The sequence below is a fragment of the Saccopteryx bilineata genome, chromosome 4 (assembly GCF_036850765.1).
Source record: "Saccopteryx bilineata isolate mSacBil1 chromosome 4, mSacBil1_pri_phased_curated, whole genome shotgun sequence".
Lineage (NCBI taxonomy): Eukaryota > Metazoa > Chordata > Mammalia > Chiroptera > Emballonuridae > Saccopteryx > Saccopteryx bilineata.
Window position 1 is genome coordinate 263,402,887 of NC_089493.1, and position 67,440 is coordinate 263,470,326.

The 67,440-nt window shown below is 48.6% G+C and overlaps 5 protein-coding genes and 1 non-coding gene across 9 annotated transcripts in view; 3 read left to right on the forward strand and 3 right to left on the reverse strand.

Annotated features, from left to right (window-relative positions):
* The first annotated feature begins 1,592 nt into the window (after positions 1-1,592).
* Positions 1,593-30,713, forward strand: AGFG2 (ArfGAP with FG repeats 2). 2 transcript variants are annotated; one of them, XM_066274406.1, is made up of 13 exons: positions 1,593-2,002; positions 11,262-11,355; positions 12,485-12,600; positions 14,033-14,186; positions 14,772-14,937; positions 15,622-15,747; positions 16,427-16,459; positions 23,713-23,833; positions 24,022-24,104; positions 24,290-24,373; positions 25,888-26,016; positions 26,346-26,431; positions 26,768-30,713. In XM_066274406.1, exons 1-13 carry the CDS (start codon positions 1,782-1,784, stop codon positions 26,825-26,827), a joined length of 1,473 nt encoding a protein of 490 aa, XP_066130503.1. In that variant the 5' UTR covers positions 1,593-1,781; the 3' UTR covers positions 26,828-30,713. The 2 variants fall into 2 exon arrangements, with proteins under 2 accessions (XP_066130503.1, XP_066130504.1); XM_066274407.1 differs by lacking the exon at positions 1,593-2,002 and adding an exon at positions 2,089-2,134.
* A 1,128-nt stretch (positions 30,714-31,841) lies between these two features.
* On the reverse strand, positions 31,842-36,802 carry SAP25 (Sin3A associated protein 25). Of its 2 annotated transcripts, none has more exons than XM_066274409.1 (5): positions 36,083-36,802; positions 35,883-35,989; positions 35,635-35,788; positions 35,430-35,527; positions 31,842-32,176 (listed from the first exon to the last, which is right to left on the reverse strand). In XM_066274409.1, the coding sequence occupies exons 1-5, from the start codon at positions 36,306-36,308 to the stop codon at positions 32,024-32,026; spliced, it is 738 nt and encodes a 245-aa protein (XP_066130506.1). In that variant the 5' UTR covers positions 36,309-36,802; the 3' UTR covers positions 31,842-32,023. The 2 variants fall into 2 exon arrangements, with proteins under 2 accessions (XP_066130506.1, XP_066130505.1); XM_066274408.1 differs by lacking the exon at positions 31,842-32,176 and adding an exon at positions 35,084-35,347.
* A 179-nt stretch (positions 36,803-36,981) lies between these two features.
* LRCH4 (leucine rich repeats and calponin homology domain containing 4) lies at positions 36,982-48,407 on the reverse strand. 2 transcript variants are annotated; one of them, XM_066274412.1, is made up of 18 exons: positions 48,103-48,407; positions 44,487-44,631; positions 44,199-44,325; positions 43,694-43,799; positions 41,382-41,518; positions 41,157-41,272; positions 40,925-41,024; positions 40,596-40,686; positions 40,433-40,509; positions 40,256-40,317; positions 40,017-40,148; positions 39,842-39,910; positions 39,642-39,751; positions 39,454-39,537; positions 39,155-39,240; positions 38,838-38,975; positions 38,661-38,738; positions 36,982-37,334 (listed from the first exon to the last, which is right to left on the reverse strand). In XM_066274412.1, the coding sequence occupies exons 1-18, from the start codon at positions 48,320-48,322 to the stop codon at positions 37,230-37,232; spliced, it is 1,983 nt and encodes a 660-aa protein (XP_066130509.1). In that variant the 5' UTR covers positions 48,323-48,407; the 3' UTR covers positions 36,982-37,229. The 2 variants fall into 2 exon arrangements, with proteins under 2 accessions (XP_066130509.1, XP_066130508.1); XM_066274411.1 differs by lacking the exon at positions 36,982-37,334 and adding an exon at positions 38,129-38,344.
* Positions 48,408-51,437: 3,030 nt separating this feature from the next.
* FBXO24 (F-box protein 24) lies at positions 51,438-65,295 on the forward strand. The gene is made up of 10 exons (XM_066276824.1): positions 51,438-51,464; positions 51,549-51,647; positions 51,748-51,931; positions 52,852-53,090; positions 53,289-53,523; positions 54,134-54,292; positions 54,556-54,677; positions 54,923-55,054; positions 64,216-64,386; positions 64,701-65,295. Exons 1-10 carry the CDS (start codon positions 51,438-51,440, stop codon positions 65,061-65,063), a joined length of 1,731 nt encoding a protein of 576 aa, XP_066132921.1. The 3' UTR covers positions 65,064-65,295.
* TRNAA-GGC (transfer RNA alanine (anticodon GGC)) lies at positions 63,282-63,357 on the reverse strand. The gene has a single exon. It is a non-coding gene; the product is annotated as a tRNA-Ala (tRNA).
* Positions 65,296-66,657: 1,362 nt separating the features above from the next.
* Positions 66,658-67,440, forward strand: part of PCOLCE (procollagen C-endopeptidase enhancer) — a 5,857-nt gene continuing 5,074 nt past the window's right edge. Inside the window, exon 1 of the mRNA XM_066274413.1 lies at positions 66,658-66,848. Coding sequence (XP_066130510.1) covers positions 66,754-66,848 — 95 coding nt within the window. The 5' untranslated portion in view covers positions 66,658-66,753. The remainder of the gene's footprint in view (positions 66,849-67,440) is intronic.

Sequence of the window (67,440 nt, forward strand, 5' to 3'; positions counted from 1 at the left end):
TTCCTGGCTGCTGTAACAGACATGATGGCTGAAGCTAGAATAGATCATGAGGTAAACTTGGGAGTGAAGGTAAAGAATTATGGAGCAACAAGATTGAAGGAGCCTGGGTCCCTGACACAGTGGAGCAATCCACCAGCCCTGGAATGCCTACATAGACTTTCACATGAGAAAGAAAGAAAATACATTTGACTTAAGTCCTGATTATTTTGGGTTTTCTGTATCAGTGGGACCTAATTCTAACTAATACAGCTTCCCATCACACTTAGAAAAAAATCTAAACTCCTTACCAAAATCTAGAATGTTCTGCATAATCTGGTCCCCCTCTAGTATAATCCCTCCACTTTCCCCTCATTCACCATGCTTGTCACTCTGGCTTTCTTTTTTGCTGTTTTATCATACAAAGCTTCTTCATGCTTCAGGGACTTTGCACTTCCCCTCCCTGGCTTGCTCCTCCTCAGATTTTATCATTGCAGACTCTTTTTTGTTAATTGGATCTCAGCTTAAATATCACTGCTTTAGAGATAGTTCCCCTGAACAATCTAAAATACTAAAATACCCAACAAGTCACTCTCTTCTACAATACTTTATTTTAATTCTCTGCATAGAACTTATTACAAAAAAAACCCCAAACCCACTAATTGATGATTTTTTAACTTGTTTATTGTGTGCCTTCCCCTCCTAGAATGTAACCTCCATGAAGACAGGAATTTTGATTGGTTGTCTAGAGCAGTGCCTGAGACCTAGTAGATAGTCAATAAATGTTTGTCAAACGAATGGTCAAATACTATTCTACGGATAGTGTGGTGATTAAAAGCAGGGTTTCTTGCCCTGGCTGGATAGCTGGGTTGGTTAGAGAGTTATCTGAAGACGTGAAGGTTGTGGTTTTGATTCCTAGTTAGGGCACATACAGGAACAAGTTGATGTTTCTGTCTGTCTGTCTGTCTCTCTCCCTTCCTCTTTCTAAAATCAATCAATACATTCTTTTTTAAAGCAGGGTTTCTAAGTAAGAGGACCCGGATGAGAACCCTGGCTAGGCCATGTACCAGTTGTGTGACCTACTGCAAACTGTATAACCTAAGACTCTCTGTAAAATGAGATTTCCTATGGCATAGGGTAGGAATAAATAGCATTTATAAAGCCCTCTCTCTTCATCTCTCTTTCTCTGGGAACTCCCTCTTTCTCTCTTTCCTCCGCCCCTCTCATGCGTTGTGCGTGCCTCTCTACACAGTTGTAGCTAAGATTAAGCTTTTGAAATTTGGCGGGAATTAATGTTAGCCTTCTGAAGGACCAGAGCTACGCACGCGCGGGACACCTACTCTGTCTCGCGTATTAACTTTGCAGCCTCGATAGCCAATCAGAGTTGGCGTCGAAGCCCGAGTTCCGAGGATTCACCAATCGAGTCTAGGAGGCGGGCTGCCGTAGACACAGTGGCGAGAGGGGGCGGGGACAAGGAGAGAGCTCTCACAATCTTAGCGGCAGGATCTCTATGGTCCAATGGGAGAGGCCTGAGGTCTGAAGGCAATGGGGCGTGGCGTTGTAGGCTACGGCAACTAGAGACAGTCTAATGTCGGTCCAATCAGAGTGAAGAGGAGGGAGGAGACTAGTTAGTCAGTGTGCAGGATAGGCGAGGCTCGGAGGTTGCGGAGTCTCGCGCGGACGCCGCGGGCTCCCGAGCTTCTGTCAAGGGAGCCAGGCGTGCGGAGGCGACTGAGGAGGCGGGAAGGTGTCAGTGGTTGAAGGGACGATTGCTGATTCGAGGAAGCTCGAGGGAGTGGGCAGCCATGGTGATGGCGGCGAAGAAGGGCCCAGGACCGGGTGGCGGGGTCGGCGGGGGAAAGTCGGAGGCGGAGGGGGCTTCGGAGGTGTGGTGTCGCCGGGTGCGAGAGCTGGGTGGCTGCAGTCAGGCCGGGAACCGCCACTGCTTCGAGTGCGCCCAGCGCGGGGTCACCTACGTGGATATCACCGTGGGCAGCTTCGTATGCACCACCTGCTCCGGCCTCCTGTGAGTTGACTGGCGCGGGGGGAGGACCGGGAGGGAGGAGCAGAGAGTCGGCGTGGGAGACAGCGGAGACCCTGGGCGAAGGGACAGAGATGGGGACGGACGGCGGGGAGGCCTGGGGACGCGCCCGATGTGGTGAGAAAATTCTTTGCTGCAGAGGTGTCATGGGGAAGGGAAAGGGGCAAGGAAGGCAAATCACACAGTTGCAGTGGCGTTGCAGGGGAAGGGAAGGACACCGGAACGCAATGGAGAAACTCCCTCAGGGAGACAAGGAGAACCGAAAGTGGGGATAATTGAAGGGAACGGGGGGGGGGGGGGTAGAGATTTAAAAGGCCTGAGAATGACATAAACCTTGAAAGGGAATTTCATGAAGACGGAGTGCATAAAGGAAAGAGGTAGTAGGGCAAACTGGGCTTAAGATGAAGGAGTACCTTTCTTCCTTCTGGCTTTTGCCCTTCGTGGAGTGTGAGATGGAAAAACCAAGTTAAAATAGGTGAGTTAACCTAGGTTGACAGCACAAACATTTTCACAGGTAAGTAGCCATCTTCCAGTGTTCAGGTGCAGATCCGAATCTTGGAGGACTTTGAAATGCTATCCAGAAGTAGGTATCTTATCAATCTAAGAGCTGATAGGAGCTGATGGGTTCTTTAGAGAGCTTAACTTTTCCAACGGTTTGGAGATCTGAATGAGCCATCCGTAAGTGTAATTATTTACAGTACATCTTTAAGTTCCTCGTTGCCATGGCTTGATCCTAGTAGTGACATCTGGCAACTCTTTCTAGATTGGGGGGAAGGGGACATTTGTTGTATAATCTTATCACTATAGTTGGCACAGGCACTGTATTTGGTCGTGCCTGAGCTAATTTAGAACCACAGTTCTAGCCTAGATTTCTGGTTATATAGTAAGTTTCTTTTTCCCCCTTAGGGAATTATTTGTTTTTTTTTGTGTGTTTTTTTTTGTTGTTTTTTTGTTTTGTTTTTTTTTTTTACAGAGGCAGAGATAGACAGGGACAGACAGACAGGAACGGAGAGAGATGAGAAGCATCAATCATCAGTTTCTCGTTGAGCATTGCGACTTCTTAGTTCATTGATTGCTCCCTCACATGTGCCTTGACCGGGGGCCCTCAGCAGACCGAGTAACCCCCTGCTGGAGCCAGCGACCTTGGGTCTAAGCTGGTGAGCTCTTTGCTCAAGCCAGATGAGCCCGCGCTCAAGCTGGCGACCTCAGGGTCTCGAACCTGGGTCCTTCCATATCCCAGTCCGATGCTCTATCCACTGCGCCACCACCTGGTCAGGCTGAATTATTTGGTTAGATGCATGATTAACATTTGATACCAAGCTTGTGTCTCTTTTTTTTTATAAGTTTATCAAGGGGCTTATTTTGACCATTTTTTAGTTTTATTTAATACATGATTTGTTTGGTGGTTTTATTTTTAATAAGGAGATCGTTCCTGTTTCTTCTTACACCTTTAGGAGCCAAGGAGGGAACAGTATTGTTCTTGCTTGACAGATGAGAGAATAGAAGCAAAGAGAGGTTAAGTAACTTATCCAATGCCATATGGGGCTTGCTGTTTTCAGCATTTGTAGTTTGATGTTAGTTATGATTGTGGCAGATCAGAAATGAGGACCCAGGTCCTCTAAGATACAATTTAGAATTACTTCTCTGTTCAGTTTTTACCTCCTTTGCCAAATTTCTGTGTTCTGATCAACCTCACTTGTGTGTTGTGAGAATGAACTTAACTTTGGTCTAAGTAAAAGCCACTGTGGCTTTTGGGACAATGATTTAGAATCCAAACAGAAATGTGTCAAAAGTGATAGAGATGCAAATGAAGCAAACAGATAGAAACTTGAGAATGGGACAAGTACTCTGAGGAGAGAAGGAGCAGAGTTTATGAATATTTACAGCATAAAGTAGAGAGAGAAAGCAGATTCCTAAAGATCTTGTTATGAAGAGGAAAATCTGATTATAAGCTCTGAAAAAAATAAAGGGAAGCAGGAGGTTAAAAATGATGATATATCAGCCCTGGCCGGTTGGCTCAGTGGATAGATCATCAGCCTAGCGTATGGACATTCTGGGTTCAGTTCCCAGTCAGGGCACACAGGAGAAGCAACCACCTACTTCTCTCCCTCCCTCCCCCTTCTCTCTTCCCCTCCCACAGCCAGTGGCTTGATTGGTTTGGGCATCAGCCCTGGGTACTAAGGATAGCTGGTTTGGTCCAAGCATTGGCCTCAGGAGCTGAGAATAGCTCGATTGATTTGAGCATTGGCCCCAACTGAGGTTGGCGGGTGGATCTCTGTCTCTGATGCATGCGGGAGTCTGTCTAGCTCCCCTTCTCTCACTAAAAAAAAAAAAAAAAAAAAGGAAAAATAATGATGATATATCAGAGCCTAACTCCTAGGAAGAAAATGTTAGGAAACAGTGTTAATTCATTCCCATGGTTGGCTGTGATGAAATGAAAGATAAAACACTGGAAGTGCTGACATTATCATTATTTTATAGATCTTGGTTTAAAGTATCCCACAGATAACATTTCCCTTATATAATGAATATCCTTCAATCAGGACAGAAAGAGAAGGAAGGGATCTGGGACACCTTAAAAACCTGGTTTCTTTTGCTAGAAAAGTTAACTCCTTATATTCAGTGCACAGTTTGTAAAACTTTACCACTTTTCCCTGTGGTCATTATTGTTGATCCCATTAAAGAAAAAGGCAAAATGCCTGTAATCTGGAGAGATACTGAGTAGGGGTGACTGTGGCCCAAAGATTGATTAATTTAATAGAAAAGTGCCCCAAGAGGCTTGGCTCTGTTAAGGTGTATGTACCTCAGACTAGGGCTTAACTTCTAAAGGACTTAAGTTCCAATGGGAACAAGTGGTAGGAATCTACTAGCCTTTTTTTTTTTTTAAGTTTCAAAAAATTCTAGAAAGGACATTTTTGCTTAGTATTTTGGTGAAGCATAATGAGAGTCACTGCAAGTGATTCTTGAAGTGGTAGACTTTAGGGAACACACTTTGGTGGTTGGGAAATGAGAAGCTAGGCCAACCCTTTGTTAGCAGGAAGTCGGAACAGAGTGAAGAACCAAGAAGATGCTAGGCCAATAAATGAAGCTGAACTGAAGGCATGTTGAGATTATACGGAGAGAAATACGAGATAAAATTCTATAAGAAAGCTTTAGTTTCCCTGCCTGTGACTGTCTGCCTGGGTTCTGGTGGTACTTCTCATTTACTAATTGGAGTGCTAATTAGCACAGACCAGAGCAAGGTATATAAAGTTTTTAAAGGGGTCTTAACAAATTTTTATTTATTTTTATTTTGTATTTTTCTGAAGTTGGAAATGGGGAGACAATCAGACAGACTCCCACATGCGCCTGACTGGGATCCGGATCCACCCAGCACACCCACCAGGGGGCTATGCTCTGCCCATCCAGGGCGTTGCTTTGTTGCAACCACAGCCACTCTAGCGCCTGAGGCAGAGGCCACAGAGCCATCCTCAGCGCCCGGGCCAGCCCGGGCCAACTTTGCTCCAATGGAGCCTCGGCTGTGGGAGGGGAAGAGAGAGACAGAGAGAGGAAGGAGAGGGGGAGGGGTGGAGAAGCAGATGGGCGCTTCTCCTGTGTGCCCGATCTGGGAATCGAACCCGGGACTCCTGCACACCAGGCCGAAGCTCTACCACTGCTTCCTGTGTCCTGTGATGTGGGAAGGGGCTGGGAGCTGGCAGGTGGACCAGAGGCAGAATGTATGAAGTGGGGGCATACTTATTGCAGGCTGCAGAATGAAGAGGGAGCAGACACAGTTCAGCAGGCAATACAGAGGCTTGGCTCCACAGCGACACACCAGTTAACATCTTAAATCTACATGGTTGATTGCCCATAGATTATGATTTTGTAATGCTGGGAAGTGGAAATTGTGGTAGGCCATCAGAATAAATATTCATTTATTCAGTCAGTTAACAAATATTTATTGAGTGTCTATCTAGCCCCAGACACTGTTTTAGGTGTTGGAGCTATGGTAATATACCAAATTGACAAAGTATCTGTATTCATGTAGCTTATATCCTAGTAGAGGCCCTGGACTCTAAATAAATAATTAAATATATAATTGCAAGTAATGATAAATGCTATGAAGTAAATAAAAGGTCAGCATGGGCCAGAAAGTGGTAGGAACTCATACGGAAGCATGATGGTAAAAAGTGAAGAAATATTCTTTGTTAAAATGAAGAGTATATTGGAGGAGGGGAGTGAAGTACTATATTTAGCACCGTAGCCAGAGAGAGGAGTCAGCAAAATTGGCTTTGTATTTTGAAAGCCAGTTTAATGTTGAGTGTGTTACAAATATGTCTACCTCTTAAAAGGGTGGAGTGTCCTGGGGGCAGTGAGAAGAATAACCAGAGTTCCCAGCTGGCTGCAATGGCTTATGTAGCAAAGTTAAGTGTTCCAGCCAAGGTTGAATTTCCCAAGATCTGAAGAAAAGTTCAGATTTTAATATTGGTGGATGGGTGATGACTAGGCCTTCGTTGCTGCACATGTAAACTCATTTTCACTATCTCTTTTGTAATGAGAAATACTTTCTCAACTTGAGCAAAAACCCACAGTGTTGGTGTGAGGGCCTAAGAGAAGGGCTGATAGTTTCTGCTGTTTCTAAATTTATATATTGATATATCCTACCACAGTTGTAGGTCCCAAATCTGACCTAGTTTTTATTCATTTGGTTTTCTTCTAATACCTAATTTCTTTAACCTGATATAGATCCTTTTAATTTCCCATGGTCATATGGAAGATAATACAATAATTAATAAATTGTACAAGAATGAACTGTGTTTCACATACTCACAACTGTAAACCTACTCTTTCCCCACCCTGTATGTGTGCATGTGCTTGTTTCTATTTCTGACTTTTCTACAAGAGGATGAATCTGCCATTTGAAGCTACGTTGGTGTAAAAATTGTTGCTAAAACAGCAATTTCCAAAGCAGAGCCTTAGATGTTCTTTCTTGCTCTCATTTGCTTGCATACCTCAATGAACAAACCACTTTTCTGTAAAAAGAAAATGTATTGAGGCCTGAGATCTCATTGACATCAGGGATGGGCACTACTTTTGATACCCAATTTTTTCAGCAAAGTATGTGACATGCTTCTATGACCTGGCTGTTTGAATCCATCCTCTAATCCATTGTCCTTCATCAGTAATGGATACTTGACTCTTCTAGTTCTGTACAACTTGACTCTGGTGAAGAGATTGAGTCAGGATTAAGGTGGACAGAGCTCTGGGCTGGGTGTCAAGAGATATGCTTGACAATTCTTATGACAAGTTCCTACCCTCCTTGTCCCTTATTTTCCCTGTCTGGCTTGCCAGTTGTGGCTCCTAGCTGAAGTGCTTTTTATCTGCATGAAGGGAAAAGTGTATGTTAATCAATAATTCAGTACTTTTCCATCTGACTGAGTTGGAGAGAGAGACATGTACCTTGTCCTTATTTTAGTCCCATCCCTCCATCTCTTCTCACCTCACCTTTCATAATCACCTTGACTGGGCAGAGCTGGACAGTTTCCCTACAAACTTAATTACTTTATCATACAGAGTCCATGGACAACTTGAAAAGTCCCTAAGAAAATAATAAATTACCAGAGGGGTGAGAAGAAAGGAAAAGAATGTAAAAAGATTAGCATTAAGCCTGAAGAGGAGGGCAGCTGATAACATCAGGATTCTAGTGGCTCTACATGAGAGGACAGCTTATCCTTGTCACTGAGGAACAATAACAGGAAATGGCGTGAAGCAAGGGAATTTAGATTAGGAAGAAGTTTCCTAAAATTAGTGAAATTGACCCTGGTCAGAGTAATAGAGGAGCCTTCCTATTAGGAACTATTAAGAGTCTCTAATAGGGACTTTTCCTGGTGATGTTTTGGTTCAAGATAAGGACTAACTGGTTAGGTGAACCGTGCTTAAGCAGAGGAGAGGAATCCTGGAGTGAAGAGGTAATCTGGGGTGTATGAATTTGAACACAAATATTCAGAGGTAAGGAATTCCCAAGTTCAGATTTGGCACAAGTGAAAGAACTCGGGTGCTGGGTGGAACTGTTTTTTTCCATTGTTGACCTGGCAGAACCTTCTTATCTGAGCAGCTAAGCAGGTTTGAGGCTTTGTATGAAGCAAGCTAGAAGCAAAATATGGGCGTTTGAGGGTGATGACCAAAGGAAACGAAAGCTGTGGTATTTGTAGAAATAGTAGGGTGCTTAATAAAGAGAGGGGAAAGAAAGGGTAAGAGAGTTGTGCAGACTTCAGGAACTCTGCAAGTTGCTTCCTTTGCCGAGTAATTCAGTTACTTCAAAGACTGATTGAGAGTACTGCAAATGTCATTTAGATGCATCTGTGTGAAAAGGAAATCGAAGTGGAAAAAGACTTTGGGCCAAAGGCTTACGTCCTAATAATATACTTGTTTCTTTCAATTGGTAAAACATGCACTATTCTGGACAAATAAATTTATCTCTGTTTCCCCCAGCACCTCCTTGTTAGAAAGAACAGAATGGATTTGCTGTAATAACTAAAGGGCAATACCTCCTCCTCGCTCTCACTTCTTTTGGGGAGAATCTCAGAGTTAATTTGGAGAGACTGCATACAAGTTAGAGAGTTGGGTCTGGCTCACATCTGGCTTATTGTATGATGCTGGTACGTACCCAAGGGAAAGCAACACTCCTAGACGATTTGATGTCATCTACTGGGGGGGGGGGGAGTTCTTATTTCCAAATTGCTTCTCTCAGCCAGCTATCGCCTCTCTGTGATTCACAAACAAATTCTCTGACTCATAGGCTGTGAAACTAGTCCCTCTTAGGGGCTGCAGAGTATTGTGTTGCCTTGTAGAGAATTTTCTCTGCCCCCAAACTGTGACTCTGATTATGGTGCATAATCCAGTCCACGGACATCAAGGTCAAAGCAATGGTTTTTATACTGTGCTATGGAAACATCCTGTTCCATCAGATTCATTTGGCCCAGAGCACCTAAATCACTTAGTATCTCTGCCTGCCTTTCATCCTGTCTCATCTCCCCTACCCTCAGAAAAACTCTCTAGTTAAAGCTTAGCCATAGGAAGTCTGTTGTAAATAAGTATCCTCTCTAGATTGATGGAGGGGTAAAGTCATTTCCCCTCCCTCTACAAGGAAGCACATCTCCCTGTTTATGCTTTGCAAACAGTTCCTGGTTCTGGTTCTCCTTTCCGGAAATGTCAGCGACCTTTGTGTGATAGGCTTAGAATCTGTTTCTCTAGTGTAAACACAATACATTTTTACTTTTCCCCTGACCATTTCTCTTCCTTCTCCCACTGCTGCATCCTGGTGCTAACTATCCCTGATCCAGCTGTGTGCCTAAATTGCACCCTACTGCATTGAGATGTATTCTTGTCCAGACTCCCTGTGTCCTTCTTATAAGCCAGCAGTCTGGTGATCAAGGACTAGGTTCTATAATCCCCAAAGTGCCTACCACAGTGCCTTGTGTTTCAGCAAAGTGAATATTTGTTAGAGGGAGGTGACCAGAATCATAGAGACAGAAAGATCTGCTCCGGCTAGACATCAGAAAGGTCTGGCATTCTGAGGAGAAAGGACCTAGTTGTTAAGGTAAAAGGGGGCAAGGGAAGGCATATAGAAGCAGGCTGTGTGGACTTAAAAACAAAACAAAACCATTAGTAACATAGGCTTTACAAGAGAAAACTAGAATATCTCTGAAATGTGATCAGAAGAGAGTCTTCAGGGCAGATCAAGTTTAAGAGCTATTGTTTGACAGATAGTAACGAAGCCTGGCTTTTGGGTTTTCCTGCTCTTATCTTTACTAGGGGCACCAGTTCCTCATTAATATTGCTTGTTTTTGAAAGGGTTATTTTGAGACCCTTTACTGAAATGTCTAAAAGCAGAATTGCTGAAAGTGCCCTCAATTTTAGCCTCCTTTGTAGCCTCCAGTGTCCTGTCCTTTGTTAGAATCTATAGTAATTTATCATCCAAAAGGGGCCTGCCCTTTGTTGTTCACTCTGTACTGTGTCATCTGTCCTCCCTCCCTGCCTCCACCTTCTCTTACACTAACCGCAACACTGCCATTCTTTTAGACTTGGCAGGAGCAGCTTTATTCTGTGTGTACACCTGTGAGCAAGACTGTGTGTCTTCCCCACCTTTCTCTAGGATTTCCATTTGGTAAATTTTGTTATTCTTTCTCCCTTTGCTTTCCTGAAGGTGAAACCACAACCTTATTCTAGAGTTACAATGCTTTTTATTTTCACATCTTGATTCACCCATTTTCTCCAGGGGCATAGAAGTTTGAAGAGGCCTCATCAGTTTAGACTGTCTTTCCTGAGTTTTGTTTTAATTTGAGGGCAGTAGGTCTAGACCAGAGCCAAGTTTAAGGTATAAGAAAAGGGGAACCTATGAAACCCTGCTTGGCTTAGCCCCAAGTTTCCCCTGTTAGAACACTCTGGAGGGCAGGGGGGGGGGACAAGAAAGCCGTAATCTCTGCAGGGCTTCTGTGGGCAGAACCGGGCTCCCAGGGAGTTAAAAGAACACAGAGCTTGCACAAAAGCATCCCTACAGATGTATGTTCCTGACTCATACCAAGCTCATATTTCATTGTTGAACCTGGCTTCCTCCTGCTTTATTGAAAGATCTGGAGATGAGAAAGTCCAGAGTATTTATTTTCCCAGAGATCTCTTCCTGAAAGAGAGCGATCCTCTCCATTCCTACTACGAAACCAGCCTTCTGTATAGACAATAAGAGGGGCAGTTAGCCTAGGGATTCTGGTTTCTGTCTCCAAATTTTATCTGCATTAGTATTATTAGGAGTTGTCATGGGCCTTCATTTTTGTCTTCCCTCATTCTTGTGGAATTTATGTGTCATGGCTCTGGGGCCTTGAGGATGTGCTTCAGGTCTGAAACAGTGATAAAACAGGAAATGGGAAGTGGTTGCACAGCCGAGTTCCCAGAAGTACCCCCTCAGCTGACCCTGAACTGCTGGGGTCTGTGCCAAGGTAGAGGAGGTTTCTGGAGGAGGAGTCTGTCTTCCTCTTCAGAATGATAGGGACCACAATATGATTCTGACTCTGTTGTCCCTGTCTCTTTTTAGAAGCTTCCAAATATTCTTTTTTCCCTTCTTTCCTTGAATTAGGAAGCAGCTTCAGTCAGGGAGTTCTGCTTGAGCTTAGTTTATGTGCTGTTTTATCCTTTCTCCTTCCCCCATTCCATAACACACTTGCAGAGCTAACTGCATTATACTTCTCTTCCTTTCTCTTTCTCCCCCCAGGAGAGGCCTGAATCCCCCTCATCGAGTCAAGTCCATCTCCATGACAACCTTCACTGAGCCTGAAGTGGTGTTCCTGCAATCACGTGGAAACGAGGTGAGCTACCGCTGATGGAGTGTTACACTCTTGTCGTTGCCTTATCTGCTGGGGAGCTCTGACTCAAGATTATAGGAGAATTCTCCAGTTTTCTTTTTGGTCAAGTGTCTTTTACTTTTTAGTATGTAAGGTATTTTGTTTTATATACATTTGTGTATTTACAGAATCTTAGTTATACAAATTATGGTTTGTCTAGGCCCCTTTTTGGAAGAATCAGGGAAAGGAGCAAAATCTCTGCAGAAGTCTGTCCCTGGGCACTCGGGGGAAAAAAGGGTTAGAGCTCCAACTTGATGAGCATTTAGAGTTGACTGGGCCTGCCCCTCTGATTAAGATCTCCTAGAGCTGTTTGAGCCTCAGCAACCCAGATTTAAGTCCATGTCATTTACTTGAATGTGAGTTAAAACCCTTCCTCAGCTAAATCTGCTGGTAGAAAGATGCCATTCTTGCTGTTAACAGTATAACTTACAGGTGACTGACTTAACAGTATAACTTAAAGGTGACTGACTTACTTGATGGGTGCAAACAAGGGCCTCTGGAGGGTGTTCTGGAAGCCACAGCTCTGAAAATTGTCCCTGACCCCACACCCATTGAAATTTAGTTACCTGTAATTCTCGTGGCCAGCTAATTTCTTCTGTAATTTGTGTTACATTATATAATTATAAGTTCATTTTTATTTATCTAAGGCAGTGGTCCCCAACCTTTTTTGAGCCACGGACCGGTTTAATGTCAGAAAATATTTTCACGGACCGGCCTTTAGGGTGGGACGGATAAATGTATCACGTGACTGAGACAAGCGTCAAGAGTGAGTCTTAGACAGATGTAATAGAGGGAATCTGGTCATCTTTAAAAAATAAAACATCGTTCAGACTTAAATATAAATAAAACGGAAATAATGTAAGTTATTTATTCTTTCTCTGCGGACCGGTACCAAATGGCCCACGGACCGGTACCAGTCTGTGGCCCCGGGGGTTGGGGACCACTGATCTAAGGCATGACCTCCCATTAGATGACAACTCTGTGAGGACAGGGATTATGTCTCAATAATTATTGATGAATAAACAGGAAGTGGTATCACTGCCATTTCATGCTTTCTGCCCCAACTCATCTGTACCTAACTCCGTTCCTTTAGGTTTGCAGGAAGATTTGGCTGGGTCTTTTTGATCCTCGGACAGCTTTAATACCAGATTCCAGGGATCCTCAGAAAGTAAAGGAGTTTCTCCAGGAAAAATATGAGAAGAAGCGATGGTAAGGAGGAAGAAAGAAATTAATATAGAGCAGGGGTCCCCAAACTTTTTACACAGGGGGCCAGTTCACTGTCCCTCAGACCATTGGAGGGCCGGACTATAAAAAAAACTATGAACAAATACCTATGCACACTGCACATATCTTATTTTAAAGTAAAAAAACAAAACGGGAACAAATATAACATTTAAAATAAAGAACAAGTAAATTTAAATCAACAAACTGACCAGTATTTCAATGGGAACTATGCTCCTCTCACTGACCACCAATGAAAGAGGTGCCCCCTTCCAGAAGTGCGGTGGGGGCCGGATAAATGGCCTCAGGGGGCTGCAGTTTGGGGACCCCTGATATAGAAACATGTGTCCGATACATATTTTATCTGATAGTCTAGTTTCCAGAATTGAATTGGGGCTTCTCTCAAAAACTAGACTTGAGTTGTCTTTTTCAGTCAAATTCAGTTGGGGCTAAGTTCTACCTTCAAAATGACAAAGCTATGTGAAAAGACAACTTGTTCTCCATCACTAACCTTAACAGCTTTCATGTTCCCTCTTTGGGGGAGACAGTAGAGTGATTGGAGGGGGCCTGCAAACTAGGCATGCAGGACTGGGGGTTTTTATAGCCCAGCTGATCTCATTTTGGAGAGAGGTGGCTAGAAGCACATGTCCTATATAATTTTAGGCTTTTAGCTCATGTTTCATTCATGATTTATATATATGCTGTTTTCTGGAAGAGGAAAACAACATCTCTGTTCTCCCTTGCCTTCTCTCTGCCCAGTTGTCACTTCCTATCATTTGATTTCTGCGGTGTGTGGGGGTTGGGGGGTAACTATAGGGTGGAGAAGAGAATGCAGAGAGCAGCAAGTTTGATGTAGCTAAAGCAGCATTTTGGATTCCCTACTAGGAGCGTCCTCAGGAGAAAGAAGATTCTTCCAGAGTAGAGACCATACATGCTATAGTGGGAGGGGTTTTATCAAAAAGTAGTGGGAGCTGGCAGGAGAAGTTGTGAGCTCTTAGAAGATGAGGTGGCAGAAATTCATCTGTGGAACAAGAAAGAGGAATCTGAAGAAACACCCAGGAAATAAAAGGGGAGAACTTGAGTAGGAAGTTGGAAAATGGGATTGCCTCTTCAGCATTATTGCAGGAGTTATAACTTGAAACCCAGATGGTTTGACACTCAGAAAGAGGACGGAATAACAGGCACAAGCCAGAGCAAACTGAATAGGAAAAAAGTGAGCATCTGACAGTAAAGGGGAATCTCAATATAGGCAGAACTTGGCTATGTTGCTAAATTCCCTTTAGTTCCAAAAAGAGAATTAATAGGGAAAAATGAGAAAGGAGTTTGGCTGCTATATAACCTGTGTTTTCCCAAGCACCTAAGCTGAGCATGGCCCAAGGTTTTACCCCTCTCCTTTCAACCTAACTATTCTTTCTTGAAGGTATGTCCCCCCGGATCAAATCAAGGGGACCACTTATACCAAAGGCAGTGCCTCCACTCCTATCCAGGGTTCCATCCCAGAAGGGAAGCCTCTGCGGACGCTTCTGGGGGATTCTATGCCGTCTCTCTCAGCTGCTGCCTCCACCGCTAGCCAGGTAACTCTCAGATCCGCCCTTCAAAATTATTTTGGGATTTGGGAGACAGGAGTGTCAGTTTCCTAAATCAAATCTCCTGGACTTAGCAGACAACAATTTAGGAGCTGTGAATTGGTTCTCAGCCCTGCTGTTACCTATGTCTTGCATCTATCACCTTGGACTCATATCTTTTGGAAGAAAGAACCCAGCAGGAAGTGGTATTTAGGGAAGTCAGAGTATGAACTCCAAACCTGACCATTCCTCCAAGGAAACAGAGAAGGGGCCGGGACTCTGCTTCAAGCACCTGGGAAAGAGGAGGAGGTAACAGCTCCAGGGGGATTGTTGGGCAACATCCCTGTATATGTCAGGGTTACCTTGACTAATATGCTCTAAAATGTATGGTTTTGGGAGCTGGTGTACTGAGAGGACAGAGGAATTAGGTATGAGCAAGGCTAAGGCAACTTCTGCCCAGGAATCCTCTCAGTTGAGTGCAGTTTCTTGCTCTCTTCTCTCTCCATTTGCCTATCTGGGGACAGCCTGTGAGCCCTGCAGGGGCTAGGGATGTCTTGCATTCCAAGTGCTATATGTACTGTCTTCTTCTCCAAGTCTGTCAGTCAGTCTCAGGCTCGGACAGCCCAGCCCCGGAGTGCTCAGCCACCTCCCCACTCCTCAGTCAGGAAAGCCAGTACTGACCTGCTGGCTGACATTGGTGGAGACCCCTTTGCTGCTCCCCAGGCAGGACCGTCATTTGCTGCCTTCCCAGCCTTTGGAGGTAAGTGGGACTTGGGATAAGAACCTTCCTATAACCTATGTCCCTTAACACAAGGAATTCACTCCCTTAGGGTGACCAGATTTCACTTAACTCTAGCTGTCTTCACACAAACAAACATGATGTTAATTCTGAAGCATCAGGATTTGGAGGGTTGAAGTCAAATGGGTATGGCAGGGATTATGTTTGGGAGTTGGGGGCTCCTAGCACTTTCTTTTAGAACACTGAAAATAGCCTTTTTATTACTTTCACTCTCTATTAAAATAGGAGCAGGGGGATTATCCCGTGTTTCATTTCTCCTGCCCTCTTCCCAGAGATCAGCAATAGCGACTAGTTGAGTTGAATAAAGTGGTATCATTTTCCTTTTTTTCTTTTTAAGCCCCTTTTCCCCTCAGAAAATAACTTCTTTCACATGATTCTGCCCAAACTAGACCCTGACAAAAATGTTAATGCCTCATGGAGTAAGGATAAAAAGGTGGGGAGTGAACTGGGAAGCCTCTGAGATCCCCTTTCCCCCACATGTGTCTCGCTCTCTGCCGAAGGCCCCTGCCATCTCCCTCTGAAGAGGACCCTGTGGAAAGGCAGATGTTCCATCGAGTGGCCTTTGATGGCTTTTAGAATTAGTGTATGTTATATAGATTAATACACATTTTATCTATATAACCTTTATATTGCCTCCACCTATAGGCCAGACACCTTCCCATGGGAGCTTCGCCAACTTCGATGCCTTTGGCAGTAGCCCCAGCTCTTCTGCATTTGGAAGTATTCCTCTAGGTGCCCAAGCCCCATTCCAGGCCCAGACACCAGCCACAGGTAAACTCTGCCCACCAGTTTCCTTTCTCTTCCAATTGCATCCAGTTGTCCACACCCACACATCAGCCATCATTCACATCTGCACCAACCTAAAGAATTGTGCAAAGGAGACAAAGAAAAGAAGCTATAGGAAAGAGTGATAGGAATTCGATGAGATTCTTGTTAGGAAATGGGGGCTCTATTCTCTCTTTTTTTGTAGAAGGAAAATGGCTAAAATTGCAGCAGGAGCTTCAGGTTGTGCACCAGGAGATTTCTGACTAGGAAGTATGGGAGATCTGTGACCTAGAAAAACTGAGAAAGGACATGACCTTTCCTATAGAGTGCTCCGATTGTCTGTGTTACAAAATGCCCAAAGGTCAAGGGTGGGATCAAAGTCCATGGCAGTCTCCAAAAGTCCTTATCCATCTCTCTTAGAGCTGAAGCCTATGAACTCTGTTGTGTAGTTTATGTTGTACAACTGAAAGGGAGTCTGAAGGTTGCCTTAAAGCATTCAGCTCCTCCCTAACTGTCCAGGCATTAAGCCCTTGGCCTGCCCCTCTTCCCATGGACATCCCTGGAGGTGGGTGGGCAGCTGGAGCACTGTAAAGAGCAAGTGCCTGGGGAAGCCAGTAACTTATCCTCTCTTTTTCTCTCTTCCCCCTCCTACCCGCCCTTTTCCCTTCTCCACCCTCATTTCCAGCCGGTCGGATGCTAACTGGAAGTTACAGCTTTGGTAAGTTATTCTGCCCACCCCACAGCCTACCTAAGGTAGGACCCTGCCTCGGGTCCTCTGATACTAGAATTTTTTGGTTTGGATGGAACCCGTCAAATTTAGCCTTTCAGAGATAAGGCAGTTCAACAGTTTCCCTAGTTGTGCCACCCACAGAGTGGCAGAGCTCAACCCAGGGCCCAGCCTTCCTTTCTCTTGCTCTGCCCACAGCCTTCCCACTGTGATACTGTGAACTGGCTACTTGCTTTTGTTTTTTTAATATTTTTGAATGGGACAAGAAAAGACATTTTATATTGATAAAAGTTAATAAAAACAAGTTTAATTGAGAGGATAGCCTTGAAACTGGTAAAGCAAAAACTATCAGAAAAATCTAATAAACCAATGAAGAGGGAAGACTATACTAGACAAAATTAATAAAATAGCTAGACAAGTAAGGTATAGGAAGTCAACCATTTGAGTAACAAGTTTGATCTAATAAAGATAAGTAGAATTTTGTAACCAAAAGACAGAATACATAGTATTTTTAAATTTATAACCATTTTACAATTTGACCATAGAGAGGGAAACAAAATCTCTATAAATTCTAACAAATAGAAATTATGCCTGACCAGTGGTGGTGCAGTGGATAGAACGTTGACCTGGGGCACTGAGATTCCAGGTTTGAAACCCTGAGGTCACTGGCTTGAACACAGGCTTGAGCATGAGATCATCAAAATGATCCCATGTTGGCCTGACCTGTGATGGCGCAGTGGATAAAGCATCAACCTGGGAATGCTGAGGTCGCCAGTTCAAGACCCTGGGCTTGACTGGTCAAGGCACATATGGGAGTTGATGCTTCCAGCTCCTCCCCCCCCCCTCTGTCTCTCCTCTAGCTCTCTCTCTCTCTCTCTCTCTCATCTCTAAAAAAAAAAAAAATGAATAAAAAAAAAATGATCCCATGTTCACTGGCTTGAGCCCAAGGTTTCTGGCTTGAGACGGGGTCACTTGCTTGACTTGGCCCCCTGGTCAAGGCATGGATGAGGAGCAATGAACAACTAAAGTGAAGCAGTTACGAGTTGATGTTTCTCATCTCTCTCCCTTCTTGTCTATTTGTCTCTTTCTCGCTCACTAAAAAATAAGAAGAAAGAAATTTTCTAGGTCACATTCTATATAATAAAAGATGTCCTAAACAAAACTGGAAGAGATAAAACAGGGAGAAGATACTTATAACATGGAAAACAGACAAAAAGCTAATAGCCATAATGGGTTTTTTTAAACACCTATAAAGAGGAAAGAATAGAATAATGGACAAAGGATACAAGCAGATAATACCCAGAAAAAATATGAAACTGTCTTTGACCTAACTAATCAGGGAAAATAGATTAACTAATTGTTTTGTACTTTATATTTGCAAAATTTTTAAAGTTTGATTAGGACCAATATTCTGTGAGGAAATGGGCCCTTTTGTGAGCTGTTGCTAGGGATGTAAATTGGTACAGGGAGATTCAGGTTAGCTAGCAAGAGAGAAGTGTCTTGGGAATGGGGATCCTGAAGGAAACAGTCAATACAAGGCTGTTATAAATTGGTCTGTTCAAAAATGCATTTCTAGCAGAATTGTTTTAAAAATGCTAAATGAGAGAAAGAAGGCATTCCTGGTTAAACTTGGGATGAAACTGATAATCGGTTCTGATGCCAGTGGAAAGAGGGTTAGTGTATGGTGTCATATAAAAAGCATTTTATAGCCTGACCAGGCAGTGGCGCAGTGGATAGAGCATCGACCTGGGACGCAGAGGACCCAGGTTCGAAACCCTGAGGTTGCTGGCTTGAGCACGGGCTCATCCAGCTTGAGTGCGGGGTCACCAGCTTGAGCATGGGATTATAGACATGACCCCATGGTCTCTGGCTTGAGCCCAAAGGTTACTGGCTTGAAGCCCAAGGTCGCTGGCTTGAGCAAAGGGTCACTGGCTCAGCTGGAGCCCCCTGGTCAAGGCACATATGAGAAAGCAATCAATGAACAACTAAAGTGCCACAACTAGGAGTTAATGCTTCTCATCTCTTTCCCTTCCTGTCTGTCTGTCTGTCTCTCTTTCTTGCCTTAAATTTAAAAAAAGGGGTCATTTTCTAAAACCTGAACATGGAGAAGCTTAGGTTTTTTCAGTAAGATTTAGTCAGAGTTGAAATACACATTGTTCACAGGTTTCCAATGTCTCATCTGTTAGTCTGTCTTGCCAAGGAAAAACTCCAGTCTAGTCTTCAATAAGCCCAGTATAAAGATCGAAGTTCAGATATTCTATGCCATGGTTTAGCCCAGAGTTTTTCAACAGCCAGTCCACAGACTGGTGCCAATCTGCCAGAAATTTCTTGCCAGTCTCGTGGACCTGCATGAAATTTCTGGTGGGCCAGCACTGGTTCACAGACCTGCAGTTGAAAAACACTGTTTTAGCCTATATCAAAGCTCAGTCCAGCCTGACCAGGCGGTGGCGCAGTGGATAGAGCGTCAGACTGGGATGCGGAGGACCCAAGTTCGAGTCCCCGAGGTCGCCAGCTAGAGCACAGGCTCATTAGGTTTGAGCGAGGCTCACCAGCTTGAGCCCAAGAACGCTGGCTTGAGCAAGGGGTCACTCGGTCTCATGTAGCCCCCGGTCAAGGCACATATGAGAAATCAATGAACAACTAAGGAACCACAACGAAGAATTGATGTTTCTCATCTCTCTCCCTTCCTGTCTGTCTGTCCCTATCTGTCTCTCTCTCTGACTCTCTCTGTCAAAAAAAACCCCCAACTCAGTCCAGTCCATGTACTGCTCAAAGCCTGTACTTGGGAGATCGTCTGGCTGCCAGCTCTCACTGCATGACTGCAAACGTGGCTAATAATAAGGGCCGCATCTCTGTTAAACCCATGTTCATATTTTGGGGCTGGGAAGAATTAACTTTCCTTAAGCTAACCAATCAGTTTAGAATTTTGCAAGCTGGTGTTGGTTCCTCCCAATCTACTCTACATGTCTTAAAGTGCGAACAGAAAGTCCTACCCCCATAGTTTGGGTATGAATTGGTTTTACACTGGGGGACTGGAAATACCTGGTCTTTTTTTTTTTCATTTTTCTGAAGCTGGAAACGGAGAGACAATCAGACAGACTCCCGCATGCGCCGGACTGGGATCCACCCGGCACGCCCACCAGGGGCGATGCTCTGCCCACCAGGGGGCGATGCTCTGCCCATCCTGGGTGTCGCCATGTTGCGACCAGAGCCACTCTAGCGCCTGAGGCAGAGGCCACAGAGCCATCCCCAGCGCCCGGGCCATCTTTGCTCCAATGGAGCCTTGACTGCGGGAGGGGAAGAGAGAGACAGAGAGGAAAGCGCGGCGGAGGGGTGGAGAAGCAAATGGGTGCTTCTCCTGTGTGCCCTGGCCGGGAATCGAACCCGGGTCCTCCGCACACTAGGCCGACGCTCTACCGCTGAGCCAACCGGCCAGGGCCCTGGTCTTTTTTTAACAGTCTAGAGAGCACAGTGGGCTAATCTGTGAATGTTTTAGCCTTCTAGCAAATTAAGCTAAATGGGTTGTTGAAGATTTTTACTGAAGCAGGCTTTCTAAGTTTTATAAAATACAATGTCCAATTACTTTTGCTGTCTTTCCCCATCAATATCTAGCTACCTGCCTATGTTAACAAAACTTTTGTCCATTGTCTGACCATCTCAAAAAGCAGAGTCTGCAGTCCTATCCAGAGCCAACTAGCATTTATGAAGCTCTTGCCATTGCTAGGAGCATCCATGGATTATCTCCAGGAGGAAGGAAAGATTCCCCATTTTGCAGGAGAGGAAACTTGATCAGTGACTTGGCCAAAATTGAATGGCTAAATGGCAGATTCCGTTCACTTTGCACCACACCATGATCACAAGGTTGTTTCTGTTAGTGTGACATAAAGAACTACTGGGTATGAAGTAGGGAGATACTGGTAAGAAGTGGGTATTTCTTCTGACAAGTCTGATTGTACAGGTATTTTTATATTTCTGAGAGGGAGCATAGAAAGAAGAGGTTTCTAAAACTGCAGTTTCCCCCTGAAACTGCTATAAAGCATGTGTACAAATAAGGCTCTGAGAGTGAGGCTGTGGAAGTGTATTAGAAACAAACTCAAGCACAGATATTCCTAGCAGTAGCTTCCTTTCTGAGAATGAGGGTGTTCACTCCAGCTGAGGGCCAGCTCTGCCCTCTAGTGTCCACAGGGAGTCGCATTGCCTGCAGATGGAAGGACAGCCTAGAAGGGCAGTAGTCCTCACTGAGGGGAGCTCCCTGACATGAAGGCTCAGAGCAGGACTGACCTAAGTGAGGACTGGGAGCTGTGTTTGCTCAGAAATTTCATGTACCCTGAGTCAGTCAGGCAAGGGAAGGGCCTGGAGCTGGAAAATCAGAAGATCCAACACCATCCTACTGGATTTCCAGCCTTCCTCACGGCCTGTGGAGTGGAGAGGATTAGAGACCAAATATGTACAGCAGCACTGTTGCCTAGCACTTGTTCCTCTCGGAAGTCCAGAGGTTGGAGAGGAAGATTGGCCAAGGGGAGCACTGTCCTTTAAGTGCTGGTACACCAGAAGCAGCCCATCTTTGGGACCTGTAGCAGGCAGGCACTGTACACTGATCTTCCCTGCTGAATTCTCAGCTTTACCAAGTTAGAGCCTGGTCACTGTCACTTATGCTCAGTACCACGTACAGTGAAGATACGTTTAAAGAGGGTTTTTGGAGAGCCTGACCAGGCGGTGGTACAGTGGAGAGAATGTTGTACTGAGACACAGGGCACTCAGATTCAAAACCCCGAGGTCGCTGGCTTGAGCATGGGCTCACCAACTTGAGTGCAGGGCTGCTGGTTCAAGCGTGGGATCATAGACATGACCCCGAGGTCGCTGGCTTGAGCAAGGGGTCACTCGCTCTGCTCTCGCCCCCTGGTCAAGGCACATATGAGAAAGAAATCAATGAACAACTAAGGAGCCGCAGCGAAGAATTGATGCTTCTCATCTCTCTCCCCTCCTGTCTGTCTGTTCCTATCTGTTCCTTTGTCTCTCTCTCTCTGTCACAAAAAAGAAATAAGGCTCTCAAAAGGGGGGGGGTGTGGAGAGATATAGCCTCAGCCTTTAGAAAAGAAAGAGCATGGAGATTCAAATTACACTTCTTTACATTCAGGAAAAAAGCCCAAAACTTTACTGACAAAACAGAATGAGGTTTGAAGGAGCCAGGGAGCATTTTGGATTGGAGAACCAGTCTGACTTTGCCTTTCCTTCTTTCCTTGTCTCCTGTCTTTTGCTTTCTTTTTCACCTTGTCCCTGAGAGGAAAAATACCTTCCATTGTGAAGGATCCCTCTTGTCCTTTCCCACTTTCTGCAGGGTTTTGTCCCATCAGCTTTATCTGAATAACACCTTCATTTATTCACCTCTGCTGACATCTTCCCTTTTTTCCACAAATATGCTTAAGTTTCCCATTCTACAGAATGTTTCCACAGCCTTATGCCAGTCTCTTGCCGCAACTCCTCTCCAAAGCCCTGCTTCGGGAAGAGGAGCCAATGGCCTTTACTTACTCATTTTTATTGTCCCATTTTCTCTTTCTTTTTACATATTTTATGACATATTTCTGCACCTTGATTTTTTAAATTTTATGGTACTGTTAGATCTTTTATCAGTACATTAAGAACCTCATTTTTTAATAGTCCAACATATGTATAATATATACCATAATTTATTTAATCGATCTTTTGTTGATGAATATTTAGGAAGATTCGGTCTTTTGCTGTTAAACAGTGCTGCAGTTAATAACCCTGTATGTTATGTTTTGCACTTGCAAGTTGTATCTGTAAGAAAATTCCTGGCAGTGGAATTGGTCTAGCAGGGACACAGGTGAGAAAGAAAGAAATAAAAAAATATTACTACAAATATGTCAAGAACAATGAAGGAAAAGAACAAGGTGCTATGAGAGGAAAACCAGGGTCAAATTCACATTAGTGTGTCAGGAAAGGCTCATCTGAAGACATGCCTGTGTTAAGCCTAAAGGGTGAATAGGAGTTAGCAGGCCAAGGCCATGGGTGTGGCCTCTTGTTCAAGGCAGAAGCAGAGCATGTAGCTGAGGGTTCAGGGAGGGCCTTCTTCACTTGTATTCAAGATCAAGCCAGCCATCATATGTTTCCTTTGAGACTTTCTTGCTTCTCTGACCCTGCAGATTGTTTCTTAAATCATAGATTATGATAATACCTCACATTTGCGTTATATTTTAGATTTCAAAAAACTTATCTCAGAGAGCCTTAGCAGCCGCCCTATGAGAGGGTGAGAAGAAAATGTAGAATGAAATGGTTTGCTAAAATTACAGCAGTAGCAAGTGGTAGAAACACAACTAAAACTAGAATCCAGTTCTCACTTTACCTATTCAAATATTCATTTGTTCTTGAGCGCTGTCATGTTTCAGACACTGCCAAGTGTTTCCCTTCAGTAATGAGTCTTCCAGTGCTCATAAAAATAAAACTTTTTTCCCATTTGTAGCTTTGTTTTACCCTCATAGCAGACCAGTATGGTTGACAGGCCTTTGTAAAATGACAGGGCCTCGGGCCTCTTTCTGTGAGATGAGATTGCTCGGGATTACCAGGACTCTTGTTGTGCCGACAGTTCTGTAAAACTACCACATGGGGCTCACCCCCTGCTTTTTCTCTTTAGATGTTAGCACCAGGGAGAGCAGGAGAACCCTGGAGTTGGCTCTTCCCAGTGAGCCGTGTGCCTAAGCTCATAGCATCAGTGTGGGCTCCCAAAAAAGAGGTAGCTTTGGTGGGGGTGCTGACAGCTGGAGATTGGTGCGCATCACCTCCAGTGCCATCTTCACGTGCAACGAGTCTCCCAAGTGTCCTTGAATCTTTCTGTCCTTCACAGTTCCACCCCCTACCTGCTCTTCATAAGATGTATCCATAAATGGAATTGCTGCTTTGAGGAAATTACAGACTCTTCTGTCTCTTGAGGGGAAAAAATGAGAAGTGTAAGTCAAACTAGAGCAGGAGGGATGGTGACCTGACATGAGGAAGAACTGCTTTTCTCTCAGAACTGGCGGCTTTGGGAATCTAGGGAGACTGAGATCACATGGCCTGGAATTCTCAGTGGTGAGAACTGGGTGATCTGTGAGAAGAATGGGCTGGCTCAGAGAATCCATGTGGTGCCTCTCATGTGATCAGTTCACTCCTCCACTGCACTCCACCTCCTTTCTTCTCCTGCCCCTTCCATCTTGTCTCAGCCCAACATTCCCTGTTTTATTTCCTAGGGAGCAGCCAAGTGACTCCATTTGGTGCCTCTCCTCTTGTCACTGCTAGTCAGCCCAACAGCATCACAGATATGAGTGGCCTCCTGGGACCTGGGGTATCAGCTGGAGGTATCCCTAGCAGGTAGGCACAGACATTGGGGGGTTTCCTTAGGGCAGGAGAGCCAGCCAAGAACCCCTGGCCTTGCTTTTTGCAGCCCACTCAGCTCCTCCTTTCTGGCAGTGCCGGGTCTGCCTTCCCCCAGTCCCTTGCCCAGCTTGTCTCCTTAGTCCTGGAAGATGTGCATGCCGACCTCTCTCCCCATGTTGCAGCTTCTTTGGGATGACTGGCCAGGTCCCCACGCTCCAGTCAGCCACAACTGGCAGAGGTGGCAGCACAGGACTTGCCTTTGGAGGTGAGTCTTGTCTGGGGAGATCCAGGAAAGGGATCCAAGTCCTAGAGGGAATTGAGGACTCGGGGTAGGGCTGGGTGGAGTGGAGAGAAGATTTAGAGAAATGCTCAGTTATCACAACATGAAGCAAATGTGAAAAAAAAATAACCATCTCTGTTTCTCACTTCTACCCCATTCCCCCTGAGCAGCCTTCACCAACCCTTTCACAGCACCTGCTGCTCACCCTCAGCTGCCCTCCACAAACCCATTCCAGCCCAATGGCTTGGCCACAGGTAAGCTCCCAGACTTTCACCTGGCCTGTCTGCACAGCACAGATTTCCCTGCACGTGTCTCCCTGCACCCTCCTCTCAGACTTTCAGGAGACGTGGCAGGCAGCCTCAACTGGTGGTTGCGGTCCTCCCAAACAAGGTCCCCTGACTGCCCTTCCCCACCCAACCCAGGCTAGACTCATTTTAGTGGGCAAAAAGTATAGCCTGGCCTGACCTGTGGTGGCGCAGTGGATAAAGCATCGACCTGGAATGCTGAGGTCGCTGGTTCCAAACCCTGGGCTTGCCTGGTCAAGGCACATATGGGAGTTGAAGCTTCCTGCTCCTCCCCCCCCTTCTCTCTCTCTCTCTCTCTCTCTCTCCCCCCTCTAAAAAAATGAATAAATAAATAAAAATAATTTTAAAAAAAAGTATAGCCTGACCTGTGGTAGCACAGTGGATAAAGCGTTAACCTGGAATGCTAAGGTCACTGGTTCAAAACCCCAGGCTTGCCAGGTTAAGGCACATATGAGAAACAACTACAAGTTGATGCTTCCCTTTCTTTACCCTCCCCCACTCCCCCCCTCTGAAATCCATAAATAAAATCTTTGCCTGACCTGTGGTGGTGCAGTGGATAGGGCATTAACCTGGAATGCCAAGGTCGCTGGTTCAAGCCCCACGCTTTCCTGGTCAAGGCACATACAAGAAGGAACTATGGGTTGATGCTTCCCACTCCTTCCCTCCTACTGTCCCCTGCCTTTCTCTCCCTCTTCTCTCTAAAATCAATAAATAAAATCTTAAAAAAAAAAAAAGCATCCCAGTCACAGTATCAGAATTTTAGAATTAGAAAAAACAGACTGCTCCTTACCTGCATCAGTTGTGCAAGTTATTTTAGCACTGATAGTGGCAGTGGTTTTCCTTTCTCCATCCCTCAGTGTCCCTTTGGGAAGCCATACTCTCCTTTCTGTGTCCAAGGTGAGCCATGTGAAATCATGACCCTATTTCCTGCCCTCATCAGCCAGAGTCATATGGTCTTCTCTTACCCTGTCCCTCCTCAACCTCTGCGTTTCTCTCTTCAAATGCCCTTTTTTGTTCTCAAAGATCTTGAGGCCTGAAGAGAGAAGAATAATAGTTTCCAGACATGTGGCAGGCCCAGTGCCAAAGGCTTTATATCCGCTTTTAATTTTTATAGCAGCCGCAGGAGATAGGTACTGCCTCATTTTAGAGATGAGGTAAATGAGGCACCGAAAGGACTAATAATTAGCTTTAGTTGATTCAGTTTAATAAGTAGCCAAAAGCCGCCCCAGCTCTGTACTATGCTCCTGCTCTCCATGCCTTGAGCCATATGGGCAGAAAGCAGGCAGGTTTGGTGGGTTGCATGGAAGCTTAAGTTCCATGGCTCATTCAGGGTACTTCGACCAGGTACCTTTGATTAGGGAAGAACTCTGTCCTATTTTCCCACCTTGAAGGGATTTAGGAAGAGCTGATTTCCAGTTTACCTTCCAGAACTTTGCCTGAGCTTCATGTCCCTCACTCCATAGGACCTGGCTTTGCGATGAGCAGTGCTGGGCCTGGTTTCCCCCAGACAGTGCCACCCACCGGGGCCTTTGCCAGCACCTTCCCACCACCGATGTTCTCCCTGCAGACCTCAGTGGCTCAGCAGCAGAATGGTAAGGGATTCAGACCTCACCCTCCTCATTCCCATTCCCCTCCCCCACCCCTAGGGACTCCATGGGTGTGTGTGTGTACCCACAGGAATATTAGGGAGCCAGACATGTGAGCTAGTTCCACTTTGGACCATAGGGGAGGAATCAGGGAAGCCCCAGACCTGCCTGTGTCCTCTCACTACTCTATACCTTATTCCCACCGTTAGGGAGCCCCCTTTCACTGCCCACATGGGATGTAGCTGTGCCTGGCTACAGGGAGGCAGACGGAGCTAGTTAGTACCTGTATGAGGGTCAGGGCTCGTGTCTGCTGAGTTTTTGCTCTTGCTTCCCAGGTTCTTCCTTTAGTGACATAGGATCAGCCAAGCTGGGACAGAAGCCACTGAGCCAGCCAGCGGGCATCTCCACCAACCCCTTCATGGTAAGTGGCCCTGTGTATCATGGTGTGGGGCATGGCCTCTCATTTGGAGCTTGAGGACAAAAACCTTCCAGGAGAAAAGGGTGATGTGGGGTGGAACTCAGGCCCCTTCCTCATAAAGGTTTGCCTTGTCCAAGCCAGGGATGAGTGAGTTCGTTAATGGGCCTGTCATCTCCCACCCCCCCACAGCCTCCATTTGCCTCTTAGCTTCTTCACATTGCCACTTCCCTCAGCACAGTAATGTTGAGGAAGAAGGGAGTCCTGAATTACATTTCTTCTGTGGCCTTTAACTTTTCTCCTCCAATCTAACAATTTGTGTTGGTTGTTGTTTTTTTCCAGACTGGATCTTCCTCAAGCCCATTTGCCTCCAAACCTCCGACCACCAACCCATTCTTGTAGCACTGTGTTCTGGGGGGCCTACTCCCTGCTCTCTGGGGCCCCTCTACTCCCTAGAGCTCTGGTAACCACTTGCCTATGGTATTTCGGTGGGTCTCAGACTAGAATGGGCCTTGCTTTGCAGGGTAGGGGCCTTGGAAGTGGTGGAGATGCTAATGCTTTGCTTGGAGCTTGCAGATAAAAGGACAGCTTCCTCCCTTCTTCCTTCCAGCCCCCACCTAGGCAGGAGGCCCAGGACCAGAAAAGGCAGGGCCTGGCTTAGAGGAGCGATGGTGTTTTATTTCCCAAATGATTAATTTTGGTGACAGTAATCCTCTTCTCCTGCCCTCAGTATACTCAGTGCTCCCTTCATTCCCAACCCCATGGACAGAGGAGAGGAAGCTGTGGACACAGGCTGACCAGCCTTCCTCTGGGGGAGCTCTTTCCCGTGCCCAGCTTTCCAACACTGTTCTCATGGACAGAAGTGTAGTGGGAAGAGCAGGGTAAAGGTGGGGATGGGGTGTGGTGTTGACTTGGGACAGTGGTCAGAGAGGCCGAGAAGGCCCTGGGGAACCAGAGTGCCCTTGGTGCCCTGGCTTGGGCCAGCACACCCTTTTCTTCATGTTTTTGCTTCGCCAGCTCCCTCCCTCATCCTGGGCACTCAGGATGACTAGTTTTACCTATATACTTAGATTTGCCCAACTCCTGTCAAGCACTTTAGTTAGTTGTAGTGTCATGTTTGGATACCAGTGTTTTATATTTATACATAGAGAATTTTCTAATATAGCCTATTATATATATATAGATACACACACACACACACACACACACACACATTTATGTATACACAGAGAGAGACATAGACACACGCAGCCATTCTCCCTCTCCCGGACAGCTCTTTTACATGGGGAATGGGATGAATCCCATCTGTGCCTCGACCAGCAAAGCCAGAGCTCTGGGGGGTGAGGGGGAGGACAACCACATGTCCTGACCACCCCAGAGCTTGGGTTTTTCCAGGGAAAGGCTTTGTGCAATTGGCTATTTATTTCTTTTTCATGTACCTCCCTGGCCCCCAAATCTCTGCACCAAAGCTATTACAGGCAATGTTGGAAAAGAACTGCATTTGAAAGAAAAAATGGCTCACATGGTCTTGCTTTGGGCCAGGTTGAATGCCCTCCTGTCGATCAACATGATGCCTGGGTTGGTGATAATGCTGCCTGCGATGCTGCCGGCTGTTGGCCAAGGACAGGATTCGTTGCCCACAGAGCAGCCTCTATCTGAACTGGAGTCCCATGTCAGCAATGGGAGGAAGCAGGCAGGAGGGCAGGAAAAGGGCTGCCTCTGCCAGGGACAGGGGATTGGTGGCTGTAGTGAAGGGAGCAATTCCCAGCGAGGGTAGGGGTGGGCAAAAGAGGAAGTGCCAGCTGGGAGATGGGAATGGACCTGATGGGGCTAGACCATTCCCAGGTACATTCTCAGCCCCTCCCCAGAATGTTTCCATCTGAGGATGTTGAGTCAACAGTCTTGGTGTCTGGGCTGTTTGTGTAATAAGAAGACAGGAGACTTGGGCTCAACACTTCACCTGGCTGAGGAGAGAGGCACAGGACTTGACCTTGCTGTCTAAAACGGTCCTACCCTTTTCCACATTTCCCAGGAACTCCTGGCCCTTTAGCTGTTCATTCTTAGGATTTCTCTGGGTCTTTCTACGCAGTGACCTTTTTAACAGCCTTAACAGTAAGGAGACATGGGAATTGGGTTATCACTTGATATACTTTGAAGATTTTTCTAGAAATACCTCCAGCTGCTGCTGTTTGCCCAACCAGACATGGCTTCCACCTATCCTTTCTTTGTCTGTTTCCATTCTCCTAGGCTCTACCTGCCTTCCATTTCCTGGTGGGATCTCCCAGGGTGGACCACCATCCTTTTTACTCTGGACTTACCATGTTCTGTCTGTTCCCTTGTATTTTTCTCTGTCACCCTGATTATCTCTCTGTCCTCGCTGTTTCTTTGTTTGGCTGTCTCTCTGCTTATAGCCAGGGAAGGGCAGGGAAGCTGGTATCTGTGCTGTGTAGTAAGGGAAGGAGTCGTTTCCTTCTTCCCCATCTCCACCCCTGTTTTCCTAACCAAAACACTGAGATTTGGAGGTGAGATTTAAAGGACCAGGAGCTGCAGTGCCTCTTTCTGCGTGTTTCAGTCACACTTCTGCTTTTTCCCAGGGATTTCCATACTGCTTGGTAACTGGGCGCAGGACCTTCCTGCAGTATTCCCTCCCTGCCTTCCAATCATTCTGTCTGACAAGGATTCCAGCCAGCTCACAGGCCAGAGCTGGATGACTAGTCAGAAGTTGCACTGGGTCAGCCTCAGACCCCAGGGCAGAAAAATTGAGTTTCCCCAGCACAAGCCAAGACTAGGACTGCAGCTGCCTCTCTTGGCAGCTGGGCCTCCTCTCTTTAGGTAACAAAAAGTGGAAAAAATCCATGACCTAAGAGAAAATGTCTAAATAACTGGGCTGTGTTCCTCCTGCCTTAAACCCTGGGGCATCCTTGCATGGCCCTCCCTGGTAGTTGCAAATCTGAGTCCCACTGCACACACCGCATGGGTCTGAAGAAACTCACCCAGGCTCCCACCACATTTCTAAGTCCTCATGTTCCGTCTGACCATTGCTGTGACTGCTCTGCAGACAACCATCCTCTGCCTTGGTTCCAGCCTTCAGCAGGTCACCTGTGACTATGTGTGAAGAGCTCCATTCTGTCCACCTTGGAACCATGGAGGGGGTGGACTGAAGGGAGGAGCTAAATGGCATCACCCTCCCTTCTCAGAGGAGTGGGAGCCCAGAATGGAGGGAGGAAGGGGCACATGAGAACAGCCTGACCTTAGTACCCCCACCTCCTGTATCTAGGTTACTTTCCCGGGTAACAAAATATCTCCACAGGGACTTAGAAAGCACAGATCTTACCCCATAGCTGCTCTGCACCTGGCAGAAGAATGCACAAGTGGACCCTTCTGGGAAGTGTTCCCAGCAGAGCTGAAGTTCTGCCACTTCCTGTACCTAGGGAACAACTCAAATTACCAGGGCAGCAAACTAGAATAAATCTTGTCTGGGTGAGGACGAGGGCAGAGTTGCTAGGTTAACTGATTATGCCAGTTGTTTGGCTCCAGGCTGTTCCTAGTACCCAGCAGGCTAAATTACCTGGTGTTGATTACCAACCTATCTGCCACTGCTACTTGCCCAGAACCCAGGCATTAGGGTCCCTGCTGCTTCCTGCTTTATCTTTACCCAGCACTTAGGAGTTAAGTAACAAGATGATCTGGAGCTGCTCTGCGGCAGTAGCTGTGATTTTACAGGACTGGAGTGCAGCAAGGTGGCCTAGTTGATGGGAAGTAGAAAGGAGTAGGTATGTTGAGACCTTCCTCTGGGTAGCTTTAAATCAAGCCTGGGGAAGAAGACTCTAGGCCAGGAGCATAGCAGGTATGTGGGCCCTATGGGTACCCTTTGAGTCAGCAGCTAGACTGGGAAGGGGAGGGACCTGCAGATGGTTTTTCTGTCCCTGCCACTTTGCACACTGGCATATAGTACATAGATGAAGACCACACGGGACTATGGCCTTGAACATACTGTTTTGGGCTACTGATAGATCCACATACCTGTCTCCTTGGTCAACGCCCACCCACAGTGATAGCTGCAGCACCTCTTTGGCACCTCCAGTATTCCAGCTCCTTCCTTCAGGCCTGGGAAGTGGAGAAGCTCTACCTTCTGCTCAGGCTGTCCTGGCCCTTGGACTAGTCAGAAAAAGAATCAGGTTTCCTTGATTCCATACTCATGTTACATCTCCTTGCTTACATGTGTTCCTCCCCGAACACCATCTTTATTGGGACCATACATTGCCCTTTTACCCTCTCCAACCTTCAGTTCCCCCCTTTTAAATATCTTACTTGCCATGAAAGTGGTATCATGAGGTCTTCTTTTTTTTAAAAAAAAGATTTTATTTATTCATTTGAGAGAGGAGAGAGAGAGAGAAAGAAGGGAGACACGAGGGGGAAAGAGCAGGAAGCATCAACTCCCATACGTGCCTTGACCGGGGAAGCCCAGGGCCTTGAACGGGCAACCTCAGCATTTTCAGGTTGACGCCCCATCCACTGCGCCACCACAGGCCAGGCATCATGAGGTCTTCTAAGACTCCTATCCATGTCAATTGCTGGTTTGTCTTGTAGAGTGTGCACTGACCAGTGTCATCTTCCCTGAGTTGATCCATGGGAAATCAGAAGTGGGGTGTTAAAATGCCTAAATTCCAACTCCATTTCAAACCTCAAGCAAGGGCAGAGGATTCCCCCACCAGAGGGTCTGTACTGTAGTCAGAGTTTTCAACTGGCCCATGGTGGCATTTTGGGACAGTGGCGGTGAGAAGGGACTGAGGGCAGTGGGGCAGCATTATGGAAATGCCTGAGAGATGGCCTTTTCCTCCATAGGCTCACCTTTCCTGGTCTCTTGATGGGGATTCAGGTGGGTATGGACCGTACACAGGGACAATCCACAAGTTTACTTATCCCAAGACACCAATCACCCCAAACCCACAAACAACTTACAGTTTCCTTGGATGTCAACACAACCCAATGCTCAGTGGTCTAACTCCTAGGATTACATGGGAAGGAAGAGGACTAAATCAGTCCTGAGTAGGAAGGGCACTGATGGGATGGCTAGAGACCCAGGGGGGTGGGGTACTGGATCCGGAAGAGTTGGCCTGGCGCAGCCACCCATGACCCAAGACTGCGGATGCCGTTGCCAACGCAATCACTGAGGACACAGTTCCATTCATATTAGCCTCACAGTATCACTTTCCCAGCAGTCAGCTCAAATTAGTGGAGACACCCCCATACTCTGCCCCTGCCAAAGCGGGAGGAGGCCGCCTCTCCTAGACTTCCCAACTCAAACGTCGTCCCTACCACCAGAATGGAGGTCCAGCGGCACGCGAGGGTTAACTTCGTGGGGGTGGGGTGTCTGGAGCTGTTGGTGGAGGGAGGGAGGGAGGGAAGGGGAGGAGGGTCAGGCAGCCGACCGGAATCTATCCTCCGAGGCCTTCGGAAACCAGGATGTCTTGATCATCCAGCAGCCACTGGGTCACACACTGTATGCAGCGAGAGGCCACTGTAGACCTCCTGCCCTAAACTTCAAGTAAGAAGCAGGAGAGAGACGCTGGGCAACAAGACGGGTAGCAGCCACCTCTACCCCACTTCTGGCTTTTTCCTAGCCATCTCAGCCTCCTCCGAGCCCTCTGCCTGTGGCACAGAATGAATTCCAGAGGCGGTGACCCCATGGCGACACCGGAGTCCGCGTCGGCAAATGTGCACCTGGGTCCACCGCGACTCTGCGGCCACCTGCAAAAGCAAAAGTCCCAGCGCAATCGCTTCTTTGTGCTCCCTGCCAACCCGCCACGCTTCTAGTATTATCAGAACCAGAAGTTTCGCGCCAGTAGAGCACCGCCCAAGCCCAGCGTCAGCCCGGTGGGCGCATGCACCATCAGCAAGCGCGTGGACGCGCACCAGCGCCACCTGGTTATTTTCTACACGCGCAACCGCAGCCTGGGCATGGTGGCAACTGGCGAGGCGGAGCAGCAGGCGTGGTACAGTGCTCCGCTGGAGGGCGCGCCACCGCAAGTGAAGCCCAAGTCCAGGTGAATGGAGAGGGTCTGGAGACCAGGACTGGATGGTTGGATTGTCCTGGATTTGGTCTATCCATAGCCCATCTCACAGAAATCAAGTTCAGACATCAAGCGTTTACACTTAATCAGTTCTTGGTGCCCAGTGACTACAATCTCCTGGCCCAGCAGCCTCCTGTAATCATCCAATTGTCCTTCCAAGTCCCAGTTCCCATAAGAATCCCAGGACCTGGATCCCCACTGTTTCAGGATGTCTGGCCTATGATACTGTGGCCCAAGGTGCTGGGATGGACACAGGCCTGGGCAGTGGCAGCTGTCTGTGCCTGGGTTAGAGGGTACTAAACATAATGTGGAAGCCGAGGGGAAGAAGTTCTGGGGACACCATGGCATTGCCACCGCCAGCCCTGCTTCTGTCCTTGCTCAGCCTGCACTGCTGTGACCATGCAGACTCCTTTCTGGAGCTCAGCAGCTCCAGTGCCTATGGGTACCAGGGAGTTATGGCTACAGGCACTGAATACCCTGGTGGCCCAAAGCATTCATGAGACTGTCCTGGACTCCATGAAGCAACTTGAGGACAGTGGTGCCAGTGGCAGGACTAAGCCACTGCCAAGGGATCCCCAAATCAGCACCTCCAGACTCTGTCCCCCAACCTTATGAGACCCCACACACACCTTCATGGTCCAATCAAAATGGCCTGAGCTGTGCGTGGGGGGGGGGGGGGTTCATGGGTGAGAGAGGCAGGCAAGCAACCCTCCTGACCCGGGGAGTCTGGGATACCAGAGAAATTAGAGCAGGGAGGAAGCCACATACCATAGGACCCAGGAACAACTATGAGAGCCCATGAGGGGCAGGGAAACAGGTTAGCTACTTGGTGATTGTGCGCCCCCTCCCCCTACTGCTGCCAATGCTGCTCCCCACCAGCTGCTCCAGGATTGGGAGGCACTGAGTACGTGCCCACGAGCCACTCTCCGCCAAGATCCTCTTCCTGGAACTTTCTGCCCATTCCTACAAACCAGGAGCCAGGGAGCCTGAACATGGGCTCCAGGGCGCCCATTGCGGCATTGGGGAGAGCTGGAAACCAGCCGAGTGTCAACCCTGCTTGCAGCCGCTGTCCAAGCTAGCTGGGGAGTACTTGTACACTGGTAAATGGTGCCAGACTTGCAAATGAACACTGCCATTCCAGGCCCCTCAGACAGCTAACTCAACTACACTGAACTGGACCTGGTCCCTCCTCTGGAAGCACGAGGCAACAGCCCCAGGGCCAGCATGCACTGCTCCCCCCACAGCTACCCCCAGAACTGGGGCAGGCAAGGGTGGGAGGTAATAGTGAGGGCCCACCAGTTCTAGCTGAAAGATGGGGAGGTGGGGGAGAGAAGATACAGATAGGAATGCCTTCCCATCTGCTCCCACAACTGAGGGGTTCTAGAGCCCAGACATACCCCTAGGATGTATGACCTACAAAGGTGCTGAGCTTCCCCTTACGGTATACTGCCCACTCTGCCCCTTCCAGCTGTGGAAAATCTTTAGAAGGAAGTTCCCCAAGAAGTTGGGTTCTTTTAAGAGAGAAAATTCTAGAACACCCTCCTTCCAAAAAATCCTACAAATTTCAAGGCTTTCTCAGCCAAAGCTCTGATCTTCTCTGTTTCCCTGCACAATTGTGTAACATCAGTCCAGAGTGTCAGGACAGCCTTGGCTATCACCCTGCCTCTGATGAGGACTCCCACAGGGACCTGCCCTCCTCCCCATATATACCTGCAGTATCTGCCTGTGTCTCCAACAAGCCAAAGAGCTAACCCCCAGCTCCAAGGCTGAACTTCTGGGACCCCAGCATAAGGATGAAAATACCAGGTATCTTACCTCTAGTGTCCTCCAAAAGTGATGTGCCACCCCTTCCTTACTCCCTAGTTTGCCTCTCCCAATGCCAGCCACATGCTCACACAATCCTCCCTTCTTCCAGGCCTGGCCGAGCTGGTGTAATCCTTGCTTGTTATATACTCAGTCTGGGGAACTGCACTGAGTACCTTCCTCATTAAAGATGCCTTAGTCAGTCTAAAAAGGTTGTAGGCCCATTATTTTCCCACTTCACTGTAGGGCGTGACCAATGACTAATAACAAGAATTTGTGGGAGAGTGGGCAGTGGATACAGCATCACCCTAGGACACTGAGGTCCCAGATTCGGAACCCCAAGGTCACTGGCTTGAGAGCAGGTTCACCAGCTTGAGCGTGGGGTCATAGACATGATACTGTGGTCACTGGCTTGAGCCCAGAGGTCACTTACTTGAGCCCAAAGTTCCTGGCTTGAGCAAGGGGTCTCTGGCTCAGCAGGAGCCCCCCAGTTAAAGCACGTATGAGAAGCAATCAATGAACAACTAAGGTGCCGCAACTGAATTGATGCTTCTTATCTTCCTCCCTGTCTTTCTCTCTCACTAAAAAAAAAAAAAAATTTGAGGGCAGCCAAAACTGCTATGGAGGAATAGACCCCATCCCTGCCTGGGTGTCCTATTCGGCTACTACATGCCACAAGAAGCTTGTTTGCAAACCAACACTGTTTTATTGTCAACAAAACCTCTGGAAGAGTTGAGGGCCCACAGTGCCCCCAGAGGCACTATGGGCAGTGGGTGTCTGGAGTCTGTGGAACAGCTCAGCTCGGGTTAACGCTGGGGCCTGGGTGATCAGAGGCAGGGTCTGGGGGGCCGGCAGGGGGCGAGAGAGCTGCAGAGGAACCTGTGGAACTAGGTCTCGGCTCCCCCTGACTCATCTGCAGGAGGCCAGTGAGGGCGATCAACTCAGGCTCACTGAGCCAGGCAGTGGAGCAGCCAGGATAACGGGTGGGGAGGACCCAGGGGGACATGACAGGGGGTGGGAGCAGCAGCTGCAGAGAGTCCGCCATCTGAAGAGAGAGGAAGGGGAAGTGTCTCCTCCCGCACCCTGCATGAAGGCTGGCATGAGCCCAGGGCAGGAAGAATGCTTACCTGCTGAGGGGCCCTGGACAGGTACACAGGAACACGCTGCCCACAGGGCAGCAGAGGGTCTGAGAAAAAGACATCTTCACGGGACATCACCGGGAACCCTGGGGAGAAGAAGCTGCTAGGTGACAGGCTGGGTGCCCAGCCCAGGGAGTACTGCATGGAGGAGCTCACACAGCGTGCTGAGCCTGGGAGGACCAAGGGAAGTTACCTGCATCACTGGGCACCTGCATGCCATTCTGATGTCCTGTTGCGGGGGCCAGGGGCCTGTGGCCTCTACCTGAGGCTGCCTCGTACAGTGGCCAGAATGAGGGGTGACACAAAGTCCGGCCTGAGAAGGAGGCGCCGGCTGCACAGCTGGGACCCTGTGGAAAGTCAAGAAAGATCGCTGGAGCTTCAACTTCCTCCCAGAGCATACTGTCCCACCCCAAGGCCAGAGCCATAGGTACCCCTACTCACCCACACCAGCTGAGGTCCTGCTTTAGCCTCATAATTGGGGTCCCATGGTGCCAGCTGGGTCATCCTTGAGGGGGCCACCTCCCAGGCGATCTGGGGGGAAAGGGGATCTGCGGGGGCGAGGAGGGACTTTATGAGCTTAAAACAGGCTTGAGTTGGTGAAAGGGTACTGAGGGGTGGAGGTGGCAAGGCCCAGGACCTACCTGGGGTTCCTGAGGTCTGCTCAGCCACCAGGCCTGGAGGAAGCGGGGCCAGCTGCCGTCGTCTCTGGGTCCAAGAAGGCCTTGGGGACAGAGACTGAGGGCTGGGAGGTGGTGGGGTGAGGGTAAGTACTAAGATGCCCCAGTCATGGCCTCCCCCCATGTCCCCTCCAAGTGTGAATATTTCCATGGCAAGGCCGAAGGTGTCTGGTGCCGGGAGACTGAACATACCCACTGGTCGGCGGGAACCACTGAAATTTCCTCACACCGTGGGACCCCCCACCGGACTTCTTGCAAGTTCCTCCAGCATGCCCCCTCACCTGTCCTGTGGGGGTGTACCCGGCTCCCCCAGGGCTCCCCCTCCAGAGTTCCAAGCCTGGACGGGGCCACTGCACAGTGAGGGGCCCTGTTGCTCAGGCCCCTGTTCCTCGTCCACGGCCCACCGCGCATAGGGCCAGGGCAACATGCCGCCTCCGGGAAGGGAAAGCAGGGCCACACCACTGTGTCCGTGCGCCGCGCTGCCCAGGCCTCCCACTCCGCCTGCTCGCTCCTCCCTGGCCACCACTCGGTCCCGACCTCCCTCAGTACTGGGTACTACCCTGCGGGTCCGGGTGAGCAGATTTCCCGCCCACCTCGCAAGGGGCCTCGCGGCGAGCGACCACACCGCGGCTCAGCGCGTTTCCGGACCACGTGGTGCACGCTCCACGATGGGGCCGCGGGCGCCCCCTGTCGGCGGGGTCGGCGAAGCCGGCCCGCCTTCGGTACCGCGTGAAAGGTGGTGCTGAACAAAGGGCAGTGTGGAGTCCAGCCGTGGTCCTGCAGGTGACCCCTTTCCTACGGTGCATTTCTCTCACTTTCGTTCACAGACACACACACCAGCGGCAACTTGAGACCTTCTGGCTTCTTTATTGCACTTGACACAACACCCGGTGCCCCATCTTCCATCCCGGGCCCTCCGTCAAGCCCAGGGGAATCCAGGCACCTTGCTGGGCAAGCCTGCTTCCAATCCCTTGGGCAAGGGGTATCTGAGGAACAGGGCCAGGCTCGAGGCCGCCCTCACCAGTCCTCACTAGAGAGCAGATCCCAGGCGTGGCTGTCTTCTGTTCCTGGGTCCCAGGCAGGTCATGGCCCTGCGCCCCTACCTCAACCCCTAAGACTGTTCCAGCAGTGCGTGGACGGCAGCAGCGACGTAGGGGAGGCCCCTTCCCGGGGCCCCCTCCTCTTCCAGGATGTGGTGGGGCTGACACAGAGATTCCTGGGGGGGAGGGGCCCAGATTAAATCCTCCTTTATATCTTCTCTGGGCTTCCCAGCCCTTGGTAGAGGACAGGGTGGGAGACGCCCCAAAGGAGCCTGGTCAAGGGGAGCTGACAGGATGGCCCTTCAAAATGTAGAAGGCAAAGGGCAGGGGTACCCTGGACTTGTCTTGGAGACAAATGAGATGCAAGGAAGCTGCTAACAGATAACAAAAGGGAGATGACACAGGGGCCGAGGCTCAGAAGGGAGGAAAGACCAGTCATTTCCAGGAGGGAAATGCTGGAGTAGGCAGGCTGGCACACAGAGCTCAGTGGGCACTGCCAGAACTAGGTCTGGCCATAGGAGGAGCAGACGCAAACACACACACACACACAGGCAGCCATGATCTGTACAATTTTTACAAGAGACGAGGACCCAGCCTGGGCCCTGCATCTCCTACAAATATAGAGTTCTCTCTACAAAATATAGATAATTTAGCCCCTTATATTGGGGGTGGAGGGATAGAAAGTCAGTGAAAATATTAAGGTTTAAAATCCACCCTTTCTGGGGGAGCAGAGGGCAGGGCTGGGTGGGAGGGGCAGGAAGGCACCATCAGCACTGAGAGGGGTAGGGCTACAAGAGGGCAGCCGAGTCTAGGGGCCCAGGATCTGGGGGTACCAGAGTGGGGCCTCTGAGGTCAGTGTTTGTGAGAGGAGGGGGTTCACTAGTGTCTTTGGTAGGAGCTGAAGGCACCACTGGTGGGCTTGGGGGTTGCACGGGAGTCTTATAAATAGAAATAGGGAGAGGTGGTGGGGGAGGGGTGACTTCAGGTCCTAGGAACCCAGGAGCCGAGTGTAGACGACATAGAGCAGCAGCATGAGGACCACGTAGAAGAGGATGAAGCCGCCCAGACCAGAGGGGGGCCAGAGGGGTGGAGGGGTCCTGCCCCCTACCCACTTCATGGCCTCCAGGACGGTCCACAGCCCCTGGGCGGTGCCCTGGAGGAGATCCGAGGGCGAGCACAGGTCAGCCTGGGAAGGGAGAGTAGGACAGATGGACGGGACAAAGGACAGACGTTGTCAGCAGCAGCAGCACAAGACAACCCTCTCCACCCCCATCCCTCACTTGCCAGGGCCAGAGCCACGCCAACATGCAGACTGCAGGGAAGGGAGGTGTGCAGGGAAGGGAGGCGTGCAGGGAAGGGAGGCGTGCAGGACAGTGGCTTCCTTCTGGGGAGCAGAGACCCCCTATGAATGGAACCCTGCCATCATGCAAAGGGCTCAACTAAGCCCAAGATGCCACCACTCTTTATAATAGAGACCAGCCCCTGAGAACACTCCCCCATACCTCAGGCACCCCCATTTTTCGACAGGCTTCTAAGAAACTCTCCACATTCTTCCGAGATTTCAGGGTACTGAGTTTTGGCTGTGGGTGTGTAAGAAAGGAAAAAGAGAACAGAGTAAAAAAGGGACCAGAGGAGTCCCCTGTACCATTCTCTACCTTCCACCCTGTGTCCCAACTAACCACAGCAGGTGAGGGCACATGAATGAAGGGCACAGAGCGGGGCCTCAGCTGGTTGGCCAGCTGACAGAGGATGACACCATTGGCCAGAGCCTCTGCTAGGTCCTCAGGCAGGGGCCGCTGCAGCCGTGACTCAAGGACCTGGAAGGCAGGGAAAAGGGATTGGGGGGAATGTCCGAGTCAGCAGGGAACCCCAGCCTGTCTCCACCGTCCTCAACCAAAACACCAGGATGTACAAAGAGGATATTGAGGGAGGACAGAAAACTCTAAGAGGTGCCATGCTGACCAGGCCCCACCCATGCAGATCCCACCTGCCTTACCTGACGCAACTGAGCCATCAACTCCTTCTCATCCAGAAGCTGGGGGCACCGCCGAGGTCTCAAGACAGAGTCTGGTGAGGAAGGACCTGGAGAAAAGGAGGGTGTGTGGGCTGTCTCCACCACCACCGCTGACTTTGTAGCTGGGATGCAGTGTCTGGCATTCATATCCCCTATCTCTGCTTGTGGGTTTCAACACAAAGGGGCAATTGACCAGTGAACTCCCAGGCCAGCAGGGGGACTGCAGCTGAGGGATTAGTGCTGGGTTCGCACTGGGTTAGCACCGGGGAGGAGAGACCCACCTGAGGCACTCTGAGAGGAGGAACGGAAGAGGAAGCTGTTTGGTCTCTGGATGGAGCCAAGTGGCCGGGGAGCAGGTGCTGCTACTGGGGGCCAGAGGCAGGGAACAGGGGCAGGTGAGAGAGACATCCCCTCAGGCCACTCCTCACTTACACAAGTCCCCATCCTCTTCCCAAAGCCCCTGTCGCACCTGGTCCAGCCACAGAAAGTGGCTCCTGGGATGTGGGGGCTGAGACAGAGGCAGGCGCTCCCTGTCCACCTGAAGCTCCCAGGTGGGTGACACTGGACTGGGACATGCCACTGAGGAGACACAAAGGGAATTAAAGGGACGGTCAGGGGAAAGTGTGCAGGGAGAGGACTCAGGGAGGTGGGGTCTAGGGGGACACATACTTGTAGGTGGCCTGAGTAGATGAGGTGGCCACACCTCCACCAGCAGCCTTGACCCCCAGCTTCAGAAAACTAGAAAGCAAAGGAGATGTGGGGTCAGCAGTGTCAGGCAGGGGCTGCCAACCCCAAGGGGCAGAGTAACTCAGGAGGGCTCTTTCCACTCCTTCACAGGGCCCACCCTGGCAGTAGCTCCTTTCTGGGAGTCCCCCACACTCCGCTCTGCTGCTGCTGCTGCTGCCGCCGCTCACGCTCCTGCCACAGCTGCAAGGTGTCCGGGCGCCGCCGCTCCTCCCCAGCCAGCTCCTCCCTCCTGAGGGGAAAAGGCAGGATAGGGGGGTAGAGCCGGTCAGCAGAGCGGAGAGAGGGTGAGGGAGATGGAGTCAAGGGAGGAGGTGCTGGCTCAGGTGGCTCTGGTACCTGCTGCTTGGTGCCCTCTCCCCATTCCCCGCCACAGGGCTTAATTCTGGTGGCCGCAGCTCCTGAAGAAAGAGCAGAGAGGCTGAAGGAGTACCCGGTCTCCAAACCTGCACGGGCCCCTCCCTCCAGCTCTCCTCTCACAGCAAACAGAAATATGGAGGAGGGCTGGCCCCTCACCTTGGCAGGACCTCGCTCCTCATCCTCCCCGGGCACGTGGCTATCAATGAAGTCAATCTGCTCAGGGTCTCCATCAGCTAGAGGCAGGACACATGCACAAGCAGATAGGCGCCTCAGGCTTGTCCATTCCCCGCAGACCCAAGCCCCTGACCCCACCACTCACCACAGCCATCCTCCTTCCGCTCCCTGGGCCCCCGAGGCTCCCGGGCCAGCTCCGAGATCCGGAATGACAACTCCGAAAAGTCATCCGTTGACTGTAAATGCAGAAATGGAAGACAGCCTATATGTATTGCTGGGGGCTCATGGGTTCAGGGCCTTGGGGTCTACCACTGAGCCAGCCCTTCCCCAGGATACTTGGACAAGGGAAGAAGAAGACAGCGTGAATCACCTACTGTTCCTCTGAGATTTAGAGGTAAAAGGCAAAGGGTCCCAGCTCAAAGGTCCTTCCCCAGGGCTGAGATCACCAATGTCCCTTATAAAGGATACACTCACCTCATTTCCCGACCACCTCTTGCTGCCACTGTCAACGCTGTGGAAGCCTGAGTCCAGCCCACCATCATACCGACGTCCCGGAAATAAGTCCTCAGCTGGGCTGGGGCCAGCCAGGGAGAGCTGGTCAGTCCTATACTGGGCAACAACCCCCCATCCTCCCTCTGGAAACCATTGGGGAAGGGGCACTAGGTAGGTATCTAGAAGCTTCCTTCCTTCCCATGCCTGTCTTTACCAGGGGCTAAAACTCGGGGGACGGGAAGGGGCCAAGTCTCCCAGTGCAGCAGCCCCACGCCGCCCAGCCTCTGTTGCCAAGTACTTGAAGATGTGAAGTTTCCCCTTCAGGCAGATCTAAGCATGAAGAGGAGCATGAAAGGAGTTAGGGGGAAGCAAGGGGCCCAACCCTCTCCTGCCCAGTCTCAGCCCTGTCTCCAAGGTCTACCACAGGCCCACCTCTCACCTGGGCAGGTGGGCTTTGCAGGGGGTTGCTGTCCAGCAGAATGACCTGCAGGTGCCTGAGGCGGCAGAAGGAGACCGGGATGTGGGAGATGCGGTTACAGGAGAAATCCAGGCGGACAAGAGGAAGATCCCCCAGCTCTGGGGTGGGTGAGGGAAGAGTCAGCAGAACGCCCAAGGGGGAACCTTGTGCTCACTTCCTCTACCTGCTCTGGCCAGCTGGTCACCCTGGGTCCATCACAGCCTCTGCCCTGACTGCTGAGGGCACTATCCAGGAACAACGTCCCTCTTCCTCTTTCTGCCCAAATATGGCCCACCTTCGGGCCTCCCTTCACCTGTCAGGCCAAGCAACTTCGGCTCCTGCCCCAGCCGCTTCCTCCATTCCTCCTGCCTGCCTACTCCCCACTCCCACCACTCCTTCATTCTCAAGTGACCAGCACAAGCTCCAAACCAAACTGATACCATGTTGCTCAAACTTTCCACGACTTGCAGCTGGGGCTGCTGAGGGCAAGCGGGCTGTGTGGTACACAAAGGCACCCACGCAGGAGGGGTGGCGATCCCACCTGAACTGCACGAGACAAACCTGCCCCTGGGTGAGCCTGTGCTTGGCCACAAGTAGGGGTACCTTTGTTTAGTTCTCAAAAAGGCACTGTTGGATAAGTGGTGGCCTAAAACACAAAATAAAAACCACCACTCCCTGGCCGAGCACAAAGTGTTCATGACCTGGGTCCGCCCATGTATCCCACCTCGCTGCCCGTCCTCGTACCACATCAGACAACACTCCAGCCTCTTGGGTTCTAGGCCTTTCTACAGGCTGCTTGCCCAAGTAGGAGAATGCCATTGTTCTGTCCATACACCTTTCAACGTTTCAGCGCCTCACTTCCTCCATGCAATCTTTCCAGACACTAAGTTGGACTTCATTGCTCCTTCCTCTGTGTCCCCAGGACATTTTGCTGGGGACATTTTCTTTTATGGCCCACAAAGAGCACTGATAAAATGCTTATCTGCACCCCTACTGACTTAGAAGAGGGTGTGCATAGGAGTAAGGGGGAGCCCAGAGAAAGGTAAGCATGGCCCAGGTCCTTGCTGCCTAGCCCTGGCTCGCCTTCCTAACTGCATCAGTGCTGCACACAGCTCCCTCCATCCCACATGCTTTGCACATGGGTTTCCTCTGCCTGGGATGCAAACAGTAGAGAACTCTCCTTCAAAGGTCGGCGCCTGCCTGCTATGCCTCTGGAGCGAAAACTTCCTCAAATTCCCCAAACAGAGCCCATGGCTCCCTCTAGCTCCTGTAGCTCTCTAAGTATCCTGTTTTAGAACTTCCCTCTGCTTGTCTCTCCCATAAATTAAGGTTTAAAAAAAATATTTTTTTAATTTATTTATTGATTTTAGAGAGAGAGGAAGGAAGAGAGAAAAACAGAAACGTTGATCTGTTTCTGTATGTGCCCTGACCGAGAACTGAACCAGCAAACTGTGTATCAGGACGATGCTCTAACCAACCGAGATATCTCGCCAGGATCAAATTAAGATTTAATTAATGCCTGGCCTGTGGTGGCACAGTGGATAAAGCATTGATCTGGAATGCTGAGGTCCTGGGTTCAAAACCAGTCAAGGTACATATGAGAAGCAAGTACGAGCTGATGCTTCCCGCTCTTCCCCTGCCCGCCTTCTCTCTCCTTCTCTCCTCTCTAAAGTCAATTAATAAAATCTTAAAATAAAAGATTTAATTAAGCCATTAAATTTTAAGAGATGGCCTCAGATCGGAGTGACATCACTCGTATTTACCTGGTCCCCACCTAAAGCACAGGGAGCACATACACAAAACAATGTGAGCTGAATAAAAGGTGTGCCTGCTTCTGAGCAGAGGCTATCGAATGTTGGAGTGCATCACAATTAGCTTGTTAAAATGGGGCTGCTTGGGCTCCAGCATGTGACCCCACTGATTCAGACTCTCTGGGGAGGCGGCACAGGGCATCATCTGACTCAGTGTTTGAGAGCTCCTCTTGGGATGAGTAGTGACACTGGGTAACCTTGGGGGCCCCTTCCGATCTTGAGATTCTACAGGGTGCCGATACACTCATCTACTCCCTTTTCTGTATCTTTTCCCTCATTTGTAAAATGGAGCTAATATCCCATGCCTTGCCAGCCTCAGAGGGTTGCTGGTCAAGAGCAAATAAATAATTTACAGTTTGTTTAATACAACGCAAAACCCTAGTCAACCCAGCATTATTTTTCTGTGGAGATTCCTTTTCTCTGACTTCTCCACAGTAGTCTGTCTCTTTCTCTCCCCATAGCCCCATTCTTCATTCTCCTCACCATCAGGCAGAGTGCTGAGCTGGTTCCTCCGAACATTGAGGTCCCGCAAGGAAGGGAGGCTGCACAGCTCTGTGGGAAGGGACTGCAACTCATTGCTGCTCACATCCTGGAATAAGGAAAAAAGGAGGGAGGAGCCACAAGACCAGGAGCATCAGACACTGTCTCCTGTCTTTGACTACCTCCTTCAGTCTTGGCCTTTCCCCTAGCGTGCATCCTGCCTTTCCTCAACTTCTCCCCTAAAAAGGTCCCTGGTGGTGCCTGACCTGTGGTGGCGCAGTGGACAGAGCATCAACCTGGAAATGCTGAGGTTGCCGGTTCAAAACTCTGGGCTTGCCTGGTCAAGGCACATATGGGAGTTGATGCTTCCAGCTCCTCCCCCCTTCTCTCTCTCTCTCTCTCTGTCTTTCCCTCTCCTCTCTAAAAAATGAATAAATTAAAAAAAAAAAAAAAGGTCCCTGGTGCCTGGCTCTACCAGCCCTCTTCACGTCCCGCTTTCCCTTCTCACAAGCTGCCGCAGGCTTCCCAAGGTGCTGATGTCGGGAGGCAAGGCTCCCAGTTTGTTGTTGCTGACAATGAGAACCCGCAGGGGCAGCTGGCAGATGTAGGGTGGCAGAGATGCCAGCTGGTTTCGGCTGTGGAAGAAGAAAGGCAATGGGCTCACTGCACAGGCAGAGCATCCCAGTGTGCCCTCCTCTAACGGTCACCAGGGTCACCGGGGACACCGGGGTACTGTGCATTGGTGCTTGGAGCTGAGAAGGAAAAGCCGCACCCTCCCCTGGCCCTGCCTCCCTACCTGAGGTTGAGGTAGGTGAGGGCTGTGAGATTCCCCAAAGCTGGGTTCAGGCATCTCAGGCAATTGTGGTAGAGGCTCAGGCCCTCCAGGGACACCAGCTGGCAGGCTGCCTCTGGCACCTCGGGGAACCGGTTCCGGGACAGATCTAAGGGAAGCAAGTGTCAAGGCAGAGCTGTGGAGATGCCCAGCCTGGACAGGAGGACCTGAACTTTTCCAGAGCCTGAAGCCCACACCTCTGCCTCCCCAGCCGACCTGAAGAGTCAGGCCTATAAACCTGGGCTACCTGGAGGGAGGACTAAGCCTTTTGCAAACTGTAGCACATTCTAAACATGGCCAGAATGGCAAAGGGAAGGCAAAGGCCTTGGGGTCACTGGGCTGGAGAACCCAGACTTGGGGGGATAGCGACAAGCCATGAACGCTGTCTTCAAAAAAGAAAGAAAGACTATCCTGGAAGGGTGGCTGGATTCTGTAACTCTTGTGGCTCCTATTGCTCTGTGATGCCAGGAGAAGTGGAAGGCAAAGGCCACAGGAGAGTACTAGTGCTCCGAAGAAAATAGCAAGGTGATGGGCTGGGAGGTTCAAGGTAAGCACATGAGCAACCTCTGGGGGAGATCACTGAGAAAGCCCATCCTTCCTCAGGGACCCTTCTCCCAAACTCAACCCCTTTTCAACCCAGAGGAAAAACAAAGGGTCATTGAAGCCTGGCTCTAAAGTTAAAAGCTCCCGACACTGGACAATGGTCTCTCACCAGCCCCTGGGATCAGCAAGCTAGGTTCAAGAGTCTGAAATAACAGGCTCCCAAGAACCAGAAAGGAAAAGCAAGTCAGCCAAGCTGGAGGTGGAAGCTAGAGTCCTCTGGTCCCTCCTATGTAGGCACACCTTCCTTGGGCTGGCTCATTCCCACCCTCATAGCCTCGCCAGCCCTCCTCTACTTCCTCCCTTACTGCCCCAGACTGCAAACAATCACCTCTTTTGCCTGTCTCAAACCCAGCAACTTGTGGAGTGGGTGGGAAGGTCGAGTCTATTACTGCCCCCTTAACTCAAGTGGTGTCTTCACAGTCCAATGCAAAGAGTCAGGCATTTGGGTTCCCACAGTCTGGAGGCACTCACTGCTTAGACCTCTCCGCCTGGGTTTATGTTTTTTCTGCTTGGCCTGTACTGGGAGGGGCCCAAGGCCTGCGGGGGGGGGGGGGGGGGGAGTCCTAGGCAGCACTACTTGGGTAAGCTTCTTAGATGGCCCTCCCCAGGAGCTGAGGGGAGGAGAAGCTGGGGTATATCCCCCAAGGAAATGGGTCTTGTGACAGGAAATGAATTAAAAACAGTCCCTCAGGTTCTGTCTTTGGTGGGCCCTGTGTTTTTCCCAAGGCGGATGACAGCCTGAGGCCCCAGGAGTCATTCTCTTTCCCTCTCCGTTTCCAACCCTGGTGCACACAGACCTGTCACAGGAGTAAACAGTTCCAGAGTCGGTGGGAGGATCAGATGCAGTCCTCCTCTCACCCTCCACTTGCCCGCTTTCTCTGCACCCATCAAATGTGTGTGTGCACACTTATGGATGAAGGGGGAGGAGAACAATTTATGATGGGGTAAGGAGGGGGCAAAGGCAGGAGCGGAAGGGAGCCCAGGCAGGAGGAGGCAGGGCATAGGAGGCACAGGATGTGGTCTGTGAGAGAATGAGCTACACTTCTCCTTGTGAGAGTGGCCCCTCCTCCCATCTAGGAGTCAGCCTACTATCAGGCACCAGGAACAGAGTCCAAGGGATTTCAGGGACCTGTGCCATAGGAAACGGGAAGAGCAGGAGGAGAAGCTTTTAGAATGAGTCCGGCAGGAGAGTGGTGAAGCTTTTAGTCTGGGTTGGAGGGCAAGGAGGTGTGAAGGGCAGGGTAAGGGCAATACTGACTGTGTTTTTGTCACTTCCCTTTTCCACCCCAAGCTATCAGCAGCCTGCTTGAGGAGAGGGGACACAGAAGAGGGTTCTGGACAAGACAGACCCCACCTGGCCTAGAACCTAGGCCCTGAAAGGACTGAGAATTCCTGCACAGAGAGCAGAGCAGGCAGCGGTTCTCAGAATGCTGGGGTGCTGGGATTTTCCCGCTTCACCACACAACCTCAGACACAGGAGAACTGGCTGCACCCTGAGCCAGAACGCTGGGGGAGGGAGGGGCTGGGAGGATCAGGGAGTTCTTGGTAGTTTTCCCCAGGAGTTCACTCACAGAGACAGAGCCCTAAGGAAGAATAACATTTGGTCTTTGTCAAAAAGCAAGCAAGGGGGAGGGGAAAAAGAACAGACATTGAGTGTTGCACAGCTGCTGAGGTCAATCTGGAGCTTGGGGGTTAGGCGGCTGGGGGAGACAGAAAGAATGGGCTCCATGGACTCACCCATTCCCTGAACTCACTCACTGTACAGAGCTCAATTAGTTTACCCAGCAACCCAAGAGCAGTGGAAGGTTTAAACTGGTTCTCCCCAGGACGACGTGGAAACAGTGTTTGTTTGTGTGTCCACTTGAGCGTCTGCAGGTGAGCAGGCACCTGCTAGAGGAGAAATGCAGTCCCAGGGCAGTGTCAACAGGCACTCATCCAGCCCCAAGTCCCACCCTAGGCTAGGCTGGGGTGGGGCTTTGGGAATGCAGTTCTCCCTTCTTCCAACCCCCACCCCCAGCTGCTAGCCCAAGGCCATAGGTTGTCTCTGGAGCAGCTGAGGCCTAGCTCACCTGTCACAGTAGAGTCCCCCAAACCCCACCATTAACATACACCAGGGCAGAGGAAACATGATTAGCGAGATGCTGAGGGTGGGGGAGTGAAAGGAGAGTAAGACAGTCTACGTTCCCATAACTCCTAGCAAGGAGATAAATTTCCTTTCTTGGAGCAATTACCTCAAGTCTCTTCCCCTGAGGAAAGGAGAAACAGAAGTGGGAATTCTAGGGTCCCTATGAGGTCACAGGCTCCATACTGACCTCACACACGCAGGAAGTAGGAGGAGTCTCAGATAAGGGGGTCAGGAATAACAGGCGGAAGAGTTGGGGAGAGAAGGGGGGAGGTGAAAGATTTGCTTCTTTCCCATAGGCTGGCTGGGCGAAGAGTAAAGAGGGCTAGCGACCTTAGGGGGCGGGACTACACACAAAGTAAGCAGAAACATCAGGTTGTCAGGGACAAATCCATGGGAAGGGGAACATACGTCTGCTCGGATCTCGATGGAACGGGGGAAGAGTTGCAGACGAAGTGGAGGATGAGAAAGGAGTCATTAAAGGGGTTCAAAGGGACTGATTATGTAACGCTCATAACTGAGTTGAAGAAGCCATGCAAATAAGCCAACCAGGTGAGGGGTGGAACCATTCTACAGGTGAGGCAATATGCAAATAAAGAGAAGCGGAGAGCAGGGGGCTCACAACATTCGGCTAGGAACGCTGAGCTTTCAGAGCAAACGAGAAAAGCGTTCATTGTTTAGTAGTCCTTAAGGTAGGGAGGGGCTGGTAGCAAGTTTATGCAAATCAGCAGGGTTGAGAACGCCTACAAGCAGGTGAAGGGGACAGCCAGACTCCCCCGCCCGGTGAGAAGCAACCTAAGGGGCGTAGCTATGCAAATGAGGGTCCCAGCTGGGCTCAAGGCCTGGTGCACTCACCAGCCTGGGTGATATCTGACAGGTCGTAGCTGCGGGCCGCGCCCCGGGGGAAGTGCTTCAAGCGCCGGTTAGACAGGTTCAGGGTCCCGGTAGCCACGGCCTCCTCGAGGGCCCGCTCTGCACTGCGGCTCCCAGGCAGACCCGGAGACCCTGGAACGGAGGTTGTGGCCGCCGCCTCTTCACCCCCGACGGCGAGTGGAGCCGCTACTGCCGCCGCCATCCGCTCCCGGCGGCTACCGCTGCCTGACTGACGGGGCCGGCCGTCCCTTCTCCCCGTCCCCCCTCCTTGGAGCCGCCGTAGAGGCTTCAAAGGGGAGGAAGTGGGCCCAGAGACCAGGCGGACCAATCGCGGTCCCTAGGCTCGTCAGAAGTGGCTAATCAGAACTCGCCAGGGGGGTGGAGACTCAGGAGCTAAAGTGAGGCGATGGAAGGGAGGAGGACTAGAACGGAGCTCTTGCCAACCGCCGAAGTTTCAGCATAGCTCGTCCAGTGCAGTCGCATCCAATCACACTGCTTAGGGCTGGGATGGAGCCAATCAGGCCCAGCCAGGAGGCGGGGACGCGGACGCTCAAATGAAATGAATAGGGGCCGAGAGGCCACAAGCCCCTGGGCCTTTTCGAATGAGGACCAAACGCAAACTAGATACAGATGAGTGACTGTCAAGAAGGCCAATTAGATTCCCTAGAGGGAACTTGGTCCGACCTCTTCTCTGAGGGACGACTCTATCTACCAATAGCATGGGCGTGAAGGCGGCTTTGTAGCTAAAGAGGGGCGGTGAGCTAGTACTTTCAGACTGAGGTAAAGAATGTGAACGGTGCTCACTGGTTGGGTTGGGAGCATTGCAGGGTAGAGTGTGCGAGCTGTGAGTGTTAAGGAGCGAGCCAGTTTCGAGGGCATGAGGTAGACCCGGGAGTACTAGGGGACGCCGAGACAAGTGTGCAGGGGGTCGTGTGGCAGATGGGACTGTGGAGACCATTCCGGCTACGGAGGCTGAGGCCCTGGGACAGTCTGTGCAGTCCCGCCGGGCGGCTTCCCAGAGCCTGAAAGTTCCCAGCTCAGTTTCTGGATGTAGGGTTCCCGAAACTCGGGAAATTCTCGAGAGCTGCCGCCCGGCCTGCCAGCGCAGCCAGAGGAGTGCGCCCTGGCAGGGATTGTGATAAGACTGGTGTTTTAGTCTAGAAGGGTCTCTCATCTAGAAACCCTCCATTTTACAAATGAGGAAACTGAGACGGAGAAAAGTGGATGAGGTGGCAGGAGCCAACAGCGAGGTGCTGATGGCTTGCACTGGAGCCCAGGCTTACCACTGTATCAGCTTTTACAGTTCTTGGGCTTTTTCTGTTTTCACTCTCTTTGCCTCATGGGGTGAGATGGAGTGAATAAAGGGGACCCAGAAATGAGAGGAAGCTGACTATGCTTTTTCTGTCTGCTGAGAGATCTTCCATCCTTTTAGATGGCTTGAGGACCTAAGTAGTCCACCTCAGCATGTTAATAGTTGCCTAATAGTCACATCTTAGATGTTGACATTCCTAAACACTTACTGAATTACTAAAATTCAACCCAAACCAGCTCTTTACTAGTCACTGTGAGTAAGGGAGTTTGATTGAATGGGTGACAGTCTGTTAGCCCAGTAAATCAATAAGTGTAGCCTGACCTGTGGTGGCACAGTGGACAAAGCATCAACCTGGAATGCTGAGGTCGCTGATTCAAAACTCTGGGCTTGTCTGGTCAAGGCACATATAGGAGTTGATGCTTCCTGCTCCTCCCCCCTTCTCTCTCTTTCTCTCACTCTAAAAATGAATAAAACCTAAAAACAAAGATAAGTGTAATACTGTGCAGCTTAGGGCTAGCCGGCCAGTACTAGATTCCTTTGAGCCCCTGGAAGAGCCAGCTACTCCCATATTTATTGGTGTAGGTCTGCCTGCCGGGACAGACACAACCCCAACTCCTGTTTCTCTTCATAAATATCTCTCCACAACCCCATACACACACCATAAGACTAAGTCTTAGACTCTGGGAGATAACCTAAACTTCTAGAGTAAATCTAGCCCTTTCTTCTACCACAGTAAGTTGCCCTTCATACATACATACAATGATGTTACTAACCCAGGAAAGCAGTCTATTTTTTTGTATTTTTCTGAAGTTGGAAAAGGGGAGGCAGTCAGACTCTCGCATGCGCCCTACCGGGATCCACCCGGCATGCCCACCAGGGGGCGATGCTCTGCCCATCTGGGGCGTTGCTCTGTTGCAACCAGAGCCATTCTAGCACCCGAGGCAGAGGCCATGGAGCCATCCTCAGCGCCCGGGTCAACTTTGCTCCAACGGAGCCCTGGCTGTGGGAGGGGAAGAGAGAGACAGAGAGGAAGGAGAGGGGGAGGGGTGGAGAAGCAGATGGGCGCTTCTCCTGTGTGCCCTGGCCGGGAATCAAACCCGGGACTCCTGCATGCCAGGCCGATGCTCTACCACTGAGCCAACCGGCCAGGGTCAGCAATCTGCTTTTGGATGTGTTTTTCATGAGACTAAAAAGTTTGTGCTGAATTGTTTATACTTTCTTCTGGTGCATGCTTTTGTGAGATAGATGGTCATTAGCAGCGTCACCTTCCCCCTCTTATTTATTTATTTATTTTTTTTATTTTTATTTTTTGGAGTTTATACTCTAGCTACAAATCCCCTGGCCTGGCCTGCTGAGATAGGAAGAATTCACCAGTGTTTCTCTCTACAGAGTTATTGCTAAAAGGGCCTCAAGTGGAAAAACCTACCACTACTGCCTGAAACTAAAGGCCTCATCTCCCAGGAATTCATACTGTATTTCTCCTGTAAAATACATATCCCATGAGGGCTCAAGCTAAGCTAGAACCAAGGAGCTGTCTGAGAGAAAATCCCTAGCAAGGTTGGGGAAAATAGGTCACAGTGGCTAGGCAGTGAGGTCACAGAGAGGTTTGTCTGCTCCAGACTCCATGAGGGAGGGGCCTAGGAGGCAGTGGGGCCTCAGAAGGTCCCCAGGCCCAGGCAGGGGACATGGTGTGGGAAAGGCAGCAGGGACGGGGGTCAAGACAGGTGTCTAGGGGCCTGAAGAGATGAGGACAGGAACAGGGCGAGGGCAGTCAGGATGGTGAGGAGAAGCAGGAAACAGAAGCTGCAAAAACTTTCTGGGCTATACAAACTGGAGGATGGGCTCAGGTTGAGGGGAGGGCAAGGCAAGGGAAGGGCAGAAGAGGGACAGCAAGAGATCTGGGGAAGGATTACTTGGAAAAATTAGACCAAGGAACAAGGCAGATAGGGAGACGTAACCCATGGACATAGAAAGATGGGAGCATTTGACAACACAGAGCTAGAAGATGGAGCTACGAGCCCCGAAGATAGCAGTTAATGAAAGACAGGCTGAGAGAAGGAAGAAAAAGAGGCATGATCCTCATGCAACCCCTGTGCTCCCCTTTATTCTTGGGTAGGTGAAGCGGAGCTGCCCTTCATATGGCCCGGAGCCTGAAGGTGAAGAGAAGAAGGGAAGAGGGAACCCTATTTCTGTTCAGTTGTTCCCCCCAGAGCTGGTGAGTCCTTGAGGAGGGGGAGGTATTAAGAATAAAGGACTGGGGGCCAGGCCACTGAGGGCCCCCGATGACCCCTGCTTCTTCCTGCCTGCCCCTCCAGGTGGAACATATCATCTCATTTCTCCCAGTCAAAGATGTAGTTGCCCTAGGCCAGACCTGCCACTACTTCCATGAAGTGTGCGATGCTGAGGGAGTATGGAGACGCATCTGTCGCAGGCTCAGTCCTCGCCTACGAGAGCAGGGTTCTGGGGTCCGACCCTGGAAGAGAGCTGCCATTCTTAACTGTACACCTTCCCCAGAACCTCCAGTTCTCTTTGCCTCTGTCCTACCTTATTCTGGGATCCTTCCTGCTCCATAAAGTTGCCTGATGACTGCAGCATTCCCAGTCAACCTTCCAGGGCCCCTTTCTCTGGAAGAAACTTAGATTCAAACATGCCATCGAGTATTTCAAGTCTCTAGAGCCACCTGATGATAGATGTCCCACCCAGAGCCCCCATTATAGCATCCCTGCCATGTCTCCTTCCGTATTCAAGCTTTCTTCCAAATCTTACCCTAGAGACATCTTCCACTTCCCAAAACTTTTGTTTTCCCTCCTGTAAACCAGGATTTCTCAGCATGTCACTACTGAGGTTTTGGACCAAATAATTCTTTGAAGTGAGGGAATGTCCTGTGCATTATAAGATGTTTAGCTGTATCCCTGGACTCTACCTACTAGATGTCAGTGGATAGATTGGGAGGGCTTCCCTGGGAGCCCCTATCCACTTACTCCTTCTCACATACTAGAGATTAAGGGAGATCCAGATAGCAGATCCAGAGGTATTGATGAGGGAGGGCTACTGGTCTTTCTGCGTCATTACTTTTCACTCCTCTTTCTTCTTTACTCCTCTGCTTCTTTTCTATGTATTTATTACTATATTTCCCTTGATGCCTTTGATGCAAGTTTGGACCAAAGAAGTGCTCACTTAGAAGCATGTTTATGACCCTGGGCTGAGGTGGGCCGGGAAACAAATATTCAGAATCGGGTTTAATTAAGAATATCCTCTAAGCTTTCCATATATCCTTGGAAGGGGTCTGTTTCCCAGTCCTGGGGATGGAGAGGAGCTAAATAGCAGGGTGAATGAGAAATCTTGTTTGCCCGAGGTCTGATTCATCTCATTTGTGTCATTCCAATCCCTTGAACCTTCCCTGTCCTTCCCTTCTCCAGACACGAAAGGCCTGTATTTCCAGGCATTTGGGGGCCGCCGCCGCTGTCTCAGCAAGTGTGTAGCTCCTCTGCTATCCCATGGCTACCGCCGTTTCTTGCCCACCAAGGACCATGTCTTCATTCTCGACTATACGGGGACGCTCTTCTTCCTCAAAAATGCCCTGGTCTCTTCCACCCTTGGTCAGATCCAGTGGAAGCGAGCCTGTCGCTATGTTGTATTGTGTCGAGGAGCCAAGGATGTGAGTAGCAGAACTCTAGCAGCTAAGAACCCACCAAGCCTCCAGGGGCCCTCATCATTCTTGGGGTGTCCTCCTCAGGACAGCTGTCTTCCCATATCAGAAACTGGAGAATAAGCCCCCATTTTCCAGCTTTGTACCCAAGTATCTCATCTCTCAACTCAGCCTCATCCCACTCCAAGCCTTTGTCTTTTCATACAGTTTGCCTCAGACCCAAGATGTGACACAGTTTATCGTAAATACCTCTATGTCCTGGCCACTCGGGAGCAGCTAGAAGTGGTAGGCACAACTGGCAGCCGTGCCTGTGACTGTGTCGAGGTCTACCTGCAGTCCAGTGGGCAACGGGTCTTCAAGATGACCTTCCACCACTCCATGAGCTTCAAACAGATTGTGCTGGTTGGTCAGGAGACTCAGCGGGCTCTACTGCTCCTCACAGGTGTGGCTTCAAGCAGTGGTTTGCAAATTGTTTTCTGCACATTCTTCAGGACCTGCTACAGGAGATGAGGAAGGAGGCCTCTCACACAGGGTTCTGCATGCCATCGCAATCCCAACAGCTCTTCATCTGTCTGTCTCCTAGACTAAAATTCTGCATATTTCATATGAGTAAAGGGCCCCACTTTAAGTTCTAATCTCCCCAACCTCCACTGCCAGGTGCCTCACTTTAAACCCCAAACTGAACCCCTATTTTCTCAATGTTTCCTATACTTAACCACACTCTCAAGCCTGAGACCTTCTGGATTTCTTAATGCTATGTAGGCCCTGAATCCCCAGACATCATTCCCAATATTCAGACTGGATTCTGCCAAATATAGGTTTTCTCTCCATTCATCTCACACTGAAGGACTTCCCTGATTTATTTTTGATGGTAAGGAGCTGGAATCTGGGAAACTTAAGGTCATTCTTATTTCATCTCTATCATTTTTCTTCCAAGCCCAGTCTAGGGTAGTAAACATTTCGTCCCGGTAGCTTGGGGTTCTAATGGGAAGTTAATGCAGATATTGGAGAGTCCCTTCCCCCACATAATTGTCTGCCTCCCCATCTCCCAGAGGAAGGAAAGATCTACTCTTTGGTAGTGAATGAAACCCAGCTGGACCAACCACGCTCCTACACAGTTCAGTTGGCCCTGAGGAAGATGTCCTATTGCCTGCCTCACCTGCGTGTGACCTGCATGGCTTCCAACCAGAGCAGTACTCTCTATATTACAGGTGAGAACTACTTCCCAGACTCCAGCCTTGGACAGATCTTCCAGATACAGACAACACCACCCCTGATCCTTAGTCCAGCTCTATGGTGGACTCCTAGGGCATCCTAGTAAAATAATGATTGTATAAATTCCCAGACATCATAGCTGGTACATTTCCAGTGGGTGTGAGACTCCCCAGATCTTTCAGTGTTCATCCCAGGTGGGGCCTTATCCCTAGGAAATGGGTACCCAAAGCTGCGGAGCTGAGGGTACCTGACCCCTCAGATGAGGGGGGAGTGTATTTCGAGGTGCATACCCCAGGGGTGTATCGTGATCTCTTTGGGACCCTTCAAGCCTTTGACCCCCTGGACCAGCAGATGCCACTTGCTCTCTCACTGCCTGCCAAGGTAGGATCCTGGAGGGATGGGCAGATCAGAATGGGAGGGGCTTTAAGGGTTGAAAGGTTCCCAGGGTCTGAAATTGGAGCAGGAGTCAAATGAGAGAGAGGGCATCCAGAGAGAGGGGTGACAGAGAGGCAAGACCAAAAGAAACCAGCCAGGGATAAGCAGGTTGGTGGTTGGGAGGTTTTGCAGTTCAGAGTTTCTCTGGAGGGAACTGAATACCCATCTCCCCTTTCTATCTTACTCCCTAGATCCTATTCTGTGCTCTTGGCTACAATCACCTTGGCTTGGTGGATGAATTTGGCCGAATCTTTATGCAGGGAAATAACAGATATGGGCAGCTAGGAACAGGGGACAAAATGGACCGAGGGGAACCCACACAGGTGAGAGATTGTTTCCCAGTAATTCTCTTCTTGATCCCCTTCCTCCAATTCCATGACCCTTGAATCTCCACTTCTCCAGTTTCCACAGAATCCACTTTCTAGTCCCTTGGAGGGTAAGCCAACCAGTATATAATGCCCGTCGTATTTTGTGTCTTACCCAGGATTGACATTATGAGGTTTGTTCTATGCAGTGCATCCTGTAAGTGCAATAGGAATTTAGTGAATCAGGGAGATCTGCGTGGGCTGGAGTAACAAAAAGAGGTGAGATGTGAGCAGGGCCTAGTGGGTTAGATAGGCTTCAGGTGGGGATAGGGAAAGGCATCTGTGTAATGAGGATGAGGACAAAGTTTGCATGTAACTGGAAGCGTGGAAAGACTGGCCTGACTAAAGGAAAGAGGGTATTTTGTAAATAGGTAGATACGAGGTGGTATAGCTATAGCTGCGTGTGAGCTTGGAGAGGTATAGATATGGGAAAGAGTCATTTTAGGTTCTGGAGCAGGAGAAGGCTACCCCCATGGGTGATTAAGAACAAGTCACCTGGCTGGAGTACACAGGAAGCTGCAAGTGAGAAGCCTACTGGGAGGCTATTGAGACAGCAGCACTCGAGACAAGGGCCTGGAGCTGATACAGTGGCAGTGAGAATGGAAAGGAATGGATATGAGATGTTTTAAAAGGAAATGCCCTGGAAACTGATTAGATGTGACCAGAGGGGTGTAGGACAAAGGTGGGTCTGGCAGTAGTTCCCTTGAAGAAAAATGGTATCAGCAACAAATGTGTTTGTTAGAAGGGGATGCTGCTTGGAGGAAAGGACATGAATCTAAACTTCTTTTCAGTGAGAGTAGAACCGTAAAATGGAAATAGGGGTGCAAACCTGGGTAGGAGCTGCCATTATAGGCAGAGGTAATAGAACAGTTGTCACTGACACAGGAGGCGTTCCCTCAAATGCCATGTCCCAAAAGCCATGGATACAGGAAGTTTTAAACAGAAGGAAGTGATTAATGGTGACACTAATAATAAAGGAATATACTATACTCATATGGAAAGATGGTCATGCCATATTTTCAGGTGGAAAAAAAATGTGTAAAATGGTTTACATAGTATGATCCCATTTTTGTTTAAAAAGACAACTTATATGTAGAGGTGACCTTTGAACAGCACAGGGGTTAGAGACACCAACCTGACACGCAGTAAAAAATTCATGTATAATTTATGTTGGCCTTCCACATATTTTAATTAAAAATATAGTAGATGCTCAATCAACACAGGTTTCTCCTGCACAAATCCACTTATACACAAAAAATTTTTTTTGAGAGAGAGATAGACAGACATTGTTCCACTAGCTGTGCACCCACTGATTACTTCTCACATGTGTCCTGAGCAAGGCTCAAACCAGCAAACTCGGGATGGACCCAGTGACTCCAGGATCAAACTGGCAACTCTAATACTCCAAGGTGATACTCTATTCACTGTGCCACCAGCCAGGACTACATGAATTTTTTAAATCCACATATAAGTGGACCTATGTCTTAAATGTGGTTTATAAGTGTGCTAAGGTTGCCAGCTCAAAACCCTGGGCTTGCCTGGTCAAGGCACAAATGGGAGTTGATGCTTCCTGCTCCTCCCCCCTTCTCTCTCCCTCTCCTCTCTAAAATGAATAAATAAAATCTTTTTTTTTTTTTTTTTTTTTTTTTTTTGGTTGTGAAGATTATCCCTGATCTTTATTTTCTTTGCCTTGAATATCTGTAATATATACAGTACATCACTGAATATATATTATTTTTTTTTTGAGTCTGCATTTTCTTTTTTTTTTTTATATTAATATTTTTTTATTAAATTTAATGCAGTGACATTGATAAATCAGGGTACATATGTTGAGAGAAAATATCTCTAGATTATTTTGACATTTGATTGTGCTGTATACCCCTCCCGCAAAGTTAAATTGTCTTCTGTCACCTTCTATCTGGTTTTCTTTGTGCCCCTCCCCTCCCCTAACCCCTCTCTCCTTCTTCACCCCCTCCCCCCTCCCCAACCCCCCCCCCCCCCCGCCCCTGTTGCCATCACATTCTTGTTCATGTCTCTGAGTCTCATTTTTATGTCCCTTCTATGTATGGATTTATCTCAGTTTTTTTTCTGATTTACGTATTTCACTCCGTATAATGTTATCAAGGTCCATCCATGCTATTGTAAATGATCCGATGTCATCATTTCTTATGGCTGAGTAGTATTACATAGTATATATGTACCAAAGTTTTTTAATCCACTCGTCCTCTGACGGACACTTGGGCTGTTTCCAGATCTTCGCTATTGTGAACAATGCTGCCACAAACATGCGGGTGCATTTCTCCTTTTCGAGCCGTTCTATGGTGTCCTTGGGGTATATTCCTAAAAGAGGGATAGCTGGGTCAAAAGGCGGTTCGATTTTCAGTTTTTTGAGGAATCTCCATACTGTTTTCCACAGTGGCTGCACCAGTCTGCATTCCCACCAGCAGTGCAGGAGGGTCCCCTTTTCTCCACATCCTCGCCAGCACTTATTCTGTGTTGTTTTGTTGATAAGCGCCATTCTGACTGGTGTAAGGTGATATCTCATTGTGGTTTTAATTTGCATTTCTCTAATGATTAGTAATGTTGAGCATTTTTTCATATGCCTATTGGCCATCTGTATGTCCTCTTTGGAGAAGTGTCTATTCATCTCTTTTGCCCATTTTTGGATTGCTTGTTTGTCTTCCTGGTGTTGAGTTTTACAAGTTCTTTATAAATTTTGGTTATTAACCCCTTATCAGACGTATTGTCAAATATGTTCTCCCATTGTGTAGTTTGTCTTTTTATTCTGTTCTTGTTGTCTTTAGCTGTGCAAAAGCTTTTTAGTTTGATATAGTCCCATTTGTTTATCCTGTCTTTTATTTCACTTCCCCGTGGAGATAATCAGCAAATATATTGCTCCGAGAGATGTCGGAGAGCTTACTGCCTATGTTTTCTTCTAAGATGCTTATGGTTTCACGGCCTACATTCAAGTCTTTTATCCATTTTGAGTTTATTTTTGTGAGTGGTGTAAGCTGGTGATCTAGTTTCATTTTTTTGCAGGTAGCTGTCCAATTTTCCCAACACCATTTGTTAAAGAGGCTGTCTTTACTCCATTGTATTTCCTTACCTCCTTTGTCAAATATCAGTTGTCCATAGAACTGTGGGTTTATTTCTGGGTTCTCTGTTCTATTCCATTGATCTATATGCCTGTTCTTATGCCAGTACCAGGCTGTTTTGGGTACAATGGCCTTGTAGTATAACTTGATATCAGGAAGTGTGATACCTCCCACTTTATTCTTCTTTTTTAAGATTGCTGAGGCTATTCGTGTCCTTTTTTGGTTCCATATAAATTTTTGGAATATGTGTTCTATATCTTTGAAGTATGTCATTGGTATTTTAATTGGTATTGCATTGAATTTATAAATTGCTTTGGGTAATATAGACATTTTAATGATGTTTATTCTTCCTAACCATGAGCACGGTATATGCTTCCACTTGTTAGTATCTTCCTTGATTTCTTTTATCAATGTTTTGTAATTTTCCGAGTACAAGTCTTTAGTCTCCTTGGTTAAGTTTACTCCTAGGTACTTTATTTTTTTGGTTGTAATTGTGAAGGGATTGTTTCCTTAATTTCTCTTTCTGACTGTTCATTGTTGGTGTATAAAAATGCTTCTGATTTCTGAGTATTGATTTTATATCCTGCCACTTTGCTGAATTTATTTATCAGGTCCAGTAGTTTTTTGACTGAGACTTTAGGGTTTTCTATATACAATATCATATCATCTGCAAATAATGATAGTTTTACTTCTTCTTTTCCAACTTGAATGCCTTTTATTTCTTCTTCTTGTCTGATTGCTGTGGCTAGGACTTCCAGGACTATGTTAAATAAGAGTGGTGAAAGGGGGCACCCCTGCCTTGTTCCTGATCTTAAGGGTATTGCTTTTAATTTTTGCCCATTGAGTATGATGTTGGCTGTGGGTTTCTCATAGATGGCTTTTATCATGTTGAGGTATGTTCCCTGTATTCCCACTTTGCTGAGAGTTTTGATCATGAATGGGTGCTGGATTTTATCAAATGCTTTTTCTGCATCTATTGAAATTATCATATGGTTTTTCTCCTTCTTTTTGTTTATGTGATGAATCACATTGATTGATTTACGAATATTGTACCAGCCTTGCCTCCCCAGAATAAATCCCACTTGATCATGGTGTATGATTTTTTCCATATATTGTTGGATCCGGTTTGCTAATATTTTGTTGAGGATTTTAGCATCTATATTCATCAGAGATATTGGCCTATAATTTTCTTTCTTTGTGTGGTCTTTGTCTGGTTTTGGAATCAGAATTATGCTCGCCTCATAAAAGGAGTTTGGAAGTCTTCCTTCCTCTTGAATTTTTTGAAATAGTTTGAGAAGGATAGGAGTTAGTTCTTCTTTGAATATTTGGTAGAATTCTGTTGTGAAGCCATCGGGCCCCGGACTTTTCTTTGTTGGGAGTTTTTTGATAACTGTTTCGATCTCCTTTGGTGTAATTGGTCTGTTTAAGTTTTCTGATTCTTCCAGATTGATTTTTGGAAGATTGTACGTTTCAAGGAATTTGTCCATTTCATCTAGGTTGTCTAGTTTTTTGGCATACAGTTCTTCATAGTATTTTCTTACAATATTTTGTATTTCTGTTGTGTCAGTTGTTATTTCTCCTCTCTCATTTCTAATTTTATTTATTTGAGTCCTCTCTCTCTTTTTCTTGGTGAGTCTACTTAAAGGTGCATCAATCTTGTTTACCTTTTCAAAGAACCAGCTCCTAGTTTCATTGATCTTCTGTATTGTTTCTTTAGCCTCTATGTCATTTATTTCTGCTCTGATCTTTATTATTTCCTTCCTTCTACTACATTTGGGCTTTACTTGCTGTTCTTTTTCTAATTCTTTTAGATGCAGGGTTAAGTTGTTTATTTGAGCTTTTTCTAGCTTCTGAAAGTGTGCCTGTAGTGCTATGAACTTCCCTCTCAGCACTGCTTTCGCTGTGTCCCATAAATTTTGAGTTGTTGTATGCTCATTGTCATTCGTTTCTAGGAATTTCTTTATTTCTTCTTTGATCTCATTCTTAATCCATTCATTATTTAACACCCTGCTATTTAGTTTCCATGTGTTTGAGAATTTTTGAGCTTTTCTGCTGTGATTCATTTCTAGTTTCATGCCGTTGTGATCGGAGAAAGTGCTTGATATGATTTCAGTCTTCTTAAATTTGTTGAGAGCACTTTTGTGCCCTAACATGTGGTCTATCCTAGAGAATGTACCATGAGCACTTGAAAAGAATGTATATTCTGCTGCTTTAGGGTGAAAGGTTCTGAAGATATCTATTAAATCGAGTTGATCTAGTGTTTCCAATAAGTCTGCTGTTTCTTTGTTAATTTTCTTTCTTGAGGATCTATCTAGTGATGTTAGTGGGGTATTGAAATCCCCTACTATTATAGTATTGCTGTTGATCTCGCCCTTTGAATCCATCAAAGTCTGTTTTATATATTTGGGTGCTCCTATATTAGGTGCATAGATATTTATAATAGTTATATCTTCCTGTTGGATTACTCCCTTTATCATTATGTAGTGGCCTTCTTTATCTCTTACTATATCCTTTGTTTTAAAGTCCAATTTGTCTGATATAAGTATTGCTACCCCAGCTTTTTTTTCATTTCCGTTTGCATGAAACATTTTTTTCCATCCTTTTACCTTCAATCTGTGTGTGTCTTTTGTTCTAAGGTGTGTCTCTTGTAGACAACATATGTATGGGTCCTGTTTTCTTATCCATGCAGCTACCCTATGTCTTTTGATTGGATCATTTAATCCATTTACATTTAAGGTTATTATTGATATGTAGTTGTTTATTGCCATTTTCTTCTTTAAAGGTGTATTCCTTTTTCTTTTTTTTTTTTTCTGTATTCTTTTCCCACTTTATCTGTTTACACCAGGCCCCTTAATATTTCCTGCAGCATTGGTTTGGTTGTAATGAATTCCTTGAGTTGTTTTTTGTCTGGGAAGCTTTTTATTTCTCCTTCAATTTTAAACGATAGCCTTGCTGGATAAAGTAGTCTTGGTTGTAGGTTCTTGTTCTGCATTACTTTGAATATTTCTTGCCATTCCCTTCTGGCCTCAAGTGTTTCTGTTGAGAAGTCAGATGTCATCCTTATGGGGGCTCCTTTGTAGGTGATAACTTTTTTTTCTCTTGCAGCTTTTAATATTTTCTCTTTATCGCTTAGCTTTGGTATTTTAATTATGATGTGTCTTGGTGTAGGTTTCTTTGGGTTTCTCTTTAATGGAGTCCTCTGTGCTTCTTGGATTTGTGAGAGTTTCTCTTGCATTAATTTAGGGAAGTTTTCAGCTATGATATGATTGAACAAAGTCTCTATCCCTTGTTCTTTTTCTTCTTCTTCAGGAACCCCTATGATGCGGATGTTGTTTCTCTTCATGTTGTCACAGAGCTCTCTAAGAGTTTCCTCTGACTTTTTGAGTCTTTTTTCTCTTTTCTTCTCTGCTTTCATGCCTTCATTCCAGTTGTCTTCTAACTCGCTGATTCGATCCTCTGCTCTATCTATCCTGTTTTTAATTCCTTCCATTGTGGTCTTTATTTCTGGTATTGTATTTGTCATCTCCGACTGATTCTTTTTTATACTTGCTATTTCTTTATTGAGGTTTTCATAATGACCATCCACTGTTGTTCTAAGATCTCTAAGCATCCTTACAATCATTATTTTGAACTCTGCATCTGGAAGTTTGATTATTTCCATATCACTCAGTTCATCTCTCGAAGGTGTCTCTTGTGGTTTCATTTGGATTGCACTCCTTTGTCTTCTCATCATGGTGTTTTATTTGTAGAGTTGGTTGAGTCTAGGCTTGGTGTTGTCTGCCTCCAGTTTTCAGTTGTGTTATTTTTAGGTCTTCGTGGGTTGGTATCAGCTATTATTTGTAATCCACTTTCGGATTTGGGCAGCTTTGAAGTCTTGATTTGTTTGTTTTCTTAACAGGTGATAGTCTTGTTAACTGATCTCAGCAGGGGGCTTCCTTGAAACTGTATCCAGGAATGCTGTGGGTGTAACCTGAGATGCTGAAGGTCTCTTCCTCCAACTAATCTCACTGGGGGCAGGGTTTTTTCTCTCAGCTTCAGTAGGGGGAGGTGTATCTCAGATCTCCATGGAGACCTGAGTTACTGCCCCTCCTCCCCACTTCTTGTTTTCAGCTGTGTCTTGTTGTGCTGATTGGAGCTGGATAGATGTCCGGAGATCTCTGATCCGGAAGCACTTCAGCTCTGTTTTGTGAAAGGTTCAGTCCCTCCCCCAGCTATGGCCGCCTCCAGCACGAATGAGTCAGCTTTTTTATTTTGTTTCTTGCATACCTTAGCCCCTCACAGTCTGTCCCTCTCCCTGTCTTTTCCACTTGGGAGATAAGCTGGTCTTTTCAACCCACCTTGCTCCCTGGTCGCCAGGTAAGTGGCTGTGAGCAGTAGTTTCTGCTCTTTTTCCTCTGTGAAATCCTCTCTGGGCTCTCAGCCTCACCCCCCTCCTTCCCTTCCTGTAAGTAGAGGAGATTCAGGCACTCCTTACCAGGATTATTGTGGCTTCCTCTTTGCTCCTTGGTTTTTGAGAGCTGTTCTTGCAGTTCAGTGTTGGTTTTTCATGCTGATTTTTTCTAAATTGATTTGTATTCCAGTTTGGTGTTGAGAGCTGGGTGTCTGTGCATCCGCCTACTCCGCTGCCATCTTCTCTCCAATCAAATAAAATCTTTTAAAAAATGTTTAAATATCTGGTTATAAGTGGATCTGTGCAGTTCAATCCTGTGTCAACTGTATACTTTTGTATAGGCAGCAGTGAAGAAGGATATCCAGCAAGATCTTAATAGGGGGTGGTGAGATTTCCAGTGATTTTTTTTTTTTTGTATTTTTCTGAAGCTGGAAATGGGGAGAGACAGTCAGACAGACTCCCGCATGCGCCCGACCGGGATCCACCCGGCATGCCCACCAGGGGGCGATGCTCTGCCCCTCCGGGGCGTCGCTCTGTTGCAACCAGAGCCACTCTAGCGCCTGGGGCAGAGGCCAAGGAGCCATCCCCAGCGCCCGGGCCATCTTTTCTCCAATGGAGCCTTGGCTGCAGGAGGGGAAGAGAGAGACAGAGAGGAAGGAGAGGGGGAGGGGTGGAGAAGCAGATGTGCGCTTCTCCTGTGTGCCCTGGCCGGGAATCGAACCCGGGACTTCGGCACGCCAGGCCGACGCTCTACCACTGAGCCAACCGGCCAGGGCTTCCAATGATTTTTAAATTAATTTTTGCTTGCCAATATCTTATAATGTTTCTATAAGGACCATAAAGTACTTATCTATCTTCAAAATTAAAGTGTTCAGTTTCAGGAGAAAATGTGCCGGAGATGCCCTAGGATTTGGCAGCCGAGAGGTCAAGTGCATTTGGAGAACATCTCAGTAGCATAGTAGGGAGAAAAGCCAAATCACAAGAAAGTTCATGAAAGACTGGCTGTGATGAGAACAAGAATGTCTGGTCAACCTTAGACTGGTAATGCAACCAGTTCAGCCGAAGAGACAGAAGTAGGAAGCAACAGGAATCAGGAAGAAATGATTTTTCAAAATGGGGTGGCCATTTGGAAAGATAATATGAAAAACTAAAAATGCTAGAGAGGGAAAGTAGGACTATGTGGAAAGAAAGTCCTTCTGGAGGCTAACCTGGCATTGCAGGGAGATTGGATCTTTAAACCCTGGAAAGAGGAAGGATACTCCTTGCCCTACGGCTGAAAGGCAGGATGAGAGGTTGGACTGGCTCAGGCCTGTGGTGTGAGAATGGGAGAACAGATGGCAGGCCCTGGCCTCAGGCAAATAGCTTATTTTCTGGGGAGTAAAGATGAAGTGCTAGACCCCATGTAGTCAGACTGTTTGGGGCAGCAGGAGAACCAAGGAGGGAGAGGTTGCTGCCAGTCTCATTCAGCAGCAATCTGGCTCGCCCGACCTCCTGGTGAAGGTATGCTGGGTCCCTTTTCTTCCCACTCCCAGTTCCCCTAGATTCTGCCCTGAGCCTTCCTGTCACCCTTCTCCAACCTGAGCCCCCAGTCCCTCCGTGTTCCCCCCTTAGGGACCTTGGCCCTGTGTCCTCAGGTCCGTTATCTGCAACACCCCATTGCCCTGTGGTGTGGCCTCAACCACTCCCTAGTGCTGAGCCAGAGCTCGGACTTCAGCAAGGAGCTGCTGGGCTGTGGCTGTGGGGCTGGAGGCCGCCTCCCTGGCTGGCCTAAGGGGAGTGCCTCCTTCGTCAAACTCCACGTCAAGGTCAGAGCAGGATCAGGCAAGCAGCGGGCAACTAGGGAGGGCAGGTAACCCACGGGATTGTAGCTGGTGCTCCCACAGGGACCCCATTTCCCCAGCACCACCAACCTTCCTTTCCTGCCACACACCATGGCTCCTGGCTCTCTCCCTTAGCAGATCCTGCTGGCCCTCTCTGACCTCACATGACCCTGGGGCTCAGCCAGCTATCTAACTTGCTAGCTCAGGGCTGGTCTGAAGGGGAGGGACACAACAGCTGGGGGTTCCTGGGAACCCCTCAGTAAAGGCCCCACTCAGCCACACTCCTTCTCTCTTCCAAGGTCCCTTTATGTGCCTGCTCCCTCTGCTCTTCCAGAGAGTGTCTCTACCTGCTGTCCAGCCATGATATCGAGCACCATCCTTCCTATCGAGACCTACCTGCCAGCAAGGTGGTAGGGACCCCTGAGCCCCACCCAGGGTCTGGAGTACTCCAGGACCCTGGGGAGACAGCTTGGGCCTGTAAAGAGTACCTCAGCCAAATCCACAGCTGCACTACCTTGCAGGACCGTATGGAGAAGATGAAGGAGATTGTGGGCTGGATGCCCTTGTTAGCTACACAGAAGGATTTCTTTTGGGAAGCCCTGGACATGCTACAGAGGGCTGCTGGAGGGGTTGGCCAAAGCCCCCCAACCTCTGAGAGCTGACCTCCCTCTCCTAGTCTCACCTCTGGAAGAGAGTGTGGCTCTGGGCCAAAAGCTAAGGAGAGATGGAGTGGTAGCAATGAAAAATGTGCATGGGGAGGAGGACACAGCAGGGTGGGGACTGCTAGACATGCTCGGATGGGGAGGGAACTGTTTTGTAAAATGTTTAGGGGGCTGCCCAGGAGGGGCCCCCAATCTTAACATGATGGACAAGAGAGTCGACGGAAGAATAGAATAAAATGCTGAAATGTAAAAAAAAAAAAAAAAAAAAAAAAAAAAAATGCTGAAATGTGGCCCCGTTTGGAAACCTGGGGCCTGGGACAACAATGGGGCAGGGGATGGGGGGCCCGATGCCTGGTTCAGTGGGTGAAGGGAAGGCAGGAGCATGGACAAGGGCAGGCAGAGCAGAAGCTGCTCAAGCTTTCAGGCTCTGCAGAGCTGACAACACCTGAATCCTTCAGCCTGCTTTCCCCTTCCACTCCCAAGAGCTTCCACTCCCCATCTTCTGGAACAACTCAGTCATTATATGCTACTTTGTGCCACCCCCATACACACACACACCACCCCGATCCTCATTCCATCCTGAGGAAGCCTCTTCTGACTTTAGAAAGTTTCCTATCCATTTTCCTTCATCCCAGTGAGGTCAACCTTCCTCCTTTCCACCTCTTTACCCTCCAGGTCTGGTCTCACATGTCCTTTTCCCTCTACGTTCCATCCTTTTCCTCCAGAAGAGACACACTCCCTTTATTCAGATGCCATTCCTCTCTGCCCCAGTCCCGCACCTCCAGACATTTGGGAGAAAATGGGTGAGCAGAGTTCTTTCCTCTTTGGCCTAGTCTGACCAGGGATAGAGAGAAAACAGTGAAAGTTTGAAGTGGAAAATGTTTGAGCAGGTGGTCATGAGAAAGGGGACAAATGTTTAAAGCAGGGGTCGAGAACCTATGGCTCGTGAGCCAGATGTGGCTTTTTTGATGGCTGCATCTGGCTCACAGACAAATCTTTAATAAAAAAAATAACGTTAAAAATATAAAACATTCTCATGTATTATAATCCATTCATTTCCTACCGCTCATGGTCATGGTTGCGGGTGGCTGGAGCCAATCACAGCTGTCCTCCGGGACAGCACCAAATTTTTATTGGATAATGCGTAAGGTACACGGGTCGTTGTATGGTTCTCACGGAATTACATTTAAAAATATGTGGCATTCATGGCGCTCTCAGCCAAAAAGGTTCCTAACCCTTGGTTTAAAGGTTGAGAGTCCAGGAAAGGACTTCCTCTGTGTGCTAAAGAAGAAGCAATGCAGAGGATCCTGAGTGGGCTGTAGCATCCTTCCAAAGGCTAGAGGCTGTGTTCACAGGATTCTTGGGCACTGGACAGAATGGGCTTCCAGATGACATTACTTGATGCCTAGATTATTGCTGAGGGCCTGATGCTCCCTCAGCCCTTCATTGCTCCACCCACCATTTAGGTCAATATTTATGTGTCCTGTACCTAGAGCACTTCCTGGACTCACCACTGTCCTAGCTCTACTCTCCCTGTCCCGCCTTCCCCCCAGCCCTCCCCACTGGCCAGCCCCCACGCCCACACACTCAAGGCCGCCTCATCTGGCACCGATTATCCCTGCCGCTGCTGCCGCTGCCGCACTCAGCTGCTGCCTCTATCTTGAGGACCTCAGCGCCTTTCCCCCCAGCCATGCTGCCTGCTGCCACAGCCTCCCTCTTGGGGCCCCTCCTCACTGCCTGGGCCCTGCTGCCTTTCACCCAGGGCCAGACCCCCAACTACACCAGGTAGGTCTCTTGGCACCTTCCAGTTAGCTTGAGTGAGCTTCAAAAGCCAATTTTTTGAGAGGTTATGCCTGTGGATCTTGTGGATTCTTTTGCTTACACATCACCCCCAAAATCTCCCACAGCCCCTACCCTCTCTGGTCCCCAAGTCTATCCTCCCTGCTGCAAGACCACTGTCTCCTGCAGGTCACCACTGTTCCCCATTTCTTCAGTCTCTATACTCTGCCCTCTAAGTCTATGTTCACCCAGACCCTTGGCCCCCCATGGAACCTGAGAGAGCCAAGACCTTGAACTTGCCTGGTAGCGGGACATCTGGATTCCAGGAAGGCATTAGAGATTAAGGGGGATAGTGGGGGCAGCAAGTGGGAGATTTAGGAGTCAGATACTCAAGTACTTAGCTGGAACAGGAGCAGAGCAAAGGTTGGGAACCCAGAGAGCCTGGTCTCCAGGTTCAGTTTGAAGGCCATCGCTGCTGCTTCTCCCTCAACTCTGCCCCCTCCCCCGCACCGCCTCGTGGCTGTGTCTACATCTGGAAGTAGTTAGGCAGCTGCTGTGGACTGCCTGGCAGTTCCAAGGGGAAGAATGAGGAAGGGGG

Bases quoted from the DNA above. Each gene is read 5' to 3' on its own strand.
- AGFG2 (XM_066274406.1), top strand. From the start codon at position 1,782: ATGGTGATGGCGGCGAAGAAGGGCCCAGGACCGGGTGGCGGGGTCGGC. The intron at 12,601-14,032 runs GTAAGGAGGAAG...TCTTTCTTGAAG, and splicing joins AAATATGAGAAGAAGCGATG to GTATGTCCCCCCGGATCAAA. The intron at 14,187-14,771 runs GTAACTCTCAGA...TTCTTCTCCAAG, and splicing joins CTGCCTCCACCGCTAGCCAG to TCTGTCAGTCAGTCTCAGGC.
- SAP25 (XM_066274408.1), bottom strand. From the start codon at position 36,308: ATGTTCAGTCTCCCGGCACCAGACACCTTCGGCCTTGCCATGGAAATA. The intron at 35,990-36,082 runs GTAGGTCCTGGG...TCGCCCCCGCAG, and splicing joins GCAGACCTCAGGAACCCCAG to ATCCCCTTTCCCCCCAGATC. The intron at 35,789-35,882 runs GTGAGTAGGGGT...GACTTTCCACAG, and splicing joins CAGGACCTCAGCTGGTGTGG to GGTCCCAGCTGTGCAGCCGG.
- FBXO24 (XM_066276824.1), top strand. From the start codon at position 51,438: ATGGAGCTACGAGCCCCGAAGATAGCA. The intron at 51,465-51,548 runs GTTAATGAAAGA...ATTCTTGGGTAG, and splicing joins TACGAGCCCCGAAGATAGCA to GTGAAGCGGAGCTGCCCTTC. The intron at 53,524-54,133 runs GTGTGGCTTCAA...CCCATCTCCCAG, and splicing joins GGCTCTACTGCTCCTCACAG to AGGAAGGAAAGATCTACTCT.
- LRCH4 (XM_066274411.1), bottom strand. From the start codon at position 48,322: ATGGCGGCGGCAGTAGCGGCTCCACTCGCCGTCGGGGGTGAAGAGGCG. The intron at 39,241-39,453 runs GTGGGTCTCTCC...CCTTTTCTCCAG, and splicing joins CTCCTCTCAGAGTGCCTCAG to GTCCTTCCTCACCAGACTCT. The intron at 38,739-38,837 runs GTTAGTTGGGAC...ACACACCCACAG, and splicing joins ATGTGCCCTCACCTGCTGTG to CCAAAACTCAGTACCCTGAA.